This window comes from Aptenodytes patagonicus, chromosome W, assembly GCF_965638725.1.
Source record: "Aptenodytes patagonicus chromosome W, bAptPat1.pri.cur, whole genome shotgun sequence".
Taxonomy (NCBI): Eukaryota; Metazoa; Chordata; class Aves; order Sphenisciformes; family Spheniscidae; genus Aptenodytes; species Aptenodytes patagonicus.
Window position 1 is genome coordinate 27,078,973 of NC_134981.1, and position 72,089 is coordinate 27,151,061.

The following is a 72,089-nucleotide window of genomic DNA, read 5'->3' on the forward strand; positions in this document are numbered from 1 at the left end:
AACACACAGCATTGCTGAATAAAAAAAGGCAAACACTGCTTATTAGTAAACTGCTAGCATTATCAAAACATAGGATATTAAAATGATTACTTGTTTGTAAGTTGATTACTTGGTCTTAGCTTTGTCTTCCTAAGCACACAATGTAATATTTAAAATCAAAGCTAGCTTTGTACTTTTTAAAACCTTGTTTTTCCATCCTTCTTAGCTGAACAAAGAGTCAGAAGTTAAATAGTTAAAATAGCCCATTAAAAACGGGCAGGTAAAACAGAAACAAACTGCAAATTCACTCTTCATCACACAGCGCAAAAATCATGGTCACAGCTTCATATTTAATGCGGAATCACTTTAAGTATACAACAGTTCAAAAGATTCAGAAGCTGGTTAAGAGTTAAAAACCAGTAGAACAAAAATACAGGAAATCCAAAATACATCTTTGACCTTTTTAATCCTAAATTTTAGGGTCACACGCCTGAATAGACAAGTTAGCTTCATGAGGAAAGAAACTTTGGTATGGAGTTGAACTAGCCACATGAATAACACCTGTAGGTTTCAAAATAAATAGTAATGGCTAACTATAGACCATGGCAGCAAGATATCCTCTTTAAAGAAAGACTAAGAACAAGCACATGCTTGGAGCTACGCATCAAGGCTGGACAACAGAAACTAGTGTAATCTTTTTCAAAAGTAATTTTAAAGCATATGTTAATTATTGTATTTCTGATGCTGAAATTGGTAAGAAAATCTTTCCTACAATGAGAAAGCTTTCCTTTTATTTGCTAACCACTAATAACCACTCCTTTTAAAATTGCATTCCGATGCTTGAAGAACACTGTATTAAAATTTTTCTTTAAGACTTCCTCTATTTCTCTAAAATATTGTATTTTTATTCCACAGTCCCATGCTGTTAGCAGTAGGTGTTGCAAACAAAAACATCCCCCTACTCCAAGAGCTATTTATTAAAAAGGTCAAAGATAAATTCGACCTCAAAATGGAACAAAAGGGGTTTTTTAATAAATTGTATCAGAAATAACAAGTGATCTTTGTAATGTGTGATACTCTCCTACAGCCATCGATAAAGTAGTTACCAGAATGTTAGTCTATGTTAATATGTGCATTTTATGGGTTTGCAACAAAGCATAACACACATTGAACAGAATGAGTGAAACTTCAGTTTCCAGCATATAATGAATTTTAGTCATTTAATACATTTTAGTTTTGTTCGTGTATTCCACTGTAGTGCTGTGACAACAAATCACACCTATGTACCAGAGCATACATCAACAGTATGATGTAACTTTACTACACCACTGCTATATTTAGCTTTTTGAAAGAGACATAAGCATACACTATAGCCACATCAAATAATTTTCTGGTTTGGTTTTTTTGTTTGTTTTTTCCCCCTCTTCAAATAACCTTCACTTTTTCAGTAATAATTCACTTTTTAAAATTTGAATTATTGAAAAAAATCACAGAAAGTTTATACAGGAATAGCTATAAGGAATAACCTCACAGGCACTGATATGACAAACATTTATTTTAAAGGGCTGAGAGGCATTAATATCATCTCAATAAAGTTGACTGAAAAGAATGACTAACTTTGTCTAAATGGGAAATGCCTGCTTCTGCTTGTACGTTGAGAAAAGAAATTCAGAAAGTTATTTTTTGGCCTTGCTATGTCACAAAGTCAATCATACAAAGACCTACGCAGTTAACCTAAAATGATAGTTTTAAAAGCCCTTCTATTAAAAACAAAAACATCATGCAAAACTTTGATCAATTATGCAGCTGCTTTAAAACTGTTGCAAGACCATACTGTATATATTAGCTTTTATACTGCTAATGCACAACTAACAGCAAACTTGATTAATTAACACAAATTTGTCTTAATTACACCGTTATATCACACTAAGGAGACAAATGCCACAAGATAGGCAAAACCATTTAATTCTGAGCACTCAAATAGCAGGATAATTATGTGTTGTAACCCCTTCACATTTAGAAAAAAAACCCAAAAACATAATCCTGCAGTCTCACTTTACAAAATAAAGTTCTGTAAAATATTAATTGGGAGGGGAACAGTTTATACTATTTAACAGTAACTTATACAACTAGTGTCAGAGGCAAACAAAAAAAAGCTTCTAAATAAAATGTCAAAATACACATAGCAACAGAAGCAAATGCTGCATTAAATACAGTCAAGATAAGAAGACAATGCACTTGTTAATAAAAAAAGACAAAAGAGAGACAAAAAAGAAGAAAAGTTACTAAAGTTAACAACACATTTAAAGAAAATGCAATGAGGAAAAAAACCTCAAACTATTTTTTCCAATGACAACAGAGTTTCCATTTGCAGTCTTTCCATCCATAATTTGTCTGATACAGTACATCCATTAAAATATTCAGAATCTCACAGAAGAGCTAGGTTGTTCTCTTCCAAATCTAATTACCAAGTTGGTTTTGGATGTTTTAAACAGACATTATGTCCGTTTAAAAGCAAGGCAACAAATGGACTTTTTATCACCTTCAATCTTAGCACTAATGACAAACATGTTTAAAAGTTATCATAATCTTTTTTGTCTTTTTTTCCCTCTGCTTCAAATCCATCAACCCCATCACTGTCCCTTCTCCTTTTACGATTATTATGGATGTTGAAGCGTTGATTCATCTGTGGTAACAGATCCATTCCTAAAACTTTGTGTATTTGACGGAATGCAAGGAGTCTCAGTGCAAACTAGAAAAAGGGTAGAAAGAAAATATTTGTTAGAAACAAATGTCAATTTCGAGTACTATGTCAAACAATTAATGAAGAACATTAGTGGTGTATGATATTATCCTTAGCTCTTATTATCCCCTCTTCCTTCCCCCAACAAAGTCAACACAATAAAATGCGTATGTCACATTTGCTGCTTCTGTACAAAGTACATAATCTTAGCTTAAAAATAATATACATGTGTTTTAGCTGCTGGACTTGCACTGAAGCAGCCAAGGCTTGTCACATGTCCCATTACACATTAGTAATCTTTAGCAAAAGGATCAAATGAAGAGGTAGGGGCAGTAACCTCTTAAGCTGCAAGCATGAATAGTCAATACTGTAAGTAGATACAATAAATATTAAAAATTAAACTTACACAGATTTATTTATAAAATATTAAACACCAATGTAATTTTAAATCTAATAACATACTGCTGTAGAGTTGAGCATCTTTACGGATGTATATAGATGGGAGTGCTTCAAACTTTTCAGGAAAATACATTAATTTTAGTGCAAAAATGAACACTGTTATACATCCTCTGTTGTGACATTTTCATTGCCTAGCTTAAGACTGATCATCTGAAAAACCATACTATATTCCAAGAAAGGAGAATTCATGTCCACCATATAGCTCCATTTAAAAACAAACAAACAAACAAAAAAAACAACAAACAAAAAACAACCCAAACAAAAACAAAAAACCCCACCCAAAAAACCAGGCATCAAATTTAGTTACTTCACACATACTTCTTTTCCTTACCTGTGCACTTGAAGTAATATCCTCTCGTTGCTGATCTGTCATTACAGCAAGTGTATCAAAAGGATCTTTCTCACAAGGGTCCAGAAGGCCAGGACCACCTACAACGGTTAGGCTAATTAGTAGCACATCTCTACCTTATTTCAACCAAGATTACAGATTTTACATTAGTTAAGCATAAGTATACAGACACTGATCAAATGCAACTTGCCTTTAAGGATGATTCCTGAAGATATACACTCAAAAACTCTTCTCAGTGCATCCCCAGGACTCTGTGGTCCAGTAGCACTGCTAATTGCTTTTTCCACAAGCAACTCCATAGCCTAGACCAACAATAAGAAAATCCATCCAATTTAGAAGATTGATTAAAACAGAAGAAAGCTACTACTGTTGTTCAATACAGAACTTTTGATACTGGAATTTTGAAGAACATTACACATCACAGAATGCTTTCAGTTAAAATGGAAAAAATCAGATATTTTATAAAGATTAATAAAGAGAAAGCTGCTGCAAGATTAACATTGAGTACTGATACTGATATGCTGCTTCTCATCACAAGTTGGCTAAAAGTTTTGTAGAAATTTATACAGTAGTAGCCTACATATGCAGGTAGACAATTTGTCCAGCCATTTTTTGAGAGCATGAAACACGGTGGGTCACCGGAATCTGTCAGGCACATGAATAAACAAGCACACAGTATGAAATGATGAATTTGATTCATCTAATGAAATTAACAGGATGCTACAGAGAAATTTTTTTTCCTACAAGAATACAGAAACTTAAAGCATCAAAAATTTAATGACTTTTTAACGTTTAAGTGGTTACTAGTTTTTCAGTTTAGCAAAACTGAAGTTCACAGCAAGTTTTTTTCCTGGATATACGCTAACACTAACTCAGATGTTAAACAAGTGTAAAAAAACCCCCTTGATGATAAAGAGTTTTTCTAAAATGTACACATTATTTGATATTAGTTAAAATGGTTTAAATGATTATCTGTATTTTAAATACTTTTTTCTGTGAATATTTCCATTGTTTACTTTTATTAGACTATTTTTTCCAGAAAAACCTATAAAAGATATTTGCAAAAGTAAAGAATAGCTTTCCTTAGCTTTTTCAGCATTTAAATGGATGTTTCAATACCACCTCTTTGGCAAGTTTCCTTTTTAAACAATGTGTCTCTTGGTTTTTTGGTGGGGTTTTTTTGGGGAGTTTGTTTTTTGGTTCCTCTCCCGAGTTTACAGTTGTTCAAATGTTGCCTTTTATTTTTATTTTCCAAGAGTAAATGCCTATTCTAATGCATGCAAGTAACTATAGGCAGTGTTGATTACAGTCCTTCACTAAGGGTGCCCATTCCTTTCTATTTTAGCTCAATTTAACTGACAAATTTCAATTCTCGAGCATGGTATTTCCGTACTCCCACTGTATCACTCGGGATCAAGCTTTTGAGTTTTAGCAACAGTAATTTAGTTGTTTTCAAGTATGAAGCAAAATACAGCAGGAAAGAAAAAAAAAAAGCAGATCATGTTATTGCATTTATTCAAGTCTAGTTCTTTTGCATCCTCATACAATACACTAAAGTCCACAACTTAATCCTAGGAAAATGTGAATTATGATGCCCTGGTGTTTATGTGCATGAAAGGCTGGATTTTAAGTTTGAAAAAAATCAACCTTGAATATTAGTTCCTTCTAACTTATAGGAACTTGACAAAATTCTTCTAATTTAGTTTTTATTTTTAGGTATATAAAGAGGCTGATACTAACGTCTGTGTTTAGACTTCCTAATATTTTCTATTATTACAACTACTTAGGCTCTTTTTGAAAAGCTCTGGCATCTCTTTGGCTTGTAATAGGCTTCTAGCATACAGGTCAGGAGAAGTTCTGTATCCAGAAAAATATATTTCTTCGATCTACGAAATTTCATCTGTGACTGTCAGAAATTACATATATTTAAAAATCACCATTTTCTGTCATTGTTTTTGTCAGTAAGACTTTGCCAACAGGCCAAAAGAACAACTGACTACACAGACTTCAATGTTGATTCATGTCACTGGCAATGCATCAAGTACCAGGAGCGAGCCAGGAAGCACTTTTGGAGAGCTGAGACACAGCTTTATACCTCTCTTCCCTTTTGGCTGTGCCTTAGAACAGATATTATGAGAAATAAGAAACAACGTTCCTTGTTCTTCATCTATGTGCCTCCTGTGTGTTGCAGCAGTTCTAAGGATGCTTTTCTAAAAGTATGCCAGGGTTTATTCTTTGGCAACTCAGTATCATAGTGATATTGAGGGCACTTACATACTACTTAGCTTCTGTTAAGCTATATTTGTACAGTATATCTTTCATGAAGTGTAGCACAGAAACTGGAATTTTTTTTTTTTTTACTTTAAATATTTAAAAAACAGAAATAACTGCTCCACATTTTTTCCAGAAGCAATAAATATTATCAGAAGTAATTTAATAAAATTGTCTGCAAGCTTAGTACAGTTGTAAAACATTTCTCATTGAAATAATGCCAACTACTGTAACTGTCTTGACAATGTTAGCGCTCTTCCTGCCAAAACTGAAAAGCCTACATTAAGAAGCAGCATAGTGCAACAGGATTTGATCTATGAAACAAAACAATCAGAGCTGAGTTTACCTCCACATATACACGTTTCAGAGATTTTGTTTCAGACTAACTTTATCCAGTCCACAGACTGAATATCTGTTAACATTTGGAGCACAAGTTGCACTCCTGGAGAGCATCATTTAAGATAGTCAATGTAAAAGGAATGCTCCAAGAACACTCGGCTGCAAGAATTGAAATAACTGGGTACAACCTAGTTTCTAAGTGACACTGATTAAAATGCTAATAGTGACACATCCACAGACTAGTACTGCGGTATTTCATCTTGCAGAAAGGATATATTAATGATCGTAGGAATTACTGTGATTTATTCTTTCAAGTCACCTTTCTGTTATCACAGAGCTATCTGGGCACAGCTAACATTATTTTCAATCAGTTTCAGTAAAGTCCAAGCAATTCAGAGTAGGTGGTTAGAAAAAAAAAAATTCTTATATACAGAGTAAAGGAAAAAAATGCTAAAATCTAGAATAAGAATGCTACCCACAAAGAAATCAAAAGAACAAGAAAATTCCTTTTGAAAAATAATTCCAGCTCCAAGTGACAAAACCTCAGAAAATTAAATTTTTAGAAGGAACCTGGATCATTTGTTGGGGAAAAAAAAACCCAAAAAACAAAAAATCCAAACAAAACCCTACATTACTCCTTGAAAAAGTCTACATTTTAAAACTGTAGTAACACTTTCCTATGCTTTACTTGCAGTACCATGTGCATTAAAAAGACTCATTCAAAAGAACATTACTCACCCAGCTTGGAAAATCAGACCAAGTTGGAACCCGTTGACAGAGGTCACGAAGAATACGTATGATAACCACACAGGACTGCAGACCATTAGCTCTAGCCTTGAGAGCAATACAAAATCAAATTAATCCCAGCACCTACAGCAAATAGGACTTGTTGAAAGACTAAAACACCACTGTTCAATGGAAGCTCAGATACAAGATTGAAACAAATCATTCTACAACTTTATTCCATGAGCTGCCATTTACAGCAGTATTTTATACAGGGTTAGTAATTTAAGGTGGTAGAAGTCAAAGTGCACAGGTTATACAAGAATAATATTTCTTGATCCCCTGTACACTTTGACCTATGTTCACTTGTAACAATAAATACAGTATCTTCCTATATTAGAAATAAAAAGGATAAAGTAAAGGTCTAAGAAATAGGTATAGAGACTGAAAGGTCAAGAGAATCTGTTTGGTTTCTTTTTTGTGCCTTTGCCAGAATGCAAAGTCACTAAACCAAACAGCTTCTCACCTTTCATTCCCTACACTTAATACACTTAAAGAAATAGGGAAAAAAAAAAGTCTTAAATCTAAACACAAAGCTTTAAACACATATTCCATTATTTAAAGCAAAGTTACTCTGCAGCCTTATGGAATATATAACAAATATACAACATATAATCACCCCAAGCGAGTCAAGCTTTCAACATCGCCTTCTCAATGACCAGAAAAAAAAATTATGTCAAATGAGCAATAACTGCATAAAGCAATTCCTCCATACTCAACCTTCTACATTTAAATTTAGGGACCAGAAAAATATTAAGTATTATTAGCATGAACAACGCTGAGTGTTTTCACACAGTTAAACATTTGTATTGCAACTCAACTAATCTCTCATAAGGCTACAAGAAAAAAGTAAAATGATGTTCCGAACCTGGAACCACTTAGCGTGGCGTAGAGCAGCCAGAGCGTCAAGGCATTTTTGCCTGTCCAAGACGTCCGGTGGGTCTTTCACCATACCCGAGGTTACATCTAAAATGGATTGAATTGGCAAAATGCAGTAAGGAATGGGTGTTTGACCAGGTGAGCAAGACACTTCCTTAAAGTAGCTTCAATGTCACACATGCCATTTAAAGTTTAAACACTTGAACAACAAATGTAAATGTTCAATAAAAGACATTCAATTAGGATTAGGGCATCAACCCAGCATGAAGATCAAGCATATTATACTTTAGCTCTCAGGTTATTTTCGAATGCATTGCAGATGATGCAATGTGTAGTACTTCCTTATTTAAGCTAACACTAGAGGAAAAAAAAAAAAAAAAACACATATCCCCTAAAATAAATATTGAAGGAAGGATGGTTGGACACAGTGCACCAGCACAGAGAACACAAGACAGAAGGAACACAAAAATCCACTTTAAGCAAGTAGAAACATTCAAACTTAGTTTCTTGTAAATTTTAATGGTCACATATTATTTGGGACCTACTCTTTAAAAAAAAAAAAAAACACTAAGTAAAAAAAACCCCAAAAAACCCTTAAAAGCACTAGATGTTGAATAAAGATGTTATTTTTATCATATCTTAAACTTAAAATGGAAATGATTTTGCTTTAAAAAACCTGACTAAAGGAATGTGAAATGCTCTTCAGTACGACGACAGGGGGGACACAAATTTTTACATTTGTAAAAAATGTCAAATTTACATTACAAATGTAAAATAAATAGTAGGATGCTTTACTATACAGAGAACTAAAAAGCCATGAATGAACATGGTGCTACAACTTTGCAATAGAATCATTTAATTTCATCTGAAGTACTACATTCAGATTTGGGCTTTTTTTTTTTTTTTTTTTTTAATAGGATAGTTCCATTGTTCTGCACAGGGCTAAAAAGGGGAGGATTTCCAAATAAGAACAAAGCTGAGAAGAACATAGGTATCTTCTCACACAGATATTCAAACTTATGGACTATACGTTGAAGTAGAAAGAAGAAAAACTGCACTAACAAGGCATTTACAGAGCAAATGAAGACATTTAAAGCAGTATTTCATTTAAAACAAAAACAAAAAACACAACACCCAAGAAAACCCCAAACCTATACAAGAGAGGTGCCAGGTAAGGTAAGTGATGAAATGAGTACAACTTGGATATAAAAGACAAGAAGTACATTTAGAGGAAACCCACAGCAGGAAAGAGGCAAAGTAAGACTGAGAAATTAAAAATTAAAATATGGGTCTGTTGGGTCTAGTAGCCTAATCAGTCAATTATTTACATTCTTCTAAAACTAATATGCAAATAGGTGACACTGTGCAGACTTTTATCACAACAATTCACTACATAATTTGAAACTCCAATTACTTCTAGCTCTGAAAAACTTCAATTTGGAAAATAATTTTACTAAAAAGAATTACAGTTTAAGTGCACAGAAAGAATCTTACTCAGTGCTGGAAATGTCAATCTAAAATGTGCTACTAATAGATATCTCATGAATACCCTTGAAACTTAAAAAGACTAAGTCAGAAGTTGCAAGGCACCTATTGCACTGAGAATACATTGACTGAAAAAATGTATCAAGGAAACTTGTAATACTTAATTTGTGGATTTTCGCATCTGTTTCACATTTCAGGATTAACCCCTTAAAGACTATTTAACTAAATTCAGATGCCTAACCTACTACCCTGTTAAGCTAAGACAAAAAACTGAATTAATTTACAAGACACAAGCATGAATTCTTACCCTATATAACTTAATTTATTACTAGCCTAAATATAAAGGGTTAATCTTCAGTTAGACATGCTGTGTCCACACTACCTCTTCATTAAAAGTTAACAGGTATATCAATTTTGGCAAGTTTTATTACGTGAAATATATTTTACCTAGTCAACTATTTCAAGACTAGTGTGAACACTGCTTAATTCTAGGAGAGAGACAAAAAGAAAAAAAAAAACCCACACAAAGTAACAGTAGATGCTAGGACTATGCATCCAAACCCCCTCCTTTGTAAAGCATGGCAGGTGTGACACTGAGCTTTTAGAAAAACCTTGGTCAAAAATCCTTCCGATGTCTTTGGCAGCAACCCCTGACAGGAATCAAGTCCCTCTGCTAGAAGGCTTTGGACCAGGGCCGTTAGCTAAGGATAAAATAAGACACATGCACACACATATATGCATTTATAAGTATGTACGCTTTGTTTGCTGAAGGAAAGATTCCACAGCAGGGGTTAGAGCGCTTTGAATATATCAGATTCGGTAAACTGTCAAACGCACAATACTGTAAGGAACAGTAGCTATGCGGTTAACAATTTTATTTCACAATGTTTTTTTTTTAGCCTTTTATCATGTAGTGGGATTATTACACATCAAATATGATTCTATTCCATGTGCAAGTCTCAGTCTCATCTTTACTCAAACTGGTTCTTCCAGTAAAGCCTTCCTTATCACCTGAACTAGCTCCCCAAGCAGGCTAAAAAAAAAAAACAAAAAAAAAAACCAAAAAAAAAAAACTTTAAACCATTGTAAGACACAGAGCATGAGAAGCTGCAGTAAGAAAACACACAAACACATACTATTACTCTGCAGCAAATAAGCAGCAGTCTTCATAATAAGGCCTTCTTTGCTGCAATAATTTGCAATTCGGTCTTCTATTTGCTCTAGTTTCAAAAGTGAACTTTTCTGCACATCCATTTTATACTGCTCAGTGTCTTGAAGAGAAACCTAGCTTGATTTTGCTTACCTAGAGGCAGTACTGCATTCAGCAGTGAATGAACTCACAATGATCATTTTAACTCAAGCGTGGGTCAGACAAAAATACAGATTTGTTTCCTTTAGGTGGCATAAATTAAGGGATTGATCATAGTAATTTGAAATTTACTACCTTTTTGTCTACGTCATAGATTTTTAGGCCAGAAAATTGAAATTTAGTATTGTGGCAGAAATCAATATTGCACTTCTACACAGTACATTAAGAAATAAACATGGTGTTTAAGGTTAACTTCATTTAATGGTTAACATAATTTAATAATCAAATCTTTTAAGTTTAAGTATTCTTTATGAACTTAAATAATGTGAAGTCTGAGTCAGCACAGACAAACCAAGAGTCATGTTACACTTAGATTGTCAAAAAACAAGTAGAATTGGTTGGGTGTGACAGTACATGTACAAAGCCTTTATAGCTAGGAATAATACGCACAGCTTAAAAATTATGTACAAAGCACTCTTGGATGACTTCTGAAGAGTCTTTAAACTAGAGAATGTATCTTGAAATTTCTTTCTGATTATGTAAGATGACTTCGTTAACGCAGCTTGCTTACAACGCACTAGTCATAGCTACAGAACATTTACTAATGCAATATAAAAACCTCAAGTATTTTAAAGGATGTGTAATGATGAGATGAAATAAAAAAGCCTCTGTGGCTTGTATAAATACATATATACACAAGCACATGTATACGTACACACATACAATTTTTTCAACCTGCATATGAGAAGTGTTAAGATAGCCTCAGATTTCTTATCTGTAGGTTCACTGTCAAACACCAGAACCCTGTTTGCCATGATCTCTTTCAACTATGAAAATACAGGATTAAAAGGAAACAAAAGTTAATTTTATCTGACCCGTAAACAAAAAGAACCAATGTACTGCAGACATTAATCATGCTTGTTGGCTTAAAAGCTTTTGGAGCTTTGAAAGTGTTACAGAACAGACCCTAAAGCAACACTGCTGGCACCAGAGAAACTGTGAACTTCAGAAACATAATTTGATTTACAAGCTCCACCTTCTGCTTCAGCTCAACGACAAAGCCATTTCTTATTGTATTAGTCGAGGTTTGCCAGTTGGATAGAAGACTGATTGTAATACCAGGAGCCTAAATATACTCAAAAAGCACTCCAGACCAAAAAGCAACCTCAGAGAGCTGGAAAAAAATTGCATCATCTTTTAAAGTTAGAAGCACTGTTACCATCAAAAGTATTATAAAAGTGCATTTTAAGTGGCACTGCTATTTGGAATGTGTAAGTGATAGTAATGCTGATCCAGTTTAAACCCCAAAACCCGTGATTTTTCTAAAACCATACAATCTTTCTCTTAGGGCAAGACTGCTCTAGAAAGCCAGTTTATAGCCACTTGCTATAAAATACTTAGTTTTCCACATAATTTTATAAAGGGGGGGGGGGGAAGAGTCAAGTTTGTACCTTTTCCAGAAAGCTGAGGTTGGACATAAAGTTAGAATTTTTAAAAGTTAAATAAACGCATCATATAAGCATTTATTTTAACCAACTGTTCTCTACCGAGATTGGTTGTTGAAAAACAAGGTTTCGATCAAATACATTAGTTGTGCCAGCATGTTGCCTTCTAGGACCTTAATGCCATCTTAAAGCAAAATAGATAAACATATAAAAACAGGTGAGAAAAGTAACATCTTTAACAACTTCCCAACCTCCATCCCTCATGTTCTCCTCCCGAATGACTGGAGATGTCAGTGTGATAGTAACTTGCATTTTGGGTTCCACACATGAATTTAAAATTATTGCTGCTTCTGGGACTGCACACTTGATATCATATTTCTCAGGACTTATTACCTAAATATCGAGAAACAGAAATTTCTATTAGCACGTGGCCAAGAAAACGGATTTCAACATAGTCTTTTTAATAGAAAAGTCTTAATAGAAAGACAGAAACACAATATAATTATATGAAGCAGATACCTCTGTATTCAAAGAAACAACAGTATACGAGAGGGAGGGAGGGAGGGAGGGAGGGGGAGGGGGAGAGGAACTTGCATACTGTTTCCAAATCATTAATGAAAATACACAGCAGTCACCAAGCATGCAAAAGAAAAAAAACTACCCATAAAGGAAATTCATATACTAAGTAAATTAAATAACAAGAACCTTGACAGCGTTTGAGATAAAGAAAAGCCTCAGTGCCACTTAAAATGCCAGTTGGATATGTTTATGTTTCTCATTGGAACATAGGAACCTTTAAAAAGCACAAAGATGCAGTGGTGGTTCTTTGAGCTCGCAGTTACAGGATGGGTACTGCTAGGCACATTCTATACTTGGCTGTCACAACATCCTCTGATGAGAGCAAAGGGCAAGATAAACACCAGGGAAAAAAAAGTGTAAGAGTAACAAGGTGGTTATTCAGAATTGCTTCTTGCGACTAGATTTAATAATTCTAAATACCCCCAAAAGGAAGCTGTAGGCACCTCTATCACCTTCTTCCACAAACTAGAGGGACAAGTGACTTCTCCACAAAGCCAGACCAAGATGTGCAGTTTTAAAATTTTCTTCTGTTCTGTTATTTCAAACAAGAGCAAACCCAAGATTATTTTCTAATTAATCTGATCCTGCTAACGCTTCTACCGTGCCACTGATTCTGCCGAGCATTTTACCAGACTGCATTGAAATACTAATGCTGTGACAAGCATTCTATAATGACGGTGGACAGGCTTTGTTCAGTAAAGAGCACTGGAGCTAAAGACTTTATTCTGTACTTTCATTTCTTGTAGAAATACTTCAAATGGTTTATGAGTTCTGCTGAATGGTCTAAGACTGCATGTACTTTTGGGTTGGTTTTTTTTTTTTTTTTAAGTGCCAAATTAAAAAAACAAACACCACCACACAAGACTGACTTAGTTAACTAATTGTGGGACTACAAAGCACTGACACATACAAATTGGAAACGAGACAAATACAAACAGACTGGCATTAATGGAGAACTTTGACCTTCAGACAACACAAGCTTCCTGTAACACTGCACAAATTACCTCTATCGCTGTTGGTAACTGGATAATAGAAATGAGCAGAAGAAAGACTATTTCCCAGTTAAATGAAATCTATTAAATGATGATACTACACTGCTAGCATAAACACCTAGACACTTGTATGGACACAATATACAGAAAGCAAAACATGCAGCATAGTCCCTGAATTCAGACAGAAACACTCAGAAAATGAAAATAAACTGAACCTGAGCTGTGAAATGCAGTAGAGTCAGCCCTGCAGACATTTGACTTGAGGACAGATTTTTACAGTATCTTTACAAAAATTCAAATCAAAACATTTAATTCTACTTACTGCAAGTTGTTTCGGAAGACTTTCAGCAATACGACTGAGTAACATCTTTGAAGGCTTCTCAGCACATAACAAAACAAGATTGACATTTCGATCTCCACGGAGTAGCAAACCTTTAGCCAAAACGCCTACCCGTAAAACTCCTTTCAAAGCTCTGTGAATTACAGTTAAAAGTTGCATTTAAAATAATATAAAAACCATAAAACTAATCCTGAAGATAAAAAAGTGAAATAAGAGTATTCCATATACTCGAGGCCATAGTGACATATGCCGTACCAAAACCCAAAGAGAACAGAATCCCTGGAAGCACTGATAACAGCGCAAGGAAAAACATAAAATGACTTCAGAAACAAGTGATGAAATTCTTAAAAAATAATAATAAAAAAATACCTGTCTTTACTGCCATCTTTTCTGTCATCTCCCTCTTTGCTCTTGCTTTTTTCATGGTCAGTCATATTGTCAGAAACAAGTTTCAAAGCACGCTCAGTAATAGAAACAATTTTTTGGACTGCTTGAAGTTCCTCCTCTGTTGGATATATAGCTGCATGTTTGGTCATCACATAGCGGTCATCAGAGGAGTCAGGGCGGCGTAGAGGCTAAACAGACGAAAAAGCACATTTCTGAAATTTGGGTACACTTCCAAGTTCACAGATGATATGTGACCAAAAACCAAACATGTGGGTAAACAACAGAATATTCAAACCTCAAATCACTGAAATGTAACAAAACATGAACTGAAGTATCCTTAACAACTTACACCGGTCACAATCAATCATGTCTGAAAAAACATGAAATGTATCAAAAATAAACAAATTATGAAATCCCAGGATCAAAAATACCTCCCCAACATAAATATCTATTGTCTTTCTGTTAACTGGGAAATACTTGCATACTGCTGCAAAATAAAGTATCCATGATTGCTTTCACAGAATCACAGAAGAATTCAAATAGGAAGGGACCTCAGGAGGTCCTCTAGTCCAACCTCCTGTGCAAACCATGGTCAGCTATAAGACCATATCACATTGCTCAGGGCTTTATCCAGTCGGTTCTTGAAAACCGCCAAAGATGGAAGCTGCACAACATCTGTGTGAAAAAAAAAATATATATATTTCCTGTATTCAGTCTGAACCTCTTTTGTCTCAGCTTAAGCTGATTGTATCTCGCCCCCTCATGACTGTAAAGAGCATGGCTCCATTGTCTTTATAATGCACAAGTATTAGAAGGCTATTACGTCCCACTGAAGCTCTCTCTTCTCCAGGCTGAACAAGCCCCAGATCCCTCAAGTCTCTTCTCACAGGGCATGCACTCCAGAGCCCTGACCATCAGGTAGCCCCACACTGAACCTGCTATGGTTTATCAATCAGTATCTTTCTTGTACTGGAAAGCCCAAAACTGAATGCAGTATTGCAGTTTGGGTCTAATGAAAGCTGATCACTTCTCTTTATCTACTGATTATGCTCCTGTTAATATCACCCAGGATGCTGTTGGCCTTCCTTGCTGCCAGGGCACATGGTTGGCTCATGTTCAGCTTGCTATCTGCCAAGAACCCCAGGTCCCTTTCAGCAGGGCTGCTACCCAGCCTGTCACTCCCCAGCCCCTCAGTGCAAGGGGTTATACCTTCCTAAGTGCAGCATTAGGCATGTGTCCTTGCAGAATTCCATGAAGTTCCTGTTGGTCCATTCCTCCAGTCTACCTAGGTCCCTCTGGATGGCAGCCCTGCCCTCAAAGGTATCAACTCCCCACCCTGAACCGATTCAGTTTTGTGTCAGCTGCAAACCTGATGAGCGTGCACTCACTCCATCACCTTTCAGATCACTGATAAGGCGCTAATGAGACAAATCCCAGGATAAACCCATGTGGTACTGCACTTGTTACTGACCTCCAGGTAGAGTACGACCCACCACTAACCATTATCCTCTGGGACTGACGATCCAACCACTTTTTATCCATACATTTGTCCACAATTAGATAAAGTATAACGCAATTAAATAAAAAGTAGCACACAAATCCAGAGTGACTTGTATTTCAGAAGAAACAATATTTGTCTTCAAGGCACCCTTTCGTCATATAAGTGGACTTATTTTGGAAGACAGGTCCATCTACACAGTTTCACTAGTATATAATTTTTTCTTCACTTTTTCAAATCCTTTATTAATAAACACTGGAGACAACTGAAGTAGCACTGAATAATTTATAGTTCTTAACTGTGCCTCCTAGTAAGTATGATTCCCCCCCCCCCCAAGTTAAGAAACTCACAGCTGGTCCTTGGGGCTGAGGAGGCATTCCTGGTCTAACTCCCAGCAGGCCTAGAGGTCCTGGAGGACCATGAGGATATCCTCCATCTGGTATTCTGCGACGGTCATCCCAGTGATGCTGCTCTTCCTCCATTCTCCTCCAGTACATGTCCTCTTCATATCGCCTGAAGTGCATCAAAATGTTCTCTTTATATAGCAGTTAATACTTCCAACCGTTCTAAATAAATTCTTGGATGTCCTCACTAACTCATTTCTAGTAGTCATGAGCGAATACCAGTGAACTCCAGAGGGTACCTAAAATGAATGGTTATTTTGAAAGTGGGCCTGAATTTATAGCAAATAATTCTAGTAAGTCTACATTCCTCAGAGGGATTGAACATTAACAAACAAAAACAAATAAAAAACCCAGAGGGATAATGACAACTTAAAACAAGACAGTACAGAGTTCCCAAAACAAGTATTCAAAATAAGTAACCACAGAAGCAGAGTTAGTTTTAGATAACCTGACTGCAGCTTTTTCTCAATTCATTGATAAAACAGAATGCATTACCTCATTTCCATCCTCCAGCGTTCTTCCTCTTCTCGCCTTCTCCAGTATTCTTCTTTCTGCATCTGTTTCCTCATTTTCTCTTCTTGAATTTTTCTTGCTCGAATACTGGGCTTTACTTCTACTTGTAAGTCTGGGTTTACTTTTTTCTAGTTCAAAAAAATAATGAATGAAATGTTGGTTTGCCTCTTGTCATCTCAAGATTATGGAGTTCTTCTGACATGTTTAACACACACTACTGGTCTACGATAAAATCAAGGGGAGTAAAATGCAGTTTTAGAACTGCACCGAATGAATAGTTGAAGAAGAAAAATCTGCATCCAGTATTTTAAAGGAAAGAAATAGCAACATATTACAAATAGCATGAATTCCCTCTTCAACTATATGAGAACAAAGCAATTTAAGATTAAAACGTTACATGAAATACTAAGTAATTTGCTGTTCATTCTGTAGCAGGATGACTACTCTATAGCCTGAAAAAAACATTTCATCTTAACTAGTGTGCTTCCTGATGCCCTGTTCCTGAAGGGTCCCTCATACAGGGGCATAATCATGAGTTACTGAATACATTTTTCTGGCAATTTTTTCTCTTCTTTCATCCCTCTCATGATTATGCAGGCCCATTGTATCTCCTGTGACCACAGTAGATTCTTCCTATATAATCTTATAATAATCAAAACGCACACCATATGTCAGTATAAGTGTCTCTCCATTCATGACAAAGTCTACAATGCTTGTTTCTCAAATGTTTCCACAAAGGGTTTATGTGGTTTATCCCGCCAAAAACATTGATCGCTACTATTTTACACTATTTGAAATTCATGGTAAACGACATAAAGCACCTACTGTTGCTTGCATATGTTGTACAATATTTTAATGTTGCAAAGGTTGCCTGAAAGCAATGTTTAAAAAAAAAAAAAACAAACCCCCAAAACCAAAATGCAGTTTCACAGTCTGCATTACTACTTTTAAGACTATACTCCCCAAGAAATATATTTCTCTAGCTTTTTTTATGTGCTGTTTACTCAGAGTACATACTTTTGACTAGTTTTTAAATGTAAGAACGTGTAATCAGTCAGCTGACATCTGGTGGATTTTCAGATAGAAGCATTAGCATTTCTACTAACCTTATACTGAAGTCTGTGCCGCCTCCCTTTTAAGTGCATCTCCTTGGCATTAGGATCATTAAAACTGCATTCACAAAGTTTACAGTGAAAGCGGATCACCTTTCCTTCATCGTTTCTTACCTGGAAAATAAAGTTATAATACATTTGGGGTTTTTTTTGTTTTTTTTTTTTTAAACCAAAGCTGATGTAAAAGTTAATCTAATTCAGTGACACTGGATAATGTCTACCCATCTCAAAACATGCAAAAAAGTTCACACAGTAACTGAAAGAAGGCAAAACAGAACTTTCAATTCTGACAGACACACCATTGTGTTTGGTAATGAACAACGAACAAAGTTCTTCCGTTCCAAAGAGTACACAGCTTTAAACTCAAGCCTGAACATAGAGTTGAATAATTACAAACCTGCAAATGATGAAAAATTTACATCAGACTTCATCCACGTATCTCATGCCACCCACATGAAGAATGCCCCACTGAGCATAAAAGAAACATGCACAAAACAAAAACGTAAACATATGCACAAGCCTTTGCAGGTTCAATGCCTTGTCACTCTTATCTTTAAGGAAGACCCAGGGAATTACAGGCTAGTCAGCCTCACCTTGATCCCTGGGAAGGAGATGGAGCAGCTAATCCTGGAAACCATTTCCAGGCACATAAAGGACAAGAAAATAATCAGGAGTAGTCAGCATGGCTTCACCAAGGGGAAGTCATGCTTGATCAACTTGATAAACTTCTGCGATGAAATGACTGGCCTGGTAGATGAGGGGAGAGCAGTTGATATTGTCTACCTGGACTTCAGTAAGGCCACTGAGACAGCCTCACGTATCCTCATAGACAAGCTGATGACGTATGAGCTAGAGGAGCAGATAGTGAGGTGGACTGAAAGCTGGCTGAACAGCAAGGCCCAGAGGGTGGTATCAGTAGAACGAAACCTAGTTGGAGACTAGTAACTAGCAGTGTACCCCAGGGGTCAATACTGGGTCCAGTCCTGTTACATCCTTTGTAGTTGTAACCTCAAAATGGATTGATGGTTTTAGGCTTAACTCTGGGGTGTTAATTGTGTGTAAAATTTTGTCTGCTACTTAAATGCAACAATGGTAGGTTCAAGTGTAGTTGCATTATTGGTACCTAGAAAAGTAAAATAGTAGTTTAAGGCAGGAAATATAGAATGTTTTAAGAATTGAATACAATTTTCCATACTAGTGAAGTTTCTTTCCTTTTATAGAGAACTTGCCAATTTTAGCATTTTTTATGTTTAACATCTTCATTAATGATCTGGATGATGGGGCAGAGTGTACCCTCAGCAAGTTTGCTGATGACACAAAACTGGGAGCAGTGGTTGATGTGCCAGAGGGTTGCGCTGCCATCCAGAGAGAGAGATCTCAACGGGCTGGAGAAATGGGCTGACAGGAACCTCGTGAAGTTCAACAGGGGGAAGTGCAAAGTCCAGCACCTGGGGAGGAACAACCCCAGGCACCAATATATGCTGGGGGCCACCCAGCTGGAAAGCAGCTTGGCAGAAAAGGACCTGGGGGGTCCTGGTGAACGCCAAGTTGAACTTGAGCCAACAATATGCCCTTGCAGCAAAGGCAGCGAATGGCATCCTGGGCTGCATTAGACAAAGCATTGCCAGCAGGTCGAGGGAGCTGATCCTTCCTCCCTAACCCAGCACTGGTGAGGCCACACCTGGAGTCCTGTGTCCAGTTCTGGGCTCCCCAGTGCAAGAGACACATGGACATACTGGAGAGAGTCCAATGAAAGGCCACAAAGATGATGAAGGGACTGGAGCCTCTCGCCTATGAGGAAAGGCTGAGAGAGCTGGGACTGTTTAGCCTAGAGATGAGAAGGCTCTGGGGGGATCTTATTAATGTATATAAATACCTGAAGGAAGGGTGCAAAGAGGACAGAACCAGGCTCTTTTTAGTGGTACCCAGTGACAGGACCAGAGGCAACGGGCACAAACCGAAACACAGGAGGTTCCCTCTGAACATCAGGAAACAATTTTTTTTTTTTTTTTTTTTTTTCTTAATTTTACTGTGAGGGTGACTGAGTGCTGGCATAGGTTGCCCAGGGAACTTGTGGAGTCTCCCTCCTTGGAGATATTCAAAAGCTGTCTGGAGATGGTCCTGGGCAACTGGCTCTAGGTGGCCCTGCTTGAGCAGGTGGGTTGGACCTAATGACCTCCAGAGGTCCCTCCCAACCTCAACCATTCTGTGATTGTTTCACGTTGAGTAAATTTTCACTAAAATAGTTAAAAAATAATCCATATTTTCATATCAATACCTCCTCCACATAGTCATGGCCCACTGGCTGGACATCACTTTGCAAGGCAGCAAGAGTTGTAGGAGTCACTGGTTCAGCTGCTGTGTCTGGTTTTACTTCCTGTGTTTGTACTGTAGCAGCAGTTGTTTTAACACTTTCAGCTGATTTCATTTCTTCCAGTTTACTTCCTGTTGTCTGAAGCTTATTACCACCTACAAATCAAAAAAGTTAAATCGTTAACTTTCATAAAATGAGAATATGATTACATGTGATGTGCAAACTGAAGACTTAATTTGCAAGTATCAATGTTCTGGCCAAAGCATTATCAGTCTTTTAAAATTAGTTAAAACTTAAACGTATTTTAAAAAAAAAAAACAAAAAACTTTAATTGTATTTAAAGTTTAACAAGTTATTTAAAGAGTTTTTTATTTTAGCAAGAAAAACTTTTGCTTTATGTAGTTGCAATTTTAATCATTCATTTTCATGCTTTTTCAAAAGAGGTAGGACTGAATGGGAACAACTCAGCAAATATATTTTAATCATCTTTTTTTTTTTTTGGTCAGAGTAGGTTTTTTGTAAGTGGATCCAAAAAAGTACTTCAAAACCTTATAATGTTTGTACTAACAAAGGTAGCATACTCTCAGCGTTGCAACTGCATAGGTCTTTCCTTCAAGAGCAGGATAGCTTATTGTTGAACAACTGCTTCCTATCTCTAAATGTCCATCATGCTTATTTCAAAAGTTTCCACTGTTAGGTTTCCACTGTTACAAGGATGTTTCAGTTGCCCAGTTATCAACTGCCAACCTACTGCAGGTTGCCTTAACAGCCCAGGCTGTAAACTGAAATTAGGACCAACTGGACTATAAACTGCAATACTCCAACAGCTACTACATAAAGAAACCAAAGGTGGGAGGCTTCTTATGAAGGTGGGAGAAGCCTCCAAGAGAGGTCAGGTGGATACAACAGGGCAGAAAACACCATAAATTGTGAAGCAAAACTTTTATATACATTCTTATTTTCACTTATCAGTAATTCTCTTAAACACAGAGTTACTCATGCATAAAGTTAACTAAATACATTTGTATTTGTTGCACTAAGATCTTTAAAAAAATATATAGAATAGGTTAGGTTTCAAAATAAAGACTGACTTCTGTACTTGCCAACAAAGTTTATTTTCGGTGTAGATATTTTCTTTACAGCTATATTAGCAGCGGTTGAAGATGTTTTGTTGTTGGACGCCGTGTTAAGTGGTGCGTTTGCCGTGGGAGTAAGAATTTTCACTGCAGAGGATGCAATGGAGGAGTTCACAGTACTGCTGCTAGTTGCTATATTTGAAGCAGAGGCAGTTGGTTTGGAAGCAGATGTGGATGTTGAGGAAGTAGCTTGGGTAACCACATTTGGTTCAGTTGAAGGAATGGGTTTGCCAAGTTTTGTGTGCAACTTTACTACCTATAAGAATAAAGAGAAATTCATAATATGATCTCCCTGGGATAACTATAAAAAATGAACTTGTTATAGGTTATAGAAACTTTAACATCAATGTAAAAAAAAAAAACAACAAACCCAAAACCCACCAATATAACTAAAAAGTTATTGCTTCTTTACAAAAAGTGATCCGGGGGGGGGGGACGGGACGGGACAAGACACATGTAAAAGTTCTTGTCATCTGTAACAAGGAAATAGTTAATAGTTATCTCAGATTGCTTATTTCCATTAGAAATTCAGACATTTACTCCAAAAGCTGTGTAGATGAGAACAGAAAGCCAATAAACTCACAAGCCAGTAAAACTCAAGGAAACATTTTGCTCAGTCTATTTCAATGTGACTGTTTTGTTGCCTGGTTGCTTTTTATTCTCCCTCCAAAAATTGTAGTACATTGAACTATTTTGGTTCCAAATAATATTTGTAAATAAGAGTTACTTAATTCAGATTCAACACTGTCTCTTTTGATCGCTACATTTTAAGAGTATTTATATTGAAAGACTTTCCAGGTTACCTAGCAAAACTGAAGATATTCCTTAGACAAGTTTTTTCTTTTTTTTTTTTTTTTTTAAAGCACATCTGCAGAAACAGTTAAGGAGGATGCAAGAGGCATATTTCAGAGCTCTTTAGTATCTCATTGAAAGTGAAGAGGTACATGCTTATTCTTAGAAGTAATAAGCAGAGGCCTTTTCACAACATGCTTGAGATAGAATAATACTTCTTTTTGGTGACAGCTGACCATCACCTGAAAAAGCAATGCACGTAGTCCATAAGAACAAAACATGCAAAATGAAAACTAAAAGACTGGGTTTGAAAGCAGCAGTAAAAAAAAAAAAAAAAAACAAACAACCAAAACAACCCCAAATCTGCTAGACATGTCTTTAATGCAAACACATGTACACAATCATGATATGCACACAACTGTATACATATACTTCTTAGTTTTTTGTTCTTATTTTTTAAGCATGTTCCCCATCAGAATACAGACATATTAATGTCACATAATACTATAAATTTAAGTTCAAGCAACTCTTCAAAATTACTTTTTTCCAGTAGAATGCACAAGATTCTTCAGTGTACCAAAGAAATAGAGTCCTTCGAGATTTCATTTTTACACCGATGACAACCTAAATTAGCATTAGTTAGCAACTATCTATGAGGAAGAGAAAGTGACATCCAAATAAAGAAAGATAATATATACCATACTCCATATACCTATGGAGTTACTGGGCACAATCCAAAAATTTAATGGCTCAACTTATTAATGAAAGAACACTAGGTAAGTCTATCTAAATTATAATTTTTGTTCTTGTACTAACAAAAAGTAATATTGGGAAAATTGTTTTAAATTTGCTATGAGATTTATTTAAATAGGAACGATGTTACTGATGCCACTTTGTACAGCGTTCCGAGATACAAAGAGCTATAAAAGCTGAATATTAATACTGTATCTGTTACTGAAAATCTTTCCAGAGTTATGAGGAAAAACTGTAATATCTAAACACACATTCTACACTGCCATTCCATTTACTATTGTATGGCCAAATTAAAAACACAGGTCACAGGGGTTCACAGTGCAGCCCACAGTCTTTATTCCACAATGCCCACCTAACTGCACCCAGACAGTAGGGAAAGCATGCTTATCAAAACTCTTCCAAACATACTCATTATAAAGTCTACTACAGGACATTGTCCCTTGCTCCCATATACCAATTTTCTTTGCAAGAAATACCAAAAAGCGACGCATAATAGTCCCGTCGCTTGGCACTGACTCAGCTTACAGTATTTCAAAGCACACCGAGAGCTTCACAGCACCAGACAAATAAGAATGTCAAGAAAAATCTTGAAAAGAGTTAGGGGGCACAAGCATGCTACTGCATGTCCTCATTGACGCTTTTCCCCATCTTACTCTACACCTTCTTCCTATGATTTACGTACTTTTCCCAATACATCCTCTTCTCATTGATGCCGTGGCAATATTTTTTCCCCCCTTTCTCCCAACAAGGCCCTTCTAATAGTGAGCTTAAAGATAAGTTCGAAACAAAAAGCAGAACTAAACATCTTTAAACAAAATAATTCTAATTATATTGTTTCTGCATATTTTCTCCTCTCTAAGATGAGAAAAAATGATGGGAAGAAATATGACTGACTTGTATAATAAGGACAAGAGAAAGTTCTTACTTTCTGATGCTTGGCTCCACGGATATGGGCAGCATAAGCATCTGCTCCTGTACAAGACACATCACAAAGCTCACAGCGCAACTGATTCTGAGTTCCACGAGCAGAAGTGCTGCTGTTATTGGTGTTCTGGGAAGCTTTTAATGCTGCTTCTTTCTTTTTGTGTTTCTGGCCTTCTAAGTGTTCTTTATAAGTCTGTTTAAATAAACAACACACACACACACAATAAGCTGTCTTTGTACTGCTCATTCATGTGAATACGTGTAATATAGCACATAGCATAAAACACATGCTTTGTATGAGAAATACTTCCTACACTGAACATTTCTTCCATATGACATGCTCTAAGGCATAAGCAGGCCACTTCTAAGACCAAGAAATTTTCTTCACCACCAGGATTCCACTTTTAGGTAATACAATATGGTCTTTTCTCCTCTACCTTCTCACTTCCTCAGTCAAGTACTGGTCAACAGATATTACCATTGAAAGCTTGATAAGATCAGAAAACTGTGTCTCAGTTGCAGTTTCCTGCATTGCATTGAATTATTCTTGACTTTGAATTTTCCTCAACTGCAAGACCACAGTTATTAAATGTATCCAAAGACCTAAAAAAAAATAAATTCAAAAGAAGGTAGCACATAAATAAAGCTGTGCTGAAAATGAAATGCAGAAGTTGATATTTGTTCCTTTACCAACACTGGCAATCTATAGAGCAGACAGGGTGGGAAATAATGACAAATTTACCTAAAGAGTAAGAACTGTTTTTGCCAAACACACACACACAAACACTCTGCATGAACTGATATCTACTTTTTATGCACTTGTACCCACTGTGAAACTAAACTGGGACGCTGGAATACAGTGAAGAATAAATTTTCAGGCTTACCATTCACAAAGTTTTGAAACAAGTATTTTCTAAGTTTGCTACGCTAAAAAAGCAAATAAAATTCAAAGTTTAGAATACTTCTGGAGTCCAAAGCACAGCTGAAGCTTCTCTGTACAAGCTAAAGGGATGCATCTCCGTCTTCTCATAGGACCTCTTTCTATAATAGCACACATTTTCATTTAATTATTCCTTTAGTAAAAGTACAGAATCAGGTCTTCAAAAATTAACAAATATTCTTAAAGGGGTCTTTTTTTTAGTTGAAAAAATTATGACTAAAGCGTATAGCAGAATATTACATAATACAGGTACCTGTGGTCCAGCACAGCTGATCTTACAAACATCACAGTAGTGGATCTGGGGCGGTTTGGGAGGTTGCTTTGGTTTCAGTTGCTTATTTTGGAATGGTGCCTTTTTAGTAAAGGTGGTCCCTGTCCAAGCAGCTGTTGCAGCAGCAGCAGCAGCTGCTGCCGCAGCCTGTTTCTGTTGCTGCTGCTGCTGCTGGTAATAGGACGATGCAGCTGAATACACTGCGGCTTCATAGCCGGAATAAGAGGTACCTCAAAGATCAAAATAAAATAAAATGTTACATCAATTACATAATACACTAATTCCAAGCATGTTGCATAATAGAGTTTGGGGGGGGGGGGCAGGGCAGGATATAAACGATTTATTGAGATCTTGTTAGGCAGTCTGAATTTTTCTTGATGTTTCACAGTACACAAATACATAGCATGACACTTGTATCAGGAATATATTTGATTTTAGACAAATCTTTGCAGACATGCAGTTATGTTAGATATATCAAAGCATCCCTAAAGAATATGTGAAATTTCCTGGTACATCTGGTAAGACCGAGTATGATGTAACAAGAATTTTAATAAAAGATTTATCAAAGGCCACTTGAAGTAAGCCGTCTTCCAGAACCAGATTTACTGTTCAAGTTCCAAAATGAAAAGGAGGACAGATACTATGCAGAGGAAGGGGGAAAAAAAAAAAAGCCATGAAGATAAAAGACAGAATGGCTAGTGGTATTACATTCTAGTTCACCGATTTAAATTGTTTTAGTGCAGAGAAGCTGCTTGCCCGCTAAAACCTCTGCAGCACACCCTGTCTACACACTCCTTGATTTCTAGTATCAAAGTTGAATAAATCAAGGAAACTGGGCTTTCATACCTTTGAGCCAGTTTTCCCCATAAACTTTCTACATCTACTGGTTCAACTATTTTAATCCTCTGATCAGGCTCTGTTTCAAGGAAGTCTTAAAATCCCTTTTTAAACAGAAAACAAAACAAGTAGTTCAAGGTAGCTATAATATGCCAGTTGATTATCATCTGGCCATAAAGTTAACATCTTTTCATCTTTAGCTACTTTTTGGATTTCTAATGTTTGAAGGAAAGTCTTTTTTTTAGTACCCATTCTCCTCCCATTTTGGGTCAAGATAACCCAAACTTACAAGATTTATATTGGACTGCTCCTTCCTGTCTCTCTAACTGCTTTTTGATGGCAGCATACTCCCAATTTCCCTGGGTTATATATTTGTGTGGATGTGTTTCCTTATTTTTTCTATCCCCCATCTTTTCTCTCCAAACCTTACAGTAAACCACAAAACACTGTGCGTGTGGCAATGCCAATGCTTTGTATATTCTCACATGTAACAAAATAGGCACATACAAACATCAAACCTCTTTTAAAGATACATCAAAATATTTTGCCATTATTATGATTTAACTGGTTGATACTTCTCAGCAGACTATGATGTAATTGAACACAAACTGCTAAAATTCTGAGTATTTAAATCCTCTCCTGTAACAACTGCAAAGATCCCAGCAACATAATATGCAAAATTCTTACCAGAGTAAGTAACCGCTGTTGTACTGTACGTTGCACTTTGAGTGTAGGACGGAACAACAGTAGCTGCAGCTGCTACTGGCTGCACAGTAGAAGATACCGGATATATAGAAAACGTAGTTGTTGCTGGACTTGGGGTTGCAGGTTTTATAGCTGTCACTTGTCGTGTTTGCTGGGCTTGGGTATACTGAGTTGCCCCTTGGCTATATCCTGCTTTTGGAGCTAATTAGGATAAAAAATAGAAGTGTACAAACACTGATATATTTTAGTTGAATGAAATGCAAACCGTATTAAGTGATACTTAATGATATGCTGGGGAATAAACACATAACAAGGGTTTTTTGTTTTAGTTTGGTTGGGGTTTGGTGGGTTTTTTTTTTTTTTTGCTTTGTTTTTACAGTAATGGTTATGCATCACCTACCATATATCACACAACTGTTTAATCGTCTCACAGCTCACACTAGTAAGCCTCAGATTTATTTATGCATTTTTAACTGTGCTGCCACGTTTTTAAACAACCCTCTTGTTCAATGGTTTTACTAGAGTACACTAAACCAAAGTACACCTAAACTTTCCTATTATTCCTAATTAAAGTAAAAAAAGTAAATAGGATTTATGCTTTGTAGCATTCATGATACCAATAATTAAAGAACTACATACATTAAGTAACTAAAGAATTAAAAAAGTCTAACCAAGTTATCATCTGAACCCACCATTGACTTTTTGAACCTACTTCAGCAAAAAAAGTTTGCCTAGAAGTATATTTTGAGTGTATTTAATAACAATCCAAACCTCAAAGATAGTTACTTATGGTAATGTCACAATAATTTTCAAGTTCTAGGTGCAGCAAGTTTTTCTACACATTGACAGGGATTACACGTCAAAACTAAAAGAAAAAAATCTGGATAATGTGAAATATTCAAAGACATATTTTTAAGGTATTAAAGTAGTACACAGACTGTGTATAATGACAGGAGTTTGAATCATGCCACCCACCTGTCTGGTAGTATGATTCAGCTACTGAAGGTTGAGGCTGGGCAGCAGCAGCCACAGCCGCAGCAGTCGCTGATGGTTGTTGATAGTATTGTTTGCTGTCATAAGCTACAGCTGGGGCGGTAGATCGAACATAAGAATAGGAATCCTAAAAATTCAAAAAAGAAAAACCAGCAAATTTCTCCTTAAGTATATATCTGGAGTAATAAAAATCATTAGCAGAGTCAAAGAATTTTCTTCTATTCTACTAAAGTAGATTTAAAAAAATATTTACAGATACAGTATATACTAATATATGCATTAAAGAAATTAAATTTATGTTTACAGATACTTCAGGCCTGAAGACAACCCTGATGGTCTTTTTCAGACTTAATATAGTGTCCTGGTTTCGGCTGGGATAGAGTTTATTTTCTTCCTAGTAGCTGGTATAGTGCTGTGTTTTGGATTTAGGATGAGAATAATGTTGATAACGCACCGATGTTTCAGTTGTTGCTAAGTAGTGCTTACACTAGCCAAGGACTTTTCAGCTTCCCATACTCTGCCAGCGAGGAGGTGCACAAGAAGCTAGGAGGGAGTATAGCCAGGACAGCTGACCCAAACTGGCCAAAGGGATATTCCATACCATATGACATCATGCTCAGTATATAAGCTGGGGGGAGTTGGCCGGGGGGCAGCGATCGCTGCTCAGGGACTGGCTGGGCATTGGTAGGTGGGCAGTGAGCAGTTGCATCATCTCTTGGTTTTGTTTGTTTGTTTGTTTTTGTGTGCCCCGCCCCCCCCCCCCTTTTCCCTTCCTGGGTTTTGTTCCCCTCCCTCTCATTGTTTTACTTTCCATTACAATTTATTATTGTTGTTATTATTATTTTATTATTTCAAGTATTAAACTGTTCTTATCTCAATCCACGAGTTTTCTTACTTTTGCTCTTCCAATTCTCTCCCCCATCCCACTGGGGCAGGGAAGAAGGGTGAGTGAGTGGCTGTGTGGTGCTTAGTTGCTGACTGGGGTTAAACCACAACACTATATGCATGTACATATATTCCCCCATCCTCACCATATTTACGGTAAAGCATAAAGAGTTGATCAATTGAGGGGTAGCAAGGCATGAACTACATTAGCTGAAATGTACTAATGAAATAAAAAGAAATTTTATACAAAGAAATATAACAATAAAACCTCTTTTCCATCCAACCTATGTAAAGTAGAATTATTTTTCTTTAGTTTAGGGGACTTTTCTGTCTGAATGCATCTAATAACTGACTGTTGTGGTTTAACCTCAGTCGGCAACTGAGCACCACGCAGCCGCTCGCTCACTCCTCCCACCCTCCCCCCCGGTGGGATGGGGGAGAGAATTGGAAGAGCAGAAGTGAGAAAAACTCATGGGTTGAGATAAAAACAGTTTAATAATTGAAATAAAATAAATAATAATGTAATAATACTAATACACAAAGCAAGGGATGCACAGTGCAATTGCTCACCAACCGCCGACCGATGCCCAGCCAGTCCCCAAGCAGCAGCGGCCCCCCGGCTAGCTTTCCCCAGTTTATGTACTGAGCATGACCTCACATGGTATGGAATGTTTCTTTGGCCAGTTTGGCTGTGCCCTCCTCCTAGTTTCTTGTGCACCTGCAGCCTTCTCAGTCAGTAGAGCATGGAAAACTGAAAAGTCCTTGGCTAGTGTAAGCATTACCTAGCAACAACTAAAACATCGGTGCATTATCAACTTTGTTCTCATCCTAAATCCAAAACACAGCACTGTACCAGCTACTAGGAAGGAAATTAGCTCTATCCCTGCCAAAACCAGGACACTGACTAGTTTAATTACCTCGTAATTATGAGTAAACATGCTACTGGAAAGACTCCTACGTTTCGATTCATTACCATATGTAACAAATTATAAAAGCCGTACAAAGGAATTTATAACATACAGCAACAGTATAGTCCTTTTAAACAAACAAAAAATACTAATTAGAATCTAGATAATGCCTTGATAAGTTTAGGACTAAAAAGTTAAAGAATTGTTACAAGGGACATACTATTTCAACGTCCTCTGTCTCACAGTAAATGCACATTTTAACTATGAGCCACACCATAAGAGTTTGATAACTCTTGTGCATAAACACACCAGCCTAGAAATATCCACTGAAGACTAACTAACAAATGCTAATGTAGCAAAAAAGCTGATAAAAATACAAATAAAGCTCACATTTTCAATGGGAAACTACCTGGCCATGTAAAACCCCTCATCTTTCTGCATCTAAGCTGTCTGATTGAAACCAATGGGCTAGGGTTACTGATGTACATATACGCTTGCATTGTGTGAATCTAGACAGACAGGAAAAACTGCAATTTCTCACTCTTTCTTAAAAACTGAACAGGAGTAAACACTTATGTTAGGTAAGTCCCAAGATAACCTCTACAGACTGAAATCTTCCAACTGCAAAACTGATGCAGCACTCTGATTTGTACTGCTAAGTTTCTTTATTCCTGAAGAGGAATATGAGTCACTGACAGGATGTTGTTTCATACATTTAAGCCAGCGTAAGAGTGGGAAGTTGTCTGAGGTACCATCACATCTCTCCTCACAGCCCTACGTGATCCCACCTCCATCTCTTGCATTGGCATCACAACTGTGTAGAACACCAAGAAAATTCTGCAGAAGCCTGTCAATCCCATGGAAAGCTGCTACTCCTTTTTTGGTTGGTTAGCTTTCTGTGGGATCCTTATCCTGAACTGACCCACCCAAATGCTGACAACTGCTAGATTCAACACAAGGAAGTGTCAGCAAAGGTCAGGGCAAGATGGAAACAGACAACAGTTCCCTTTCGTAGAAGCCTGTAGCCACACAAGGTTAGGCAGTGGTCTCACAAAGAGTACCCAAAACCTACCCAAAGGGTAGTTCCTCTCCTAGGGTAATCTATCCTCTTACATTTGGTTCTAGAGCTCCTGTGGCACCCAGGAATCTGACAAGGGAACTATTTCTATCTCCCACTGAAAATTTTTATTGGAACAGTTTTTTCATCTAAATCAGTTCCATGACCCAGTTTACCGCATGCCACTTGAACATTTAGGCTAGCCAAGTATTTCAGCAATAGTTCACAAAATCATTTGGAGGTAAATGTCAATTCATTGCTTAATGAGTAAATGTTTAAGTCTTAGTTCCTGCAGTACTACTGCTGATAATCCTCTATACAAGCCATATGAGACTGCAGTCACTTCACATTCTATCAGTTTTAGCTACTAAGTAATTTGAGTTGCATTCAAACTGTGATTCATGGAAGAAAAAAATATAAATATCATCACATTCTCTTATCCAAACAGGCCTCCTCCTTTTAATATATCATTTAAAAATCACACAATTTTTTTTTTTTTAAACACACCTGGTAATTCTGCGTAGTGACAGGAGGTGGTGGTGGTGGAGCTTCTTGTTGCCTCTGTGTATAACCATAATCTGTAGCTGTGTGTGCTGTAGGATAGCCTCCATAAGCAGCAGCTGTTGCAGCAGCTGCAACAGCTACTGGAGCAGGCCTGGCTACTGCAACTGTAGCTGCTGCTGGAGCATAGGCCGCAGTAACGGTGTGCGCAGCGACTGGTGCCTGGTGGACAGTGTAGCTAGCAACTGTAGTTGGATGGGAATAGGCTACACCCGAAGCTGGCTGCTGGCTATATTGGAAAAAGACAGTAAGTAAATAATTAGATTAATTCAATGTACTAAGCTAATGCCTAAACATTTCAAAATCCCAGATTTGATTAATACTTGTCTGTTCTACAAACAGACCTGGAGCAGCTATCTATCTACGCATACACTTTAATGGCTTTTAATATCTCTCTTCCACCCCATTAAAAAGGCTGTATCATTTTGAAGTTTCTGCGGATGCAGATATATCATGCAGGTGATGACTTTCTTAGCAAGGGGGGGGGGGGGGGGGGTGTTGTGTTCCACTGCTTGAAAAGAACCCAAGTCTTCCATGCAAAATAATACAGAAGTCTTAACACTGTTATCTTTTCATGACAGATAAGTTTTTAAGTGTTTTAGTAGTTCTTCAATAAAACTGACATACCTGTCAAATTAAGAAAAGTACTGCTTTTCTGAGAGCTCATTACTGACCTGCACTTGCATGATGTTTTTCAGTAAACCACATTAAAGTAATGAGATTTTAAAGACTTCCGTGAAAATTAGCTCAGAACTCTTAAATTTAAAAGGCAGAGACACTTTAAATACACACCTCTGATAAGGGACTTTTCCCACAAAAGTTTAGAATTATAAAAGCTGGCCTGGCCCCACTCACTCATACAGAAGTCCACTGCCTCACAACATGAAGCATCAAAAGAACAGACAGTCAGATCGAGCAAGACGACTACTACCAGAGCTCTGGTAATCTTCCAGGCACATGCTGAGACTAATCTGCTTCTCTTAAATTTGCAGGTAGGACATTAATATGTGGCTACTTACTAAGAACGAGTAAATATTAACAGCAGAAATAAAAAGTGATGGCTTCAAAGGCTTAATTATTTGAACTGAAACTAATATTATTGTCCTATATTAATCTATAACTGTGCATTATGATTAAAAGCCTAGAATAGTTATTTTTATTTTTAAACAAAGTGAACTGGGCAAAATATCACTATCTGGAACAATGATATGAAATGGGGATTGAGTGATTATTCTGAAATTTTTAGTACACTTCCTGCACTGCTTTTCAAAAATATTTAAGAATCTCTATAGGGTTTCACATCTCCATAACACTATTAAAAGATAATTCAAAACCAATTCCATGCCTATCAAGGAGGTAGTATCCCCTATTTTTTTAGAAGAAAATAGAAAAAAGAAATCTCACTTGAAGCAAACATACTCAGTGGCAAAGTGGAACTGCAGCATGGTTATGCTCAAAACCAAAAGGAACAAGCAGTTACAGTTTTTTTTTTCCTAAAGACTGCAATATTCTGACATAACTACCAGAAACAAAGCACCTTTTAACTATAGATACTATTATTTTTGCAAAAGACATTTCCATAACTCCCTTGTGTTTAGTAATTTTTTTATTATTTAAGAAAAACTGATTTTTTCATTTTAATTACAGCAGAACCCATTAACTTCAATATAAAAAAATAAAATATTCTTACAGCAGAAACACACAGAGAAAATGCTGTTGTTATTATTGGATTTACATGCCTGGACTCCACCTTCTTCCCATCTTAGGCCTTTGATTGCTTAAAAGGCCACTTGCATTCTATCCAAATTTAATTCAGTTGTGAGTTGTACTCACAATTATGTTTCATTTTATTTTCAGCTTCTTAGCATAACAGTGGAAGGAAAAGACCTGAACCACTCTGGTGTAGCTCCCACCACTGCTTGAAACAATTCCTCCTACTTGATGTATACAGGCAGTTTCTCTGTTTTGTCAGTTTAAGGTGAGAAATCAGACTCCACCAGAAAATTCAGGAAGACTATTTTATGATGGTAAAAGCGAATGACAGTCTGTAAAATTAGGCTGCATTATCTACATATCTAACAGTACAGAAGTGTAAGATATTCAAAAGTTCTGAGGTAATTCACATTATCATATGTATTACTAAAAATACATTAAATTGAGAAAACAGGCAGACGACTATTTAACTCGGACTGCACTTGAACACATCAACAGTCTAATACTGCCAACAAGGAAAAGTCTTGCTCCATCCTATCCCCACTCTTATTCTTCCCTCCTCCCATATACCAAACCTGGCTATGCCATCCTATTCCATCCCTAGTACTAGTTCTGCTACTTATCAAGCTATTCAGTGCACTGATTTAACTCATTAATCTAGCAGAAAACTATGAGAACTTTTTTTTTTTGCTGGGCTCATTTTCTAACATGGTAGAAATGTTAGAAACATTGGAGCTCACAAAACAGTCTGCTGAGTGCCAGAACCCATGTAAGTTATACATATGGAAGTAGGTGGGAAAAAAAAAAAGGGGGGGGGAGGAGGAAAAACGGGACCTGTCCAGGAAGCATTAATTTGGCTCTTTAAGTTCATGAAACCATGCTTAAGTTACTATTACAAAATACAATACAGTGTTCACAGCACACTATGAGGTAACAGTATCAGTCAGTTTATCAAAGAAAATGCTTTTGTTCTCAGAATATATATGATTAAAGCTGCCCGACGGTTTTTAGTATTTAATATTGTGAAGAGATTGTGATCATTATGAGCAGGACTATTAACAAGATTCTGCTACGGACAATTTCATTTCTTCTGTGCTATTTTTGTATCAAACTTCCTTATCATGGTATAGAATTAACAGCCCCAATCATTTGATTTCTAAGGCTAATATAGTTCTAAGACCATGTTTACTTTAGCAAACCTGTTCCCCTTGCTTCTGCAACATCATGCAGAGCTAGTGATCAAGTTTGCAAGACTACAAGAAAAATATTCTAGAATTGACTGCGTCTTACTTTTTAAAAGTTATGTTACACTATGTTAACAGAAATTCACAGCAACATCTTTTCTAAATGTATGATGTTTCTTTTTCTCCCCATGGTCTTACTGAGAACCTTTTAACATTAAGATGACCAGACACTTTCATGTAATTAATTTATATCAAAAGATCTTTGTGTCAACTTCATTTAACTTACAAGAATTTTTAATCCTTGCTTGGTGATTAGTGCCTCATCACATTTGCTGAGATGAACTTACCTCCTCCCAGACTATTTTGCCAGACTCCCTATTCCACTGATCTTTCTTGCAGTTGTTCTTTGCACCTATCCTAGTATTATCTACTCTTCTTTCTTGACTACAGATGGCAAGAACTGTATGCATCATTTCAGATGAAGTTTCAGCTGTGCTACCCACTCTGCTCCAGACTGCTTTCTTTCCAAACAGTCTAGCTTCCTCAGAGCAGCTTCTTGTAAAGTTACCTGTGTATCGACAATATTTCCCTTGCATCAAATATCACGACACACCATACTAATATAAATACTAAGTAAGATTCAAGACCAATCCCTAGGGTACTCCACTGCAATTATTCCTATTTGATAATCACTCTTCTAATTCTATTAACCACCTCTACCAGCTCCTTCTCTACAATTCTTTTACTAACCTCTACCTTAAATAATAATTTTCCATACTGCACCACATCAAGTATTTCAACTCAGTCCCAATAAATAAGACTCCAAAAGACTTAGGTACCTGATCAAGTTATTAGAGCAACAATGAAATACAGTATGTCAGCCAAGCTATGGTAACAAACCACATGCGTGTTCTTCACCACAACACAGAAAGTAATTCAGTTTAGCTTAATCCCCCAACACAGTGGGAAAAAGTTGAACCAAATTACAAGCAGACAGAGAAGCTATCTGATTGACCTGGTAACTTAGTGAGTTTTCTTTATAGGTCAATTCTCTTCCCCAAAATAAATTCTAATATCCTTATTAGCATCTTTAAGTTCAAGGAATTCTAGCATTCTTCATATGAAAAGATACGCAGTCCAACTGGCTTTACTAACTAGGCGGAGCTTAAAAATCACAGAATAATTTAGGCTGAAACAAAGACTTGGAGGTCATCTGTTCTAACCCTGTGCTCAAAGCACAGCTAATTTTGAAGTTACATTAGGTTTCTCAGGGCTTTGTGTCCAGTCAGGTTCCAATCATCTCCAAGAATGGAGATTGCAAGACTGCTCTAGACAACCTGTTCCAGTGTCTGAGCACCCTTAATGTCAAGAATTTTTTTCCCTTAGTTTATAAAAGATTCAGTTTCAAAAGCAAATGAGTTCTAGACAAACATTTACTTAAAGCAAACCCAGTTTGTGAACATTCAATTCAAGGTAACTTCATATTACAATTCTTAGTGTTTTAACTTACTATCAAAATAAACACTATTCTTTGATTTAAGTAGTTACAGGCAAAGGACTTGGCAGCTTCAAATCTTACTCTACTGCATTGCTCTAATAATACCTCTTCTGCCAGAGATTTTCATTCAAAAAGAATACATTTTATTCATACCACACCTATTTCTTTAGCTGATCATAATAGTAACAGTGCTTCCCCACCAAGCTCACTTTAACTTTTATTTTCTAGGAACAACACACATTCTGCAATACTCATCTTCCAGCTCAGATTTCTATTTCATTGTGTTTTCACTATCCCAGCCACAGCCAGTTCAATTGTTCTGCTCCAGGTTCTGTAGATGTATGTTTCAATCAACTACAGAAGGTCATTTCCAGCACCTTACCTAATGTTTTTTGTCTCTCCCTACCTGCCCTAAACTGCTACATGCATATCCTTATTTCCCCATGCTCTTTGCTTCCTCCTCCCAAATAAGCTTGCTTCTACTCAAAAGTTTTACACCCCAGTGCATACCTAGCTTGCTCTCATCTTCCACATCTTACCTAAGGAACCTCAAGATCGAAACAATTAATTCTTTACACACAATTATTGTACTACAGTGCACAAGAAAAGTATTTTTTGTAAAACACCTTTGACTCAAATCTTTGAATAACAGCTATACTAATTTCTCCTGACATTAATGATGGAAAATACTAATCTTTCTGATGCATTAGTATCAGAAAAAGTGCCACATATTATGAAATACCACTATGATATTAAGCCTCCTAGATAAGACTGACTGCAGTGAGCTGTGACTATGTATCTTTCTCCACACTATTCTCCATTTCCATGTCAGTCTGATTTTCTGAGGAGCGAAGGGCCACGCTGGTTCACAATCTGCAGAATTCATCCCAGAGCAAAGGCCACAGCAAAAATTAGCCTTGTCCACATTGCTGTCTGGTGTACGAAACTCCTTTCACCAAGTGAAATGAAGTTTTCCCAAGACAGGTGCATATTTTGCTTTGATACTTTGCAAGCTGGACATAAGACTAACACTGCAGCTACTTTCATGGTATCAACGTTTAATATTGCTGTGTACACTCAGAACTGTGATTTGAAACAGTATAACATATTAAAATCTTTTTCCCATTTGCAAATTCTAAGTCCCCATTCCAAAACACTAAGGCATCAAAGAGTTATTAAGATCTCCCTGCCCAATTCTACACCACAAATTAAGTTATAGTATAGCTTATAAAATCAATTAAACTATAGTATAGCTTAAAAAAAGTATAATTCTAGGTAGATATTTAGCCTGGAAAAGTCCAGCCTAAACACTTACATTTGGCTAAGTTGTATTAAAATACCAGCAACAAAAAGTCCACACCCTGAGAACAGGCTCTCAAAAATGTGTTAGCCATCACTACTAAAATAACTAGATTAATTATTTCATATTTCTGTTAGTAATTTTTATTCCCCTTTTCAAAAACCCAAATATTCAAGAAGCAATTAAAAATTTTTTCAGAACTGCACAAAGATCTTCAACAAGGAAACTGTAGCAGCGTTTTTTATATAGAAAAAGAAATATGGGCTTCCAAAGTGAAAAAAGATGGCAGCACACCTAAAATGATTTTAAGTCAGAAGCTGGGTAGGAGGCAGAAAGTGCTGATCAATAGCAATTAATGAAGTATTGGTGTCCACTTAGCAAAACATTGTTCTCCAGTTCCAAAACCACACAGGTTTGTCTAATTTAAATAGCTATTTAATATAGGTTTGCAAATGAGCAACATTCTTCCACAAAAGAAAAAGCTTAGATGAGAACTTTTATTATAATTAGATCTAAAATAGCAGAATCCTCACTTGTTAGTTACTTTTATATAGCGACACTGATAGAAGGTCTGGATTTCCTGTGATTTATCAGCCCAAGACTGACAGAGAATTAAGAACATTTAAATTTAAGAAACAAATACTAAATTATCTTCTGGAGAACACTTTGCTCTTGTCCTTTTTCATTTCCAGCTATTGGCCTTTTCTAATAAAAAAAAGTGTTGAGGGGTTTTTTTGGGGGAAAAAAAAAAATTTGAAGGTAGAAAGCTTTATTTATTGCACATTAACAATATCAAGAAAATGCAACACTTTGATATAATACTATCTATTTTACCAGGTAATAAATTCAGGTGACTTAAGATTGTAAGATATTTTATTTTCCACATTACAATATTTGCGGAGTAAGTCATGCGTTAAGAAACTTAATAAGGTATCTGTAGCAATTATTGTCAGAGGAATACACTTTCAGAAAAATGCAGTCTATTTCCATATAAGATATATAGCACGTAAAAGGTATATAGAGAGAAAAGCACATAAAAGATTCCCTATAAGCCTTGCTTTTCATCACACTGATTTAATTTAAAAACAAAAATGAATTGTAATTCATGCGCACATAAGCCAAAGGAATACAAAAATGCTGATCTCCAGTGCATCTCTGTACTAACAACCAACACACATATTAACACTGCTGCTATTCCAGCTCCATTTAGGGCGATGAACACTGAAAACTCTTCCTAGAGGCAAAGGACATTTAATTTTTTTTAGTTTTCTGAAGAGTGCTATTTTGATATAAAGTTACGATCAGAACTAAAACCAATTTTGTCTCTACCCAAACTACCAGCTTCTTCAGAAATGAGAGCTTCTAAAACATATTTCTTGCAGGGTTTTTTGCATGCAAATACAGAAGTGATTTTCAGGCTACCTTAGCACAACACTTAAGCTATTACTAAAAATAATAATTAATACAAGTATCTTGAACTAAAAAATAAAAACAAAAAATACCCCACACTAATTAAGCCTTATTTCTCAAATTCTAACTTTTAGGAATATTTGAACATTTTAGCATTAAGGAAACCATATACGTTGAGACCTAACTGCCAGATTTCTCAAAGTTTCATAGACTACTCTATTAGTATCAGAATAGCAAAAAATACAATTTTGCAGTTTTTCTTTCAGGGATATGAAGACTGAAACAATTATGACCTAACTCTCCAAAAACTGAAAGAAGCACTACAATCTGCTGCTGCTTCAGTTTATAACCTGGGAAGAGGTACTACTGAGTAACTGGTCAAATGAAGTTTCAGGTGTGTTAATGGAACCTAGGCAGAGTAAAGTAAAAACCAAAATAATATTAAGAAAATAATAATCAAATAAGCTTTTTTCTCCTAAACACACTTGACAATAAACAGCATAAAATGGTGAAATGAAATATCGCACTGCAGTAAGTTGTATTTTAGAAGACACTTCTGTTTTTCTAAAGCCTATCACTCACTATAGGCATAAAATTCTAAAGACTGAATTCATCTTTTTAGAACTTTAATGAAAATTATTATTTCCTATTATTAAAACTTTGTGAACAGAACATTGTTTGTAACGCAATTCACTAGGCCTGAAGGCATGCACACATGCGATATCTCCAAGGAGGGAGACTCCACAAGTTCCCTGGGCAACCTATGCCAGCACTCAGTCACCCTCACAGTAAAATTAAGAAAAAAAAAAAAAAAAAAAAAATTGTTTCCTGATGTTCAGAGGGAACCTCCTGTGTTTCGGTTTGTGCCCGTTGCCTCTGGTCCTGTCACTGGGTACCACTAAAAAGAGCCTGGTTCTGTCCTCTTTGCACCCTTCCTTCAGGTATTTATATACATTAATAAGATCCCCCCAGAGCCTTCTCATCTCTAGGCTAAACAGTCCCAGCTCTCTCAGCCTTTCCTCATAGGCGAGAGGCTCCAGTCCCTTCATCATCTTTGTGGCCTTTCATTGGACTCTCTCCAGTATGTCCATGTGCCTCTTGCACTGGGGAGCCCAGAACTGGACACAGGACTCCAGGTGTGGCCTCACCAGTGCTGGGTTAGGGAGGAAGGATCAGCTCCCTCGACCTGCTGGCAATGCTTTGTCTAATGCAGCCCAGGATGCCATTCGCTGCCTTTGCTGCAAGGGCATATTGTTGGCTCAAGTTCAACTTGGCGTTCACCAGGACCCCCCAGGTCCTTTTCTGCCAAGCTGCTTTCCAGCTGGGTGGCCCCCAGCATATATTGGTGCCTGGGGTTGTTCCTCCCCAGGTGCTGGACTTTGCACTTCCCCCTGTTGAACTTCACGAGGTTCCTGTCAGCCCATTTCTCCAGCCCGTTGAGATCTCTCTCTCTGGATGGCAGCGCAACCCTCTGGCACATCAACCACTGCTCCCAGTTTTGTGTCATCAGCAAACTTGCTGAGGGTACACTCTGCCCCATCATCCAGATCATTAATGAAGATGTTAAACATAAAAAATGCTAAAATTGGCAAGTTCTCTATAAAAGGAAAGAAACTTCACTAGTATGGAAAATTGTATTCAATTCTTAAAACATTCTATATTTCCTGCCTTAAACTACTATTTTACTTTTCTAGGTACCAATAATGCAACTACACTTGAACCTACCATTGTTGCATTTAAGTAGCAGACAAAATTTTACACACAATTAACACCCCAGAGTTAAGCCTAAAACCATCAATCCATTTTGAGGTTACAACTACAAAGGATGTAACTATACCATTAACAGAAAAGCTTCCCCAAGTGCTTGGTTCCTAAGGACATGAGCCTGCTGCAAATTTAAACTAGTTGGCAGACTTCCCTCCTAAAAATGACAAAGGCTACTCTGATTAGTGAGGCACCTTTCCTCCCCACTTACCACCACCTCCTCTGTCTCCCCATCATTAGTCAACTGCAATACTGGCATACAGCCCATGTTAACAAACCCAGAGCCCCTTATTGCCTTTCTAATGTTGACATATCTCCTTTGAGAGTGGAACCTCACCAATTTGAAAATAAGTCTATCAAAATCTTTTTATAAACAGTAGTAACTTACTGGAGGCTTCTTGTGTACATTAAATAAGCTAGAACAGCATGTTTAAGATAGCACTTAAGACTAACATAGATTGAACAAAGGAGAATCAGCACCATGCAGCTCAGTCATATTCAGTGAAGTCCCTATTGCTAAAAATGCATATCCTTTAAGATGTGATGTAACTCAAGATAGCATGGACATAAAATTCACAGAAAGAAAGCATTTGGAGTTTTTACACTATGCTATATGTACATCCATCCTATGATAAAACTATGATTACTTTCATTCCCCATGCATTTTATAATGAGGTGCATAAACACTTATTCATCTTACAGTATTGTGTTATTTCTTAACATAAGTTTAAGTCTAGTGGTACGTTTTCACTTCAGAATAAGCCTTAAGTCCTACTCAGTATTGTCCCTATCTTCCTGTTGTCCACCAGTACAAGTCTGAATTATGTTTAGTAATACTTTAAACTTGGGCTAGTAGGCCTGTGAGGATTACAGCCCTAACATCTCTGAAAGACCGAATACTTTTGAAACCAGTATCTAGTTGAAGAAGAGGTAACTGGGGCAGACACTGAAGACAAAAAGTAAATTAGAAGTACTAGCAAATGTGAAAAAACACTCCACCCCCAAACAATTCTCAATAGCCAACTTATCCATCCATAACATTTCACCTTCCTTTGCTGTTCTGCACCAGTCTCGAATATCCTTTAACATCGCGCACTGCACTTGAATGCCAAACTAGCTATAATTGCAAGAGTTCATTTCCATATGGCTGCCTAGAAGACTGCATCTTAACCTAAACTCACAGGCACTGTGATTAGCTCTAGACCCTAACTGCTACAATGGCCTTTATCTGTGAAGGCTCACCACGCTTAGTAATATTCACACTACTTAATAGCAATTCAAAGTTAACAAATCACCCCTAACTACCCAAGAATCTCCCATCTGTGACCTGTCTCATTAGAGCAGGGACACAGTATGAACATCACTAAGATGAAACTCAGACACTCAAAGATTCTTTATCTTCTTAACAGAAACCAAAATCTTAACACAAGGTTAATTAAATGAGACCACCACATTTGCACACTTCTCCATCCAAACATTTCTCAATGTCCCTATCTCTCCATCAGCATCCCCATGTTTCAGTCAGCCAACTTTAAAATAAAAGCATAACTATGCCTCTTCTCTAGCACTGAATCAAGAACGCTAAATTTTTTTTATGCATGAAAGACAAGCCAATATTAGGTTGTTCATTTCAAACTGAATAGACACAGTGGTTCAGGTGGCCTACAGAGCACACACATACACGCACAAAGTAAAGAGGACTAGTATCACCAAATTCTACATTTATTTCAGGCTCCTAAATAGATGGATTAATACAGTTACTTGAATAAGTAAGAGATGAGTTTTGCATTGCACACAGGTTTATAACCTTAGGCCCCAATACCACCACTAGCAGAAAGTACAAAGGTATTGCAATATTCAGAGAAATTTCCTGTATCAGTATTTGCATAATCTAATGCTTCTCTCATTAAGTCATGATGTTATTACTGGGTAGTGCACACAAAGAATTTTGAATGAGTGGGGCAGCAGGAAATTTTATGCAGTGACAACACTGAAAGGAACAAGAATGCTTCTAATCCATTATTTACGGGTTTAAAGGGCACTCTTTTGCTGCCTTTGATTAAATATGAAACGAGTTAAGATTTCGAATGCGCTTTATGAAAACTAGTATTTATGAACTAATAAACACAGACATTATTCCCTTTCTTCTAGTCAATTCAGGGAACTATGCTGCTTACACTGTTAAAACAGTAAACACATTATCAACTCCTGCATGCAGTACTCATGAATTTCCCAAATCCAAGATCTAACATCTGAGCAGCTACCAATCTGGCCTTTATAACTGCTTCAAATATCAGTATTTAATGTTAAGACTATATTCCTTGGACAAATTTTAATTTATCCTTCATGTGAAGGATGAGGGAGTATTTAAGTGATCCACCATGGCCACACAAACTAGAATCACAGGAAGACACAGTGATTTCTACACCAATAGCAGCTTCATCATCTTTTCAATTGTTGATTTTAAGAAGCTATTTCCTTGAACCCAATAGTTCCAATACATTGTCCCTTCACTACTATTAATGCAAATTAGAATATTGTCATTTTGAGAAACTGGAATTCCAACAGGGTTTATACTGGTCTACAACAAGTCTAGAATTAAATACTGAAAACCTTTACTACAAGCACCTTTCAAATACCATTTAGTTAGTACAGCAGATTTTTCTCCTTTGAAATTATTTATCAGAAACTATTTAGACTCTCTTCTTTCTGATGCAAAGTTGTTTTAGTTTTTTTCTTCTGCGTGTCTCCAGCTGAAGATTTAACAGTTTCATACTTTGAGATATTCCAAGAAAGGCTCGTATCCTAAAAAGAATTGCACAGATTTTTTACACTTAGTTGAAGTAAGTGCTGAAATCAACAGGATTCTATATATTATCATTAGGGAGCACTGACCGAGATTCCTTTAAAGTCGCAGCCTAAAGTTCTCCCAGTGTATCAGAATTTTTGACAGCCATTTTGTCAAGAGAAAACGCAAAAAAATGTGACTAATAATGTGTTTATTATGAAAGTTTCTGTTACTTGCTATAAAAACTACAGCACTAGGACTTCTAACTGGCATATATGAAAACTAATAATTGAATATTGAATAATTGAAATACAATTGAAACAACTGAATACAAATTCAATTGAAATTGAATAATTGAAATACAAAAACTAAGGTCTTCAGTTTCAAGTGTCTCATTTGCCCTCCTAAAACAACTTGCTATTTTGAGCAACTTTTTTAAAATCCGTGGATTAGTCCTGTGGCCAGAAATTTATTTTTTTTTGTAAATTTGAGACTCTCCTATGTATTAACTATACAGATAAACATCCATTTGTATTCTCTATTATCCTAGTTTCTAATGACACAGGAATTTCGTTATTCTATAAACTGTTACTTTGAACACTGGTAACAATCTTAGAGGACTTAGACAGAATAGATTGGGAGTCATTCCAAGACACCCAGAAAACTGTATATTCCTGAAACTGTCAGGTATGCAGTTTTGATTAGTTAGTTAACAGTAGCACACATCTACATTCATTTGTTAATAACCCCTCATATATTTGCTTTATTCTTCTGTTTTTCCCATTAACCAAGACTTAGGAATCAAGGAAGGTCTTTATTACAGATTTATGAAATGAATAACGTAGATTCAAATGTGGACTTCAAGGTGCTACTTCAATACAAGCCAAAAATGTGAAGATGTTCCTGATTGTATCTGGTTTTTGCCAAATTAAGTAATTTGATTTCAGAAAAAGTGAGACAATAGATGCTACCAATTACCTTTTAACACTGATACACAATTTGGATGCACAAAGAGTACAAAGATACAAAGGTTTAAGGCAGTATGTCTATACAAGATGTACAGTTACAGGTCCCTGAGCTCCACTATAAGGCCTGCTCCTGGTCTTAGATATCCAAGTAGGAAATCTTTTTAAAAGGTGCCTGGCCCCAAAAGTACCTTCTCTACTTTCTGAGAGACATTAATTATAACATTGCTTCAGTGGAATGAGACAGTCCCCTGTATTTTCTGGTGCTTCAGCTCTTCCCTTATCCATCCAGTCTCCCATAGGTTGGGTTGGTGTAATTTTAACCTATGGTAAAAAGGATTCTGTCCTCCCACACTGACATAGGGGGAGGCAAAGACTTGGGAAGCAAGCTCCATCTTCCCTGAAGCTGAAGGAGAAGGGCCCGGGGGCGGCAGACAGTAACTCGCTGGTGTTGTTGACTGCAAGTGGCCATTTTAATTTAAGGGCCTTGGGACCTGATGCTGCCGCTGATTCTCCTCCTTCTCCGTGGTGCCCGGCTCCACCTCCTCACCCTCACACCACTAGGGATACAGGGAGGCCCTTACCAGGATAAGGAAACACACCCGCGGGCGGGGCAGACAAGCAGAAAGGTCCCAAGCACAACCATCCCGGAGGAGCGGGGTGCAGAAGAGGCCCCCACACGGGGCGGGGGATGAGAGCAGTCCCGAGCACTCACCCCCGGTCAGGGACACGGGACCGAAGGCGAAGAGGGGAGAGGTGGCTCCGGGCCCGAACAGAGGGAGGGACAGGGCAGGGCAGGGAGGGGTCGCGGCGGTTACCTATACTGGGCAGCAGCCCCGCTATGGGTGAAACCAAAGTAGTTGCCGGTGGCCATTTTGGCATCTTCTCCCAGCCGGCTGGGCACTGTGGCGACGACAACCAAGAGGCGGCGGCGGCGGCGGCGGCGGTCGGGGCCATGACAGGAGGCCCGACAGGAGGAGAAGGAGGAGGAGGGGGCGGGGGGGCGGGGGGGGGGGGGGGGGGGAAGAGAAGGGAACAGGCAGACAAGAGACAGAAAGAGCGCGCGAGCGCCAGGTCAGACACGGCGCCTCAGGACCCCCCTCCCCGTTCCCCCGCCCCGCGCGCGGGCCGCATCCCCTCCCCCTCACCGCCGCCCCCCCGCGCGCACAGACACAAATAAACACCGAGCGCCGTTACTTACCATAGGTGAACGAAACTACCGGGCATATAGGAATCATGAGTCCAATCTGGCAGCGACAACGGCGGCTGAACGCTGAACTCTCAACTCTCACCCCCTCCTCCCCCCTCCTCACCGCCGCGCTTGCTCCCTTCCCCCCCCACACCTACGGCAACAACGGCAGTGCGGCCGGACCAGGACCGTGCGCACGCGCGAGATGTGTGAGGGGCCGCTGGGAGTTGTAGTCCGGCCCATGACTGCACCCCCTCCCCCCCGCCCGCAGAGAAGCACGCTTGGTGCCGGGTGAGCCACCGCCGCACTTGAGGCGCGAGTTATCATGTGCGCATGCGCGGGATGTGCAAAGGCTCTTGGGAGCTGTAGTCCCCCTACCTGAGGCCCAGGCGCGAGGAAGAGCTGCTCTCAGAGGAGCGCTGCACGTACCGCCCGCCTGCCCCCTTCCTCCCTGCATTATCCCGTGTTCTGCACCCACAGACACACCGCACCTGTACCCGTGGACTCATATTGCAAAGATAGGGTCGGTTTCTCATTCTTGCCTGCAAAGGCACAACACACTGCAGTAGGTAGCTCAAGTAACAGAAATCTAGGTGAAACAGGTCACCACCGCCCTTGCCACACACTGGTGTTTGTCCCCACGCATGTACTGCACGTGTCAGTATTTACCAGCTTTCCCACACAAGCAAATAGTCAGCTGAAGATTGACATACACAGCAGGTACCTAGTTAGCACTCTTGCAAGGCCACGGAACTAGAAGGTAGCACTTGCAGCTAGTGCACATGTGCAGAGTTCACAGCAAGACCTAGGACTTGTCTAACCTTGCAATAAGTTTTAGATTCACCTGGGCCCCGGGGTTCACCACCACAATCACACACGTGAAGAGCAACATAGCTGTTGTCCAGCTAAAGCCATGTGCACATCATCTGACCTGTCCCCAAGGTGCCACAGCTGACGCACATCCACAAATTAATTCTGCAACAGTTCCCACGTGCTTATTGTACATGTGAGGTAAAGCCTCACCCATACAGGGCCCATTTATCTGAAGTTTCTAGGAACCAGCAGTCCATCAGATTGCTCCTAAAAACTGTTGGGCAGTATATTATAGTCAGTGCAGTAATCTCCCGTTCAAAGTGACTGAATTTGCATCTGTTCCCCGTGACCCTGTTCCACTTTCCCTCTGAGCAGCGGATGCTTCTCAAAGCTCTGAACAAAGCAAAACTTAAATCCTTAAATACTTGCATCTCATTTGTGTACTTTGTCCTCGCTATGATGCACGCTTTTCTAATCGTCTAAACTAATCAAGACTCATAAAACACTCGCTTCTGGATTAATTCAAAAGTGATCATTTTAGAAGTATTTGTTTTCCATAAGCTACGCCTATTCAAAACATCCCTGCTTGGAATCTCCCACAGTCCTCACAAAAGCACAGGTTTCCCTTATCCCACAGTACCAGCAATCATCTTAGGCAGTAAGACTTCAACAAAGATTTTTGTTCATAAAACAAACAAGAAGAGAAAAAATAACTTATCATCTAAAGCTTACATTATTGCAGCTTGTATCGGGTTTACATGGCAAGGTTGGGGGGGGGCGCTGCAGGGGTGGCTCCTGTGAGAAGATGCCAGAAGCTTCCCCCATGTCTGACAGAGCCAGTTCCAGACTGCTCCAAGACGGACCAGCCACTAGCCAAGGCTGAGCCAATCAGTGACTTTGGTAGCGCCTCTGTGATAACATATTTAAGAAGGGGAAAAAACTGCTGCACAACAGCAGCTGGGAGAGAAGAGTGAGAATATGTGAGAGAAACAACTATGCAGACACCAAGGTCAGTGAAGAAGGAGGGGGAGGAGGTGCTCCAGGTGCCAGAGCAGAGATTCCCCTACAGCCTGTGGTGAAGACCATGGTGAGGCAGGTTGTCCCCCTGCAGCCCATGGAGGTTAACAGTGGAGCAGATATCCACCTGCAGCCCATGGAGGACCCCACACTGGAGCAGGTGGATGTGCCCTGAAGGAGGCTGTGACCCCGTGGAGAGTCCACGCTGGAGCAGTTTGTGAAGAACTGCAGCCCGTGGGTGGGACCCCACACTGGAGCAGGGGAAGAGCATGAGGAAGAAGGAGCAGCAGAGACAATGTGTGATGAACTGACCGCAAACCCCATTTCCCATCCCCCCTGCGCTGCTCGGGGGGGGACGAGGTAGAGAATTTGGGAGTAAAGTTAAGCCTGGAAAGAAGGGAGAGATGGGGGAAAGGTGTTTTAAGATTTGTTCTTATTTCTCATTACCCTACTCTGTTTTTAACTGGTAGTAAATTAAATTTCCCTGAGTTGAGTCTGTTTTGCCTGTGACGGTAATTGCTTAGTGATCTCCCTGTCCTTATCTCAGCCCACAAGCCTTTCGTCATATTTTCTCTCCCCTGTCCAGTTGAGAAGGGGGAAGTGATAGAATGGCTTGGTAGGCACCTGGCAGACAGCCAAGGTCAAACCCACCACACAGCTGCATATGAAGTATAGCAACTTAAGATGCCAAACATCTTTGCCAATTCACTGAATATAATTCACTGGTCATTATTATTAGCTTTGCATAGGAACTAAATAGTACTGTACCTCTTGTTCTTTCTTATCCTAATCAAGCACAACAGGAAAAGGATCCTGCATGGGAAAAGGAATAAGTTTCCAACTTCTGTGGTGCACTTTCAGTCAAAGTGAAGAAAGCAGCTATTGGGTGAAGACATTTAATTGCTACTGCTTAGAAAAACAAAAGCCCTAATCCTGAAGCTATATACAAGAGTACTTCAGGAGAGGGCTCTACACAAATCTTCTACAGAAGAACTTACATTGCATGACCTCTGCCACAAGAACCTCAGTGGACTTGGGATACATAAATGAGAGATATCTATACTCTCCTTGTTTTTATGAAAAATTGTTCATAATTGGACTACTGGATCATAGTACTTGGACAAAAAGAAAATCAAAGTTTTTGTTGTTCCACTGTTTTTCAAGTTTTTTCAATTATAAACCTTCCAATATACTAATATACATATTCAATACACATTTCATAAAAAAATATAAGCATCTATATACACACATTCACACACCTTTTAACACTGTACTACTAAAGTTATATTTTGCAAGTGGGCCTGCAATTGCCTATTCCTTCTGGATTGATGAGGTGAATTTGGAATATTTACCCTCTTTTCAACCTTTGGCTCCAAAAGCTGAGGGGGGGGGAAGAGCTTTCTTCTTCACAATACAGATTTCTGTCTTAGGTTTCATAACTTCTTTCATCCAAGTAACTTCTAGTCATTCTAATTCAAATATTCCACCCTAGATCTTGTGATTTCAGCCCTGCATATGTCTGCACATAAGCTCCTGTTTGGCAGCCCGATTCAGCTGCAATTTCAGCAGAAGTTTCAGATTACTTTTCCAGTTGAATTTTGCATATCGAATCTTCAGTGCATATATCACTTTAAAAGGATTACAACATACTTTATGAGAAGTCACACTTACTAAGTGTGACAAAAAAAAAAGTTTAAGGTTTCCCATTTTCTTGGAAAAAAAAAAAACCAAACAAACCCAATGGTATTATGCAAGTCTTTCCCTCAGCAGTTTCCTAATAAGAACCTGATGCTTCCTGGTGACTTTGTGAACCATTACATAACATCTATTTATGTTACTACTAGCTCACAGGATCAGATTCATAGTCTATACTTAAAAAACCTCAGTGGGTTATAAAACAAAATGGCACCTCTGCAAGATGTGTATCAGATTTGCTTCAAAATGAAACGATAATAAACTCAGATTAGATCCTTTAGGGCATTTTGAACTTTACCTATTTCCGTACCCATAACTGGAAGGAAAATAAATGGAGTGATAAAGTGCAAATCATGTGCCAGAGAGAGAAAGGCAGAAAAGCTTTAGTGAAACGTTCAAAAGATTTATTTCTTTTTTAAATAGGAAAAAAACTTCTCCATCTCTGTTCCTATTAAGATTACAGAAGAATAGCCAAGAATTTCCAGAATGAAAACATACACTGGAACGGAAAACTTTAATTTGGGATTAAACAGTACAGCTACTCTATTTGTCCAAAGTTCAATGCATCTAAAAATTATCACAGACAAAAGTGGCAAGCTAGCATTCAGAAAAACAAACCTTTGACCTTCATTTCATCTGTATGAAAGGCGCTCTCCAAAATATGGTGAGAAGAAGCAGCACTAAATAACATGCAGTGTCATCAATCCTACTAGTTTACTTTAATGTCCAAGACGCATGTCTCAGCTGCTACTGCAGGACTGCAAGACTGTAGTTGAAACACGAGGAAAACTCTAAATCTTTTGTACCTTCTCTGTAAACCACTAAAACTGAGCAAACATACTTTTTTTTTTTTGTAGCAGATGTAGATAAGATTTCTTAGAGGCAACCTTCCAGTTTATTTAAAAAACAGACTCTCACAGCTGGCCTGACCACAGGGCAGGGCAGATGCAGCAGCAGATTAAAGCTTTCCTACACAGTAAGTACAAAACACGTTAACAAAAGCTGCACTTTTACTTCCTGAAAAGGTAATTTAATACTTAGTGCTCTCTTTGTAAAAGCCTTAGATAGGAGAAGTTTTTTAAATCAGTATAAGGAGTCCAATGCCATCTTCTCACCTGGAAGTTATTTCACATAGCTACACAGAAACAAGACATTCATCAGCTTATCAACCTTCTTATTTTAAAGTGATGGTTTTTTAAGCAGTGAAGACAAAAACCAGATGTTTTCACCAAGGTTTTAAGTGATTAAAGCAAAAAAGTGTTACCTTTTAACAACAGGGTTTAGACATTGAGCAGCGACCATATCAACAAAAATGTTAATAAAATAATTTATTAAATCATACATGGAAGTTATCAGTGTTTATAACACCAAATTGCAACAGAAAAAGAAACCCCCAAACCCAACAAAACTCCAAAACCCAGTGTCCCAACATTCAAGCATAATACAAAATTATGCAAGTGTTAATGCAAACTCAAATTACACATCACATGCACACGGTATATGAACCAGTTACAGTACACAAGCAAAAATACTGCCTAACAATATCCCTTACGCTTTCTTTCCTAACACTTTAATAAAATTAGCGTCTGTATTATAGGCTAACCTTCCCTTGCTCAGCCGATTTCTTCACCTACCTTTTAAACTAGTAAGCACTGAATACTAAAACTTTATCTTAAAGAGCTGTCCCTTATTCTGCCTGCTCCAAAAAGTTTCCTACCAGCTCTACTATTTGTAACAAGAGGAGTCAACAACTGCAGTTAATAATTGCTATGTGATCAGAAACACGAGCTTGTATTTTTCAGCATTCCCGTTCAAATCTGCATACTAAAATTTCTTTTTGAAGAAAAAGCTAATACTTGAACATTCTTCTCAACCAAAGATATGTGTGATATGAAATGAGGCAATCAGGCTGTAACTAGAAGAATTTAAATCCTTTTAAGGCAGCTACAGAAGGAAAGTGTCTGATGAGGGAATAAACCCATTACAAAAATCTATTTTAAGAGCTCAGAAAGCAAACTATAACCCTTAGGTAGATAGATGACTCATTCAGAAGGTAACAGAAGAAATTTACCTTGAAAAATTAAAGCTCCTTCCCCACTTTTCTAAAGCCAGCATCTTTTCTAAGTATCTCCTTTTTAAACAGAATAAAATATAGTAAGGGTAATTTAGCAAAAAGCTCAAACAGCCACTAAACTCAACTACCAGAATAATTCTTAAAAGAAATCCATTATTACAGAAAAACATAACATGAAATACCCAATCCTAGCAAACACTCCCTTCCCTCACTGACCTGTTATTTGGGAATTCAGCTGTAAAAATAAACTTGGTGCTTGCTTTGGAGGAAATACTGCAGGTGGGAGAGGTTAACTCATTAAGATCCAGCAGAAAAATCCTTCTTTTAGTCATTTTGATTTATTTCAAGGCTGAAGGACTTGATTAAAAATGCATAAAGAATTGTTGATTGAATGTGATGCTCCTAAAACGTTAGCATTCTTTGTGTACCAGGTATTGACCTATGAGAAAGCAAAGCAGATAGAGATTACAAAGACATGAACTGCCATTACTATTCTAATATGAAAAGTTAGTAAAAGCCTTGAAAAGAATAGCTATGTTTTTTCAAATTAATATTCCATATGTGGAGACTATCTTGTGTGCAATAGGTTTGTTTGGGTTTTCGGGATTTTTTTGGAGTTAAGCATTAAGTATTAAAAGATCATCTGTTCATCTTCCACAATTATGTGGCTTGACAAGCTTGATATTTGCACAGTGGTGATAATTACTATATTTACATACATATGATTTACTGTGCTTTGATTCTGTGTAAACAACCATAGTTTTATTTTCCAAAGGCCAGACGTAGTAAGAACTGTATATTTTTTCTAATTTTCTTTTTGTTTTGCAAGATATATAATAACATTATGAAACAGCCAATTTCCAAAAATTAGTTAAAAGAGTGCACTTTTAATTTCTGGTATTAACTTCCTGTTTTCCTGCTACTAAAGTGAAAAATCTGGGTCATACTGAGAGCCAGTTTACCTCAAGTGATAGTGAGGACTCTGCAGACCTCATGGATCCTGTCCTGGTTTCAGCTGGGATAGAGTTAATTTCCTTCCTAGTAGCTGGTGTAGTGCTGTGTTTTGGATTTAGGATGAGAATAATGTTGATAACACACTGATGTTTTAGTTGTTGCTAGGTAATGCTTACACTAGTCAAGGACTTTTCAGTCTCTTATGCCCTGCCAGCGAGAAGCTGGGAGGGGGCGCAGCCAGGACAGCTGACCCAAACTGGCCAAAGGGATATTCCATACCATATGACGTCATGCTCAGTATATAAAATGGGGGGAGTTGGCCAGGAGGCAGTGACCGCTGCTCAGGAACTGGCTGGGCATTGGTTGGTAGGTGGTGAGCAATTGCATTGTGCATCACTTATTTTGTATATTCTTTTATCATTATTATTATTATTTTCTCTTCCTTTTCTGTCCTATTAAACTGTCTTTATCTCAATCCACGAATTTTACTTTTTTTTTTCCTCAATTCTCTCCCCCATCTCACTGGGGGGGCGGGGGGAGTGAGCAAACAGCTGTGTGGTGTTTAGCTGCCTGCCAGGTTAAACCACAACAGTCCTTTTGGTGCCCAACGTGGGGCACAAAGGGTTGAGATAATGACAGATCTGACCAGAGCGTATTAAGGCAAATTTGTTATAAGCATTCATCATATTGGCTTAATAGTCGCTGGTCACAATGTTGATTAATTTACCCTCAAAGTTGCCGTGCTTGCTCTCAAAGTTGTGTTATATAAAACCTTACTTGCTGTATATGTTCCCTGTTGTGCTGTCTATCACCTCTGGGAGCTGGATCAAGGATATCGTTTTGCTGCACTGTGTAACACTACAGGTTTATGATATGATAAAATTTTTGGTCATGAGACTAATTTTTGTATTTGTACTTCTGTACTTGTACTCAGCATTGCCATCACCTACATACCTTGGGAGTCACTTTTTGGAAACTATTAATAATTACACCTTTTACCTTTTCTCCAATCTATGGGGGAGATGGGGGGGACGCTTTCCCCCGCTCTTTCACCTTCCCTTTCTCCTTCAGGCGAGTTACAACAGCTCTTGAGAATTTTGAATATCCTTGGGATGTTCAAACCAGCATGTTCCTATTGCTCTGTCTCCTGAATGTGGTTCAGGTCTTGTTTAAGGTTAAACAATTATTTAAGAATACCATCCAGAGATCAACCCCCACGACAGGCACTGTGGCTACTCAAACCTCGGCGACAGGCACTGCAGGTACTCAAACCCTGGCAAGAGGCACCGCAGCTACTCCAGCCCCCACGACAGGCACTTGCAGCTACTCAAAGCCCAGCGACAGGCACTGCAGCTGAAACAGAGAACCAATGTGTGCTGGTATCAGTCGCCCCTACACACAAGAAGAAATACACAAGAAAATCAACTTGTTCAGTAAGGGATGAGGATGAACCAGGGCCATCATGAGAACAGGAGCAGGAAAAGGCAGAACCCATAAATGAGGTTCCATCCATAAGCTAATTTGTCGACTGGAGAGCCAAGGAGTGATCAGCAAGACTCGTTCACCCTTTAACAGTCCCATATGGCCAGCGCGAAAGACTAATGGAGAGTGGAGACTAACAGTAGACTATCGTGGCCTAAATGAAGTCACGCCACCGCTGAGTGCTGCTGTGCCAGACATGCTAGAACTTCAATACGAACTGGAGTCAAAGGCAGCCAAGTGCTATGCCACAATTGATATCGCTCATGCATTTTTCTCAATCCCTTTGGCAGCGGAGTGCAGGCCACAGTTTGCTTTCACTTGGAGGGGCGTTCAGTACACCTGGAACTGACTGCCCCAGGGGTGGAAACACAGCCCCACCATTTGCCATGGACTGATCCAGACTGCACTAGAACAGGGTGAGGCTCCAGAACACCTGCAATCCATTGATGACATCATTGTGTAGGGCAACACAGCAGGAGAAGTTTTTGAGAAAGGGAAGGAAATAGTCCAAATCCTGCTGAAGGCCAGTTTTGCCATAAAACAAAGTAAGGTCAAGGGACCTGCACAGGAGATCCAGTTTTTAGGAATAAAATGGCAAGATGGACGTCGTCAGATCCCAATGGATGTGATCAACAAAATAACAGCCATGTCTCCACCAACTAGCAAAAAGGAAACACAAGCTTTCTTAGGCGTCGTGGGTTTTTGGAGAATGCATATTCCAAATTACAGTATGATCGTAAACCCTCTCTATCAAGTGACCTGGAAGAACGATTTCAAATGGGGCCCTGAGCAACGACAAGCCTTTGAACAAATTAAACAGGAGATAGTTCACGCAGTAGCCCTGGGGCCAGTCCGGGCAGGACAAGATGTAAAAAAATGTGCTCTACACCGCAGCCAGGGAGAATGGCCCTACCTGGAGCCTCTGGCAGAAAGCACCAGGGGAGACTCAAGGTCAACCCCTAGGGTTTTGGAGTTGGGGATACAGAGGATCTGAGGCCCGCTATACTCCAACTGAAAAAGAGATATTGGCAGCATATAAAGGGGTTCGAGCTGCTTCGGAAGTGATTGGTACTGAAGCACAGCTCCTCCTGGCACCCCGACTGCCGGTGCTGGGCTGGATGTTCAGAGGGAGGGTCCCCTGTACACATCATGCAACTGATGCTACGTGGAGGAAGTGGGTCGCACTGATCACACAACGGGCTCGAATAGGAACCCCAGTCGCCCAGGAATCCTGGAAGTGATCATGGATTGGCCAGAAGGCAAAGATTTTGGAATATCGCCAGAGGAGGAGGTGACGCGTGTTGAGGAGGCCCCAATGTATAATGAACTACCAGAAAATGAGAAGCAATATGCCCTGTTCACTGATGGGTCCTGTCGTCTTGTGGGAAAGCATCGGAGGTGGAAAGCTGCTGTATGGAGTCCTATGCGACAAGTTGTAGAAACTGCTGAAGGAGAAGGTGAATCGAGCCAATTTGCAGAAGTAAAGGCCATCCAGGTGGCTTTAGACATTGCTGACCGAGAAAAGTGGCCAGTGCTCTATCTCTGTACTGACTCATGGATGGTGGCAAATGCCCTGTGGGGGTGGTTGCAGCAATGGAAGCAGAGCAACTGGCAGCGCAGAGGCAAACCCATCTGGGCTGCCGCATTGTGGCAAGATATTGCTGCCCGGGTGGAGAACCTGGTTGTACAAGTCTGTCATGTAGATGCTCACATACCCAAGAGTTGGGCCACTGAAGAACATCAAAACAACCAGCAGGTGGATCAGGCTGCTAAGATTGAAGTGGCTCAGGTGGATCTGGACTGGCAACATAAGGGTGAGTTATTTCTAGCTCTGTGGGCCCATGACACCTCAGGCCACCAAGGAAGAGATGCAACATATAGATGGGCTCGTGATCGAGGGGTGGACTTGGCCATGGACACTATTGCACAGGTTATCCATGAATGCGAAACATGCGCTGCAATCAAGCAAGCCAAGCGGTTAAAGCCTTTTTGGTATGGAGGACGATGGTTGAAATATAAATATGGGGAGGCCTGGCAGATCGATTATATCACACTCCCACAAACCTGCCAAGGCAAGCGCCACGTGCTTACAATGGTGGAGGCAACCACCGGATGGCTGGAAACATATCCCGTGCCCCATGCCACTGCCCGGAACACTCTCCTGGGCCTTGAAAAGCAAGTCCTATGGCGACATGGCACCCCAGAAAGAATTGAGTCAGACAATGGGACTCATTTCCAAAACAACCTCATAGACACCTGGGCCAAAGAGCATGGCATTGAGTGGGTGTATCACATCCCCTATCATGCACCAGCCTCTGGGAAAATCGAACGATACAATGGACTGTTAAAGACTACACTGAGAGCAATGGGTGGCGGGATGTTCAAACATTGGGATACGCATTTAGCAAAGGCCACCTGGTTAGTCAACACTTGGGGATCTGCCAATCGAGCTGGCCCTGCCCAGTCAAAACTTTTATGTACTGTAGAAGGGGATAAAGTCCCTGTAGTGCACATAAAAAATATGTTGGGGAAGACAGTCTGGGTTATTCCTGCCTCAGGCAAAGGCAAACCCATCCGTGGGATTGCTTTTGCTCAAGGACCTGGGTGCCCTTGGTGGGTGATGTGGGAGGATGGGGAAGTCCGATGTGTACCTCAAGGGGATTTGATTTTGGGTGAGAATGGCCAATGATTTGAGCTGTATGATGTTAACTGCTACGTAATATTGTATGTCATTACTACTATAGTTGTTATATTCCATATCAATGGTATTACAATAAGAATCACCCAGATTAATGAAGAATGGACTTTGATGAAACCGAGAAAAGTGCAGCGATAATAGAACCAGAACTGACTTCAACATGAAACAATCCAACACCACACACCATCTCTCCTGCCCTGAAGGACTGTTATGACAGATGGAGCCCAAAGTCATGGACTAAAGGAACTCAACAAACATTTTAGAGGGATGGCCCATAGACTAAGGGAATGATATCTGTGTGTATATATCAAAAGAGAGGAAAAGGGGTGATGATTAATTGGGATGTATTGGAAAGTGTGGGACCTGGGCATGAGTAGATGGTATAGAATAAGGGGTGGATACAACCATTTGTAAAAACCTCCTCTCTCACCTCCCAGCAGTATTTTTTCAGAAACTGCTTAGGAGTGCTCATGCTGTCTTTTGGGCATTATCCCTTCAAACATGATGTTTGTCTTCCTGGCCCATGTTAATGAACAGGGATCTTTGGAATTTAGAAAGCCCAAGACTTTTGATTTTAAACACTTCATTAAGAGGTGTTCATTCTTGGAACTACAGAGGCAGATCACCCACCACCCCACTACTATCTGTATCAACAATAGCTTTATCTGGAAGCTAGAATTGGGACTAGAGTCTACTTCCTATTTCTGATAGCTTGTTTACACTTTTTACAAAAAGCTTGCATTGTCATGATAGCAAAAGCAGAGGTCTAGAGGTAACAACAATGAGAAAAGTACTAAACTGAACTGATAATGGGTATCTGAAGCACTTGCATCCTGCCATGCTTACAGCACAACTACATGACCTATTGGTGCAGTGATAAGCAAACAATGACAGGCTGCGTTAGTTTTGTGTGAAGTTGTATTGTTACCGTAAGGCGGCAAATTAAAAACTCTCTAAGACTCAATTTGGAGTTTTAGAAAGCAGGCATTCTTTATTGCGGCGCCGGGCGCACAGGGGATCACTCCACCTAGTGTGCGCGCCGAATATATCAATTACCAGAGTTATGTACAATCAGAATATACATATTCATTAGATTTCATTAGCATATTCATGTTACTTGCTGGAACTCATTAACATATGCAAGAGTCTTTAACGCATGCACTCTTATGTTCATTGGTGGTCTTTCAGGGTCCTCTGGTGGTCGTCGATAGTCTTCCTCACCGTGTCTGCTAATTGAACTCAGTCTTTTCGCCTGCACAGTCTGTCTTTTGGCCCAGCTGCACTAGCTAGCTGATTTCAGCATAACTTCCTTATCTATTCCACCCCTGTACACAGAGCTTCAAGGCTTCCTTTGATCTACGGAATGTCCAGTCTATCTATCCACAGAACATTTAGCTACTTTGTTTCGACAGAGAGAACCATATGTCTCCTTAGTATTTCTTTTATTCGGTATCAGTATTGACTATGATAATATTTTAATGTTAATAAATCTCATCGTAAACTGAAAGAAAGTGCAGGCTTAAATATGTAACACGGGAAGACAGAACATGAAACCACTCCTGCTCCAACAGCATGCTTGGCCTATTGCAGTTTGCAAAGGCTGCTAAAAGTCTTCTCCTTTCACAAAGATGGGGGCAGGGGACCCTTTCTCCACCTCCCCTCCAAAGAGGTGTTATTTTGGTTTATCTCAGAAGCTGTTGCATACTTGTTTAGATGAACTAAACTTACTGCCCTTCTTCAAATCCTGATACAGGAAACAGCATCAGCAGGGCACTTATGATGCAGTGTTCTGGTGTAAACATGCTACAGAAATAGGCAAGATTGTCAGATTATATTTTCAAGGGTTTTTTGCTTGGAGGGCTTTTAAAAAGTGTTTAGAACAGAAGCTGAGATTTTTTTTTTTAACCTTCTGTCCCCAGTGCTTCAGACCTGCACTTGACCCAAGGTGACTGCCAAGATGGGAGCCATAAGGCTCACCGCCCCCCAGCCGCAAAGCCCGTCAGGAAGAAAACAAAACGTAAGTCACCCGATGAAAGAAAGGGGAACCGGCGCTTTCCTGAACAGCGCCTCAGGTGCCGAGGTTTCAGTATGCAAAGTCAACGCAGCTACACCACCTCACGGTGTTTCCTCTCCTTCCCTCGGGCACGGCTGCTGGCGGGGCGGCTCTAAACGAGATCGAGGAACCGCTGCAGCGTGCAAAAGAACACAACGATTTACAGATTTACTTTTTTAAGGGTTCCTTTTAGGTATTAAGGGCACTCTTCCCGGCCCCCTCTCACAGCCTCTCAGCAGAGGGCAGGCAGCTGGTGAAGGCCCGGCCTCAGCGGCATCTCCCTTTAGCGGGGCTGCAGCCCCGACGGGGCCTGGCTCGAGGCTGGGCTGCGGGGGCGGACAGAGCCCTGCTGTCAGTTCTACAAGCCTCCCTCGGTTGGCGTGAAGCAGTCGATGTGGGGACTAGCCCCGTGGGAGACATTTTTTGCTGCTGCCCTGGTGAGGGAAGTGGGAACGAGTAACAAAGGGACGCGTCCCCTTTAAACACCTCCCCCCGCCTCTCCCACGTGGTGCAGGGCAAGGGCGGGGATTCCGCGATGCGTCACTTCTGTTTCTGTCGTGGTGTAGAGAAGCTGTGCGCGGAGTAGGACGTGAGTGTTGGGGTTTTTCCTCATGTCCCGTTGGGGCTGCTGCCATTTTCCTTACCCCTCGTTCTCGGCTGTCGGGGGCTTGGCACCTCCCGGCCGGCGCAGGAGAGGCGCGCTGGGCAACCGTGTGGCGAGGCTTCCCCTTTTCCTCGAGTGTCCGCTGTGCCCTGCGGGAGGAATGTCTCGCCGTGGAGTGGGCCTAGGGCGGGAGGAGGAGCTGCTGCCATGTTGGGGGGGCAAAGAGGATTTGAGTGAGGGAGAAAATGGTGGTGGGGAACCACCCGGCTCTGTTTCCCCCACGCTGAGATCTGACCCTGCACGCTGACGACCCCCGACCCCCCCCTTTTTTTTTTTTTTTGTGTGTGTTGCCTTTTCTCTCCTTCGCCGCCGGTAACCTGCACCCCTCTTGCTGCCACAGTGACCCGGGAGGACCTGGGCGTCCTTGCCCGCGCCCCCCTATCGGGCCCTCGCTCCTTTCCCCTGGGGGGGGCAACACGAGCCGTAGAAAAGAGGAAGAGGGGAGGAAAATGGCGGCTGGGATCCGCCTACCTGGTGTTCTTAGCTCGTACTCGCTTGTCTTTCTCATCTTCCTTTCTCTTGTCCTCGCTTGGCCCGTCTCGTTCTACCTTCGCTCTACCCTTCGGTGTCTCCTCACGCTCTGCCTGCCAGCTTCTCCCGAGGGGCACCCACCACCCCCATTTTTTTTCTCCAGTTTCCGCCCCCACCTTCCTCCATATTGTTACTCCCTCATCCTGATGCGGTCTCTGGGGTTATTCTCTGCTGGTGCCCCCGCCCCCCGCGCATCAGACTTTTCTTGTTCGACTTCCTGATTTCATGTCATCGCTGCGCTTATTTTTGCATTGTCTCATTCCAGCTCTCCTCTGCCTCCATTCTGCAGCGTGGCTTATGTGTGCTTCCCATACCCTGTTTCATTTTCAGTGTTACAGCTTCCATCGTTGTGCTTCAAACTATTACAACAGAATTTGCCCTACTTTAGAACCACATTGATCCATTAGCATTATTCAGACTCTGTCTTTTTTCTTTGCACATGGTTTATTTCATTGCCAGTTTAAAAACGCTGCTATTCCTTTTTCTTTCCTGAGATATGCTTCTTTAATCTTTTATTAGCCTTTCCTAGTTGTAGTTTATTTTATACAGTTTTTCTCTGTGATGCTTCTTTTTATTCTGAAAGAACAAATGAGCTATTTATTTGTTACAAAGAGTTTCTAGTAGCAGGCAAGATGTTCAGCTACTATATCTAACCACATGTTTGCATACTAGAGAGATGTAGAAGCACACCTGGCAGCATGCATTCAAGGAAAGTTGAATGTCTGCTTGTCTGGTAAATGAATAGACTCTAGTGACTGATGTGGTAAAGCTGCAGTGGAAATATTAATTGCAATACTGTAGTTCACTAAGTTTTTTTTCATTTTCAGACTTTTGTATTATTGATGGGAACTTTAGCTTCGTGTATGACGATTATGCAGCTGTTGCTTGCAAATTCAACTAGGAAAAATGCCCATGTAAGAATATAGATAATGCTGGGACCTTAATCATTTATATTTATGAATGTAATATTGAGAATTCAACTGGAGGACAGTATTGTATTGTATTTTTTACATGATGGTTCCTACCATACCCGGGGGTATATGAAACTGGTGAAAAATTGTTCTTTTGTAAACAGTTCAGAATCTAAAACACTGCATTTAAGGCAGTTGCAGCAAAAAGAAGAGATATAAGAGGGAAGGGTGTTTGAGATCACATCTACAATGTGTATTAAAGCTTATATGAAAAGGCAGGAAAGTCTTCAGGAGGGTTTTGAATAAGATGAGCCTTTACAAGTGGGTTTGAAGATGGCTTTCTAGCCATAATGGGATGTATTCATTGTAAAGTGTTCTCATGTTATCTTTCTCTTCCTAGAATGCCTAAGTCAAAGGAACTTGTGTCTTCAAGCTCATCTGCCAGTGATTCAGATAGTGAAGTTGACAAAAAGGTGAACATTATATGCAGTTTATAACTACTATATTAACTCTTATATTTCAGGCTGGGGTTAAGGAATTAGGTGAGCATTATGTCACAAAATGCATGTCATTCCGTATGATTTATCAGACACTTAAAAAAAAACAACCCAAAACACCCTTCCCAACCCTAAAACAACAACAAGAAAACAAAACCCACCCCCCAAACCCCCCAAGATTAGGGTTTGGGTGGATGCTTTTTGCTTTGCAGTAAACTTTTTTCTGAAGTTGCATTTTGCTTTCTTCAGGATTTTCTGTATGGTATATCTAGCCACAAGCTTCCTGGAATTCTTTGCTGCTTTGTGGCAAGTGATAGAAGGCTTCTATATAAGCTGCCCCTGGTGGCAAGAATTTGGACTAATTTTGAGGACACCCCCCCCGCCCCCCTTTATTTTGGTATCTGGGTTACTTGCAAGTCCAAAACAAAAACGTCATCCATGTGCCACTTACTTATCTTGTTTGCATGTTCTTTTTCTCTGTTTCAGATTCTTACATTTACTGTAATACCATCTGCTAGTTTCTCACTTAAAAGCTGAGCCAACCTGAATGTCTTTGAGTTGATAATTTTAACATTAACTGTTCTAAATGTATAAATTTAGTGTTCTCATTTATTTTTAATAGTTATTTAATTTATAAGTTTGTATAGATGTACCAGTCATTACAAACAAAAACTGAATACAACAGTGAATTTATCTTTTTAAGAAATGCTAGGTGGTAATGCAGACATCAGGTCTTTTAGTGCGGTATGTGAAGAGACTTGGTCTGCTTTACTGAATTGGTTCAAATGTGACTTGGTTGCACTTAGCAAATTAGGTGTTTTGTCAAATCTTAATATAAGAGAAAATGGTCAGGTGATTTTTGTTGTTGTTAGGGAAATGTATTCCTGAAAAGACATAGTCTAACAGTCTGCTTCAGTGGGCAGTAAGGTTTTTCTTTCTATGACAACATCCCATATTTGTTGGAACTGTTTGTCTTTAAAAGAGATTATCTGCAATATGATTCTAGCAGGTGAGGCTAATTTTTGGTATCTTTATATTACTCTTTCCTTGGGGCAGGCATGATTACTATATAACCATTAGTAGAAATAGTAACTTTGTAGCATCTGCTAGCAAAGTAATCTGATTTACAGGTGATATCATCCGGATGTTTTAAAAACATGTTTAATTTATTGTGCTATGGACAGAGATTGGACTTCAATTTAAAAAAAAAAAAATTTCCTCTGTTGGATTTGATTTCCAGATCCTTTCTTCATTATCTCATCTATTATTTTTTTCTTTTTTAGAAGAGTTGTTAGCTGTCCTGCATTTTTCATTGCACTCAATGGAAAGGAAGGCGAAACTTTCATTAGACTTTAAAATTTTAATTAAAACTACTGAACTGGCAATATTACTGCGCAAAAAGAGTAGGCTTTTTGAAATGTATTTTGATCTAATTCAATTATCTTTAAAGCCAAAATATTATGGTAAACTTCACTGGGAACAGAATTAGGCTCATTTGAAGATTTTTTTTTTTTAATTCCAGTCTAAATGTACAGTATTGGATTCCTGCCTTCACAGAAGGAAGGTGATAACGTATATTGCGTAGTAGTAGCTTGTGACCTCTAACATAAACTTTTTTGTAACTTATAAAATGAGTTGTGGTTCATGCATTTCTTCTTTTTCTTTTTTTTTTTCTTGCTCCAAGGCAAAGCGGAAAAAGCAAGCAGCTCCAGAAAAGCCTGTAAAGAAACAAAAGACTGGTGAAAGTTCAAAAGGTGCAGCTTCTTCTAAGCAAAGCAGTAACAGAGATGAGAATATGTTTCAGGTAAAATTGATGACTCTCTTAGAGCCTGGTTAAGGTAACTATTTACATCATATTCAGTATAAATTTTATGAGGCAATCTGAATATCTTGATAGCATAGTGCTTGGTCTCCTGAAGCCTTGGCCAAAGGGGATTACGATGCTAGCATGCAGATGAGAGACTCAGAAAAAGTGTTGTCAGGTTTCATCAGAGTAAAAGAATGAGTTATGGCAATTGATTCTAACCCTCATGTCTTTGCCTGTGGTAACTCTCTGGGTAGTCATTTTGTCTGTAAATACAGCGCTTTCATGAGTATACTGTAAATATTAGATCAGGACAGTCTCTACATGGAAATGTTTTTTAATCAGGACTCTTGAAAGAAAGGTTCTTGGAAACCAAAGTATGGACTCTTCATTCCTATTTAACTAGGTCAAGGGCAACTTGGCTTCTGTCTTATAAGACAGTGTCTTGGAATAAGTTTTGCTTGTTCCTTTATGATGCAGACTTTTCTCAGTGAACATCCAAAAAGATTGTAATTTTTGACATTGTCCTTATTTTTAAGATGGGATGAATGTACATTTTTCAGTAGCAAGAAGCATTTGTGAATTCAGGGTATTGCAGTTCCTGGGGTTAGCCAAGGCAGTAGCAATGTATGCTGAAAGCTGTGCAAGAATATACATAGCTCAGAATTACCTGTTTTAGGGGTGCGGATCAAGACTAATTAAATGTCTGTGACTAGCTGGCTTGAAAGGGGCAGGGGATAGGAAAGGAACTTAAATTCTTAGAGACTTTGATTCTTAAGTTTGTGAAAGGGTATGGGAGAGGTGCCTAATAAGATGGTCCCAACACTGAGTAAGGCAAAAGAAATGGTGTCGTGGTTTAACTCCAGCCGGCAACTAAGCACCACACAGCCGCTCGCTCACTCCCCCCCCACAGTGAGATGGGGGACAGAATCAGAAGGGTGAAAGTGAGAAAACTCGTGGGTTGAGATAAAAACAGTTTAATAGGTAAAGCAAAAGCTGCACACGCAAGCAAAGCAAAACAAGGAATTCATTCACTACTTCCCATTGGCAGGCAGGTGTTCAGCCATCTCCAGGAAAGCAGGGCTCCATCATGCATGATGGGTTACTTGGGAAGACAAACGCCATCACTCCGAATGTCCCCCCCTTCCTCCTTCTTCCCCCAGCTTTTATTGCTGAGCATGATGTCACATGGTATGGAATATCCCTTTGGCCAGTTGGGGTCAGCTGTCCCAGCTGTGTCCCCTCCCAGCTTCTTGTGCACCCCAGCCTACTCGCTGGTGGGGTGGTGTGAGAAGCAGAAAAGGCCTTGACTCTGTGTAAGCACTGCTCAGCAATAACAAAACCATCCCTGTATTATCAACACTGTTTTCAGCACAAACCCAAAACGTAGCCCCATACTAGCTACTATGAAGAAAATTAACTCTATCCCAGCCAAAACCAACACAAATGGTTTTGGGCTGTAGCTGTGCAAAGTAATATGGCAAAAAAAAAAAAAAACAAAACTTTTCTAGAGAGAAGACCTACCTGCTTAACTGATACTCTAATACAGGTCAGTTATTTTTAATGTATCAATTCTCACTTTCCTCTTCATGTATAATTGGAGGGAGAGCTTCAATTTAAGACACTGCGCATCAATGCCTTGACTTTCCCATCAAAGGAAGAATATAATATTTTTAGTTCTGTTGGGGTATGCTTTGATCCATGTAGGAAAAATGAGATAGTATCTTCTACACCTAATGAGGTGAACTGCAGTTAGAACTCAAAAAAAACTACGTATGGGTTTTATGGTATGTTTGTAATAGGTTCAGAAATTCCAGCCTTGGGGAAACAGTTAAAATTTTTTATGCTCTCCCGATGAGAGAGAGAGAGAAAAAAAAAAACACTGAAAAAACTCCTCTTTCAAATAAAAGCAAAAGTATTTGTGTGCTCTGATTTCTTTTAACCTTTTTGACCTAAGATAATAAGTTACTAAAAACAGACAGTAGAGGACTCATTAGTCCGATAAGAGCAGGATTCTTCCAGTGTTGAGTAAAATATAGAAAAAATATTTCAATATTACCTTGACCTAAACCATCAGTGTTCCTTAGTCTCTGCCTGCCTTTTAGTTACTCAACAACAAAAGTTTTTTTAGATTGCTTATTGTGTTATGTGAAGCACTGTTATTTTTTATCATGCTACATCAGCTTACGTGCGTTAACTAAGATGCAACTGTTTCAGTGTAGAAATAGCACTGTAGGTCTGAGGATACTTCCCTTCTCTCCCCCCTACACAGGAGAGCATGCTAGAAGATCTAGTCGTGTGTTAATTTTTAGGTATGGTTTTGTTTGTTCTAGGACTACTAGTACTAGAAACTCTCCTTTCTGCTTCCCCATGGTAGTAAAATGATCTCTGTGCAAGTGACTCTGCAGTATAACTTACAAGTGTGGCTTCAATTGATGGAAATCAGGCTGTAAAGTATTCATAGGATAGTCAGAAGTTCTGTGGCATCTATATTGTGTGTGGGAGTGGCAGCAAATGATGTTAAACTTGGTGGTTTGCTCTTCTACACCTTCGGGCTGTGTTCTTAAAGTATACAGCTTCCCTTAATATTGAGCTCATTGTGACTGCTGTATTCAGAAGATTCAGCATTTTCATAAAGATCTACGTTTTATTATTTTTGTTTGAAACTAATGTTGGTGTAATGGTATTCTTGAAACTAATTATGAAGAATAGAATAATTGTAAGTAGAAGGGAATTAATTCAGTATAAGAGACCAAGTGTATTTTATTTACGTGTCTTGGCCTTTTTAGGTTTTATAGGTAGCCTAGTATACTTTGGAATTTGTTAAAGGATTTGGGTGCAGTTGGGGCGCAGAAATTTATCTTGCTTCCATTTGTGATGTATTACTAGAGGCCCTAAGGACAAGCATTATTCATGTTAATGTGGAAGGGTTTAGTGTTGATACATTAGATTCCTGTCTGTGGCTTTGAGCCAATGCGAGTTCTACATCATGTGCTTTGGTTAGTTTGACAAATCCTGTCATCTACCTATGCCTGATTTGGATAAGGTTTGTTAATGCTGTCAGGCTACAGTATTAATAACTATCCAGAGCGGAACCACATGATGTGATGAGGCATTTCACAGAAATTGTTACTTCAAAAGTAGTTTGCCTGTTGTCCCTCCCCCCCATATTTTTTTTTTTTTAGGTCGAATTTGCTTTTTGACTTGTGAGAAATAAGTTCTTCAGTTTCCCAGTGTAATGTCTTTACCTATCATGGGCTCCTGAAAGTAGATAAATATGCTTGTGATGCTCTGGAAGGTGATTAATTCTGAAACTTAGGTGGTCACCGATGCATTTCACAATCAATGTGCTAAACCAATTTGCTGTGTTGCAGATCTCAGCTGTTTACAGGACTCTCTATTCTAGGAGTTTATATTGGCTTATTGTGCTTCTTCTAATGCTATACATACAGTTATCAGCTAAGAAAGAAGGATGCTTTTTTTGCTGTTTCTACTTTCACAGCACGTATACAGTTTAATCAAGGCAAACTGGAAATAGGAAGAAAAATGATGAAGAAGGTGGTTGCTTAAACTCATACAGGAAGTCAGTTGCATAGCTGTGAAAGAAGCCTAGACACAGTTCAGTGCATTTTATTCTAAGAAACGGAAACCTGGAAATAGTGTTTTTAATGTCTTCTGATTTATTTAATTCAATAGAATAAATATCACAGCTCCTTAGATATACTAATAAAAAGCATATGAACTTGTCTATGAAGGTTGAACTGCAGTAACTACCCTGCTATAAATCAATACAGCCCTTGGAACACTAATGTGGTTACAGAGATACAAAGGTGTCTTAGATCAGTGAAATTATTCTAGGACTATCAGCTGCTGCATGAACAAAGAATTGTTCAGAAATGACTCAATGCCGGAATTGCAGGTAACTGAACTTCAAGAAATATCAATTTACTTAAATAAATCTAGATTTTGGTTGAGGTTTTTAAACTATACTTTAGAAGCCTATTTAAAGCTTTTAGCAGTGGCAACTGTTTTGCATAGAGTTCAACTAAACATTCGAAATTTAATGTGAGCGTTCAGCTGAAATCTAGACAGTGGCATAAAACCTAACTTAATTTCAGCATTTTCATATGGAACCGTTTACATTTAAGGTAGACTTACTGACTGAGTAAATGTGTACTTTGTATTATTGCCCCTCGCCTTACTGTAGTTGAATTAAGACGTGGTCTTATCTTTAATAGTCAAATCCTAAACCCTTTTACTATATTTGCAGCTATAATCTGCTATATTGTATCAGATTTTATTTCTTAGAGCAAATCTGGAATTACTTGGCAATGCACTAATATTCTTTGATAGACCTGGAAAAAAAAGATATTGTGGAGTACTACTATTTGAAGCTGGTTTTAGAGGTGACCTTAAAAGTCACTGAAACGTTATAGGATAAAACCAAGAAATGTTGTTCATGTAGGCTATTTAGGATGTCCTTTGCCAGCAGTGCTGATGGACTTGGGCATGGTACCAAGTTCGGTGTGAAAATTCAGCTACCGTGACATCATACCTTATTTTTGAATGTTAAATTTGTAGTACTGTGAAAGTATTTAATAAATCAATCACAAAATACTATCTTATAAACTTGTTCATTTTAAAGGATGCTTTGAAGTAGGAAAACAACTGCTTCAGGCTTATGGTATCTAAAGATGTCCCAATTGTGTTAAAATAAATTTTAGAGTTAATTTAGCATGATCTGCATAAGAAGAAAAATTACTTTAAGCAAACATAAAGCATACTTGTTTATATATATTTTGTGAAATAACAGCTTTTATGACTTAAACATCTGTGGATGATTTTAGTTGATTGGAGAGTTGTTCATGCTTTCTGGTCAGACTTAATGCTAGTAAGATGTGTTTGGCCCCCCGTTAAATTATGTCAAAGTGCAAGATGCATAAATTAAGGAAGTTGAAAACTAAAACTAATGTTTTATCAGGGAGGAATATTCTATTTTTAAAATTGCTTACTTTATGAAGAAAGAACACATTCTAAAGTGCATCCAGAAGGTGCATGCAGAATACTAAGAATTTCTTACATGAATTGTATTTGATTATGTTTTTATTATCTGATTTCTGATTCTCGAATTCATATTATACTTTGAATTTATGTGAATGAATATTTTTATCATCAAATTTGGAAAAATTTGATAAAGCCTAAATATGTAGTGTAATGTGTAGTTGTCAGTATGCCTGTTGTCTCTTTTCCCTTCCTCCCCCCCCCCTTTTTTTTCTTGTCCTAAGAAAAAAGAAGCCCTCATAATTCAGTTAAGCCACTGTGTTGTGAAATTATGAAATCCGAAAGTCACTTCATACTGTGCTACATGATGGTAAACTTAAAGGATTTGGATGCTTTTTTTAGAACATCTGGTACAGTGCGATAGTCTTTTAACCACAGTTCCAATGAAGTGCCATGAGGACTTGGGAGCAGGCATGGGACAGTTGGTGGCTTACTTTTGTTTCCATATGTATTTAAAAAAAACCAAAACAAACAAAAAAAACCAACCCCCCCCTAGAAATCGTGCTTATCTCATGTGAATATCTAATTTGATTTCTGTACATATGGAATGGACTAAAATTTAGCTTTGTTTACAACTGCTACTAACAAAGATGGTTATAATAGAGGCAAAATTTTATTTTGGAAAACAGTAAATTAGTGGGTTTTGTAAGAGTTAAGCTTGTTAAGAATATAGGTATTTTTATTCTAGGAGAGCCACTTTTGCATTGAGCACTCAACTGGTTTTAAGTCATTCATTCATTTATATTGTCATTACTTATTTGCCTACTGACTACTCTGGATTAAGCTCTTGATCTAGTTGTTTCTCTGGTGTCTAAAATAAGCTGCAGTGTGCAATGTCATGTGTCCAAGTCTGATACTGCTGGGAAAAGTGAATGCTGTAACATGTAAAATATCTAAAAGATATCCTTATATGTGTTTTGACAGATTGGCAAAATGAGGTATGTCAGTGTTCGTGACTTTAAAGGGAAAGTCTTAATTGATATTAGAGAATATTGGATGGATCAAGAAGGTGAAATGAAGCCTGGCAGAAAAGGTATTGTTCTGCTTCATGTTATTTTGTATTAAAACACTGTCTGCAGTTTGCTGGAGAACTTTGTGTATCAGATTTTTATACTTTGTTAGTACATGGTATTTTTAGAGTAATATTTCTACTTTTTTATAATTTATATTTTAACAAATGATTAGTTTTATCTGTAGATCATAAACAAAACCAAAGTGGTTTCATTGGCCTGAGTCTGTTTTCCTAAATGGATCCCCCATGATTTATGGAAAACAAGACATCAAATACAAGCAAATTTGGTATGGGAGTTATATATATAGCCATACATTTTCCTATTGATTAACTTAATCAACTTCATTTCTTGCTTTTATTACAATTGGATTTCTTATTTCAGAAGTCACTGAAAAGATTGAAGTTATTCATTTGTAATAAGATGTTAATTTCTTTAAAACAATGATGATCTTAAATTTCTATCAAACTTTAGATTAAAATAATTAAAATATTTAATGTTACTACTAGTTTTGTAAAAAATATTTCAAGACTTTAGTTCAGGTGAAAATACCTCAAGTGTTCAAGTTTTGGTACTGTGCTTCTAATCTGCAACACAGCATAAGCTGTTGTACTTTTAATTGCTACTCCCATACCTACTTTTTATGGCATGCCTTCACTGAACCATTTTCAGAATTCTGCTACATGCAAGATGGGGATGTGAGGATAGTTGCAGTAGTAGTGCTTTCCTTAATGTCACGTTGCTTCTGTTAGAAAAGCTTACTTTTAATCATTTTTCACATTGTGCCAAGGAAAGAGGTAAGTATGAAACATCCTGTCCTGGAGATTGAAGACATTTAATGTAGAATCAGCATAAGGTTTGTTACATTCTCCTAGTGTGTCCAGGAGCAAATAGACATTTCGAAAGCTTGAGAAATGTTTTCAACAGCTCTTAAATAATCACTGAGAATAGGTTTGTATGAACAGGTATACTGGTATTGTATAGGAAAATTTCTTGGTTTGGATGTGTTGCTGCTACTTAACAAAAAAAGATTACTCCAACTTCTAAGGACTTTAAACTGCTGTGTTTTGAGGTGGAAATCAAAAGTATATGCAGTTTGAGCGGTAAACTACAATGAAACTTGATGGGTATGCCAAGTGACAAAAATTACATGATGTAGATAGAAATGTTTATCAATGTGGCAAAAGGATCTGAATTTTATTAGGATAAAATTAATAATAATCTGATACAGTATGTGAGTCTAATGTTCTTATGCATTTATGAGCCCCTTATCTAGCTATCCTAAAAATAGTATGAACAGTTGAAATTGTGTAATAAAATATGGGGGGGGAAACCCCAACAGTTTAGAATTGTTGTGTCAGATTGTTTCCAACAGCAGGTCTAAACTGCATGCAGTTTATCTGATATGCTGTTTAGGGGCATCTTGATGACGTTTGGTCCCCTAATAATGGTTAGCATACTTGGCCTAACTGTTTTCAAAAGAAACTTGCCCTCTAAAGACTGGTGGAAAACTGCTTAGAATAGCTCCGTGCAGACTGCTCACTGCTCTGATAAGTGGTGCTCTGATAAGACAGTGATGGTAGAAGAAAAAAAAAAGGTGATGAGCCCCAAAAATGGAATTCAAAATTTCACCTGTTTTCAGGTCCTGCTCCACCTACAGGGAGAAAGCAATGAAGGAAGCCTGATCACTGAGGGGGGAGAGTGGGGGTAAATAGTAGAAGAGCCTTGCTGGAGAGAGTATGAGAGGTAGGCCTGTGAGTCTGTACTTGCGTAGAGTTGGCATAGAGATTTTAGGGGAAGAATGAGGAGGCTAAAGCACAAAGGAAACGTGCCTGGACTTGAACTTGAGGAAGTACAAATTTAGAACTGAGGAGATGGGTTGTGGGGCACTGAATAATTATTGATTGAATGTCACTAGAAGATATAGTGAACTTGAAGTGAAAAAATAACTTCCATGTTGGTTTGTGAGTGCTCGGGAGTGGAATAGAGTCTCTCCAAAATGTTACTTATAGTATATGTTATTCATAGTGCTTTAAGAAATGGGAGGAAAAAACCCCAGAATTATGGTAATTTAAAAGCGCATAGAAGTTCAGTCCACAGAGGTATGGCTTTTAGGAGCCAACAGGAATACGATTGATTTCCTACATTTCTTTTGTGCTGCCTTCTATCAAGGCCAGAGCTGTATTTTACTTCCTGTGTTTAGCCTAACAAATTCCTTCACAAGTGTTATACTGCACTCGTTTTCATCGTAAGTTAAAATTGTCCAGAGATAAGCTAAGGTCTAAAGTTAAACTGAAGTGGTCCAAATGAGTAGTTTAACTTTGTAACCGAGATGGTTGTTACACTTGAGGTAGCTTAAGCATTAATAGTTGTGACATAGACTTTGTGTATGAAACCAGCCTTGATAGTAATTATGCAAGATCCTGCACTACAATTTTCTTTTTGTCCTAAGTGTTTATTTTTAATGCATTTCAGGTATTTCTTTAAATCCAGAACAGTGGAACCAGCTGAAGGAACAGATTTCTGATATTGATGATGCAGTAAGAAAACTGTAAATACAGAGCCATACAGAAACCTTTATCATTTTAGTTAAGTGGTCTTTTTACATTGGCTTTTGTTTTCTAAAATATTGTTTTCCAAGCTATTGTACATTTGGATTGCAAAATTATTTGTAAGATGGATACTTTTTTAACGTGCATTAAAAGTGTATTCTGAGTGAGGTTATCTGTATATACTTTACTAAAAGGAAATGTGTTGCTTTCACCTCATGGTATAAAATAAATCAAATAATATGTAAAGCATAGTTGTTTATGGCCTTTTGATTGAAGGTGTTTGCTGATAAGGCCACCTAATAGTTTTAGTCTTTGTTTTAGTTTCAGTTTAGTTAACTGTTAATATGAATTTGTTTTCTGAGGGAATTTCTTAAAATGTCTTCATTTAATTTTTTTCCTTTTATTTCATACTCTTTGTTATTGCCCTGACAGCTTTCTGCTTTAAGACTTGATACAAACAGTGAATACCTGGTAAAACACATTTTTGTAGATAATTTTAAATACTGTATTTGCTAATTTACCATATTTATTCAGATGTAAACAGTCCAGAGTATATAGACTTTTTTGCATTACTTGCATGGAGTGTTATGCTAAACAATAACACTTGAACACAAGCCACACACTATTTCTTCCTGTTTTTCTATAGCTTGCTTGACTTAGAAAATACAATTAGCCTTTATTCTTGGACCCTAGATTTTGGAATGTGATGCATAAACTTTTACAGTAATAGACATATACCTCAGAGTAAGATAGTATTTAAAAGCTCCAAATGTGGTTATTAGTTAGGTACCCTTTTTAAGCTTTGCATTAAATTCATTCTTGAACACATACTGACTAGTTATTCTATAGAAAAGAACAGTTAACCTGTCTTTGTAGGGCTTTTGTTCATTTGAGAGTATTGTGTAAACAATGATGCTTAAACTAGGCTGTAACACAGGTTAAACAGTCAAACAGGGTTAAAATTGCTTCAGCCAAAATGTCTGGCTATCATGCTTCTGCCCTGTCCACACTGCCTGCCCAAACCATTTAACTTGGCTTGCCTTGTGTGGCTTACATGTGCACAACTTTTATCTTTTGTACAGAAGATACTTAGCGCTTACAATGGAGTGCTGGTACATAGTGGATCATGACTAGTGAACTTCACTTGTCTACCAGTGTACTATTCTGGTAAGAGAAGCTTCTGTCCAGTGGAAGCTCTATTAGACTAGATGCTGCCCCAGTTGAAGGGCTTCTTGGTAGGTGTCACAAACTGTGGAATGAAGAAGGGAGAATATGATGTTTGAGTAGAACTTGGAGAGATAAGGGCATGCTGGTACAGAAGTTAATGGTGAAAGATTAAAGTTAGCTGACACATAATAACTACAGTGAAGAAATGTATGTTAGCGGAATTGGAGAAGAGTTTATTTTCTGACTTAATTCAGTTAATCGAAGGAAGAAGATGAAACAACTTCATGAAAATTGACATTTCAAGACTATGTAGCGAATGTACAACTTATTGGTTCGGCTGTAGTTTTCCCATT

General features: G+C 38.4%; 2 protein-coding genes and 1 non-coding gene across 4 annotated transcripts in view; 1 reads left to right on the forward strand and 2 right to left on the reverse strand.

The window, feature by feature from the left end:
* Positions 1–309: 309 nt before the first annotated feature.
* Positions 310–44,844, reverse strand: LOC143172273 (zinc finger RNA-binding protein-like). Of its 2 annotated transcripts, none has more exons than XM_076361496.1 (20): positions 44,766–44,844; positions 44,383–44,467; positions 30,889–31,171; positions 27,514–27,658; positions 26,521–26,739; positions 24,979–25,226; positions 23,787–23,978; positions 21,284–21,572; positions 20,145–20,335; positions 17,861–17,980; positions 16,737–16,882; positions 16,188–16,350; positions 14,322–14,527; positions 13,935–14,085; positions 12,293–12,434; positions 7,792–7,889; positions 6,879–6,974; positions 3,721–3,832; positions 3,513–3,610; positions 310–2,731 (listed from the first exon to the last, which is right to left on the reverse strand). In XM_076361496.1, the coding sequence occupies exons 1-20, from the start codon at positions 44,800–44,802 to the stop codon at positions 2,552–2,554; spliced, it is 3,201 nt and encodes a 1,066-aa protein (XP_076217611.1). In that variant the 5' UTR covers positions 44,803–44,844; the 3' UTR covers positions 310–2,551. The 2 variants fall into 2 exon arrangements, with proteins under 2 accessions (XP_076217611.1, XP_076217610.1); XM_076361495.1 differs by having other exon boundaries at positions 21,272–21,572.
* On the reverse strand, positions 33,770–33,906 carry LOC143172292 (small nucleolar RNA SNORA66). Its single transcript, XR_012997315.1, has one exon. It is a non-coding gene; the product is annotated as a small nucleolar RNA SNORA66 (small nucleolar RNA).
* Positions 44,845–58,081: 13,237 nt separating the features above from the next.
* Positions 58,082–72,089, forward strand: part of LOC143172274 (activated RNA polymerase II transcriptional coactivator p15) — a 15,968-nt gene continuing 1,960 nt past the window's right edge. Inside the window, exons 1-5 of the mRNA XM_076361497.1 lie at positions 58,082–58,128; positions 60,046–60,118; positions 61,827–61,946; positions 67,932–68,040; positions 70,493–72,089. The exon at positions 70,493–72,089 is cut by the window's right edge and continues 1,960 nt beyond it. Of these exons, the coding sequence (XP_076217612.1) occupies positions 60,047–60,118; positions 61,827–61,946; positions 67,932–68,040; positions 70,493–70,572 (381 nt within the window). The 5' untranslated portion in view covers positions 58,082–58,128; position 60,046 and the 3' untranslated portion in view covers positions 70,573–72,089. The remainder of the gene's footprint in view (positions 58,129–60,045; positions 60,119–61,826; positions 61,947–67,931; positions 68,041–70,492) is intronic.

What these genes read in the sequence shown, in the direction of transcription:
- LOC143172273 (XM_076361495.1), bottom strand. Translation starts at nt 44,802, where the DNA reads ATGATTCCTATATGCCCGGTAGTTTCGTTCACCTATG. An exon ending in CTCAGCCCCAAGGACCAGCT is followed by an intron (nt 14,528 to 16,187) that starts GTGAGTTTCTTA and finishes TCGTCTGTTTAG; the next exon opens with CCTCTACGCCGCCCTGACTC. An exon ending in TTCAGGAATCATCCTTAAAG is followed by an intron (nt 3,611 to 3,720) that starts GCAAGTTGCATT and finishes TAACCGTTGTAG; the next exon opens with GTGGTCCTGGCCTTCTGGAC.